The following is a 66,225-nucleotide window of genomic DNA, read 5'->3' on the forward strand; positions in this document are numbered from 1 at the left end:
TGTATATATGCACACACCCAGACATTATAACATTAATGAACTTTGGGGATTTTGGATCCACTTGGACCTGTGGAAAATGGGTAAAATCTGATGCGTGAAAGGTCACTTTTAAGGGAAAGGACTGTACCCTGGCCAAGACAGCTTTGACTAAAGCCAAATGGATGTTCATTACACATCTAGAAGGGACGTGCTCAGAAGATGAACCAGGAAAGTCAAGTGGTCCAGGAACACAAGTCAACCACGAGCTCAGCCAGCCTCACTCCTGGCGTTTCTGAGGCTGAAAATGAGGCTGCAAACGGGCCCTCATACCATGTGCCCAGATATTTCTGAGTTATTTAATATACACCTAGGAATGCTATGCCCGAATTTCCACTTATTTGTGTCCGGGGCCTGCAGACAGCAACCAGGGGATTCCCTGACCCTAAAACTAAAGATTCCCCCGCATCCCCACACCTCACTTTTCTGACTCAGGTTTCTAGACAGTTCCCAAACCACAGCTTCCCAGAAAAGGGGCGGGAGGAAGTATAATTATTCAGGGAGCCTGGCGCTGCCCAGACCCCCGCTTTGGGTCATATGGAGCGGTCAACTCTGAACAAAAGCAGCAACTTGCTCTGAATGCTGAGAGCAGGGCTGTGATGTCTCCTCTCCCCACACGAACTCAGCGCTCTCCGCCCAGCATCCTCTGGCTCGGAGGGGTCCAGTTTGGTTCAAGCAACTTTCTTCCATGATTCCTTTTGGCTCAATTTTTGGCCAAACTTTCAAAAAACATTATGAGACTGAAAATACATTTAGAAAGAAGTCTTTGGGTTTTTGCTTATTCCTCTGGTCTAAGGACAGTTCTGATTCCAGCCATCCCTGGAAGATGCTCTTGGTCAAGGTTGGCTATGGACTCGCCACCTTTCTTGGATATGATGCAGTTGAGGGAAGAGAGGTATCCGACAGTTGACCACTAATATCCCTTCTAATGGAGATTCCACCCTCTATGATCCTTTAATATCCCTCCCTGGCAGCTAGGCCTTGGTTAGGAATTCTGTCCCTCACTCCTTGGCAAACGAGCAGAGTAGATTCTTTCCACCCATGTGAACACTGGGCTGCCCAGGGTTGGGGAAAATGCACCAAAATAAGGACCAAGGGAATCAAATTTTGTCACCTTCACAATATGGGAATGAGTGCTTCAGCTTCCCTATCTGCCCACACCCTCCTCCCAAAGGGCAGGGTGGCCCTTGTATTAAGGAGAAAGATTAAACCTTCCTCTTCTTAGCCCCTCGGTCCTATTCGGTAATTCCACCTGGCGTTCCAGTAGCACAGCGATTCTGTAGATGAAGGGTCAATAAACCACAGTTCAAGGATAGAGTCCCGCCCACCACCTGTTTTTACAAATAAATTTTTGCCGGAACACAACCCTGTCCACTTGTTTAAATATTATCTACGGTTGCTTTTGTGCTATAACAGCAGAATCGAGTCATTGTGATACAGACGGTGTAGCCAGCAAAGGCTGAAATATTCACTATCTGATTCTTTACAGAAAAAGCTTGCTGCTCTCTGCTCTGGAAGGCGATGATGGCAAATAACGCTCCTAGTGGGTACCATGCACCTGACGTTGTTCTTCATGCTTAACGTGGAGTCTCTCATTTAATCCTCACACCAAACCTGATGAAATTATATCAATTCCATAGATAAGGAAGAGAGACAGAGAAAGAAAGTTCTAAGGTTCCCTCTTAGAACAGCTTTTGCTGTGTCCCAAACCCTATGGGACGCAGCAAAAGCAGTTCTAAGAAGGAAATTTGTAGTGATACAAGCTTACCTCAGGAAACAAGAAAAATCTCAAATAAACACCCTAACCTTACACCTAAAGCAACTAGAGAAAGAAGCACAAACAGAACCCAAAGTTAGCAGAAGAAAAGGAATCATAAGAGCAGAAATAAATAAAATAGAGACGAGGAAAACAATAGAAACGATCAATGAAACTAAAAGCTTGTTCTTGGAAAAGATAAACAAAATTGATAAACCTTTAGCCAGACTCATCAAGAAAAAAAAGAGAGGCCCCAAATCAATAAAATTAGAAATGAAAAAGAAGTTACAACTGACACCAGAGAAATGAAAAGGACCATAAGAGACTATTACAAGCAACTATATATGTCAATGTCACCAGTGTAACATTGGCTGGGACCCAGTCCCAGGAAGTCTGGGGCAGGGACCGTGCTCTTCATTGGCTACTTCACTGCCTCAACATTCCATCAGGCCTCCAATTCCTATGGGAATTGGTTTCATGCTCCCCAAGCTGCCTTCAGATCCCAAATTCAACCCTCCAGTCACCTCCATAAGTCACTGGGAAGGGACACGCCTACTGTAATTAACAAATTGACCTTCTGGAATTCATCAGCCTCTTGAATTTGGTTAGAAGGAACCTATCCCTGGGAGCCTGAACATCTCTGGACACCAGCAAAAGGGAGTTTCCGGCCTCAGTGTGAGCCTTCCTGAAGACTCCCGTGGCCTCAACCACACAAGGGCAACGGCCCTAAGTCTTTCCTGAGCCTCCAGCCAGGCCCTCTAGCCTGCACTGATCGGTCAGGCTGGGGCTCTTGAAACCTCAGTCCTGGGAAAACCAAGCTTTGCCTTCACGAACACACCCGCAGCCCTTCCCATAATCGACCCTGTTGTTTCAGTTTGCCTCAAATGAGTGTTAAAGATAACCTCCTGTTAACTTCCACTGAGGGAAGAAATGACTATTTAAGCTTCTTGGCTTTGGTAGAGCATGATTATTTTCATTTCACAAGTCTGTTTTGAAGAATGAAAGCCAGCCACGGCTCAACAGGAGCCTTCAAAGCGCTGTTTGGTATCAATGGTCAGCAAGAGGAGAGCTTCTGAAAACAATGCCATTTGATGGGAGATCCCAGAAGACTTCATGCATCTTGATCAAAGAAACTACTGGCTTCCTTCAGCTGTTGGCCTGAAGCCCAATTTTTGGCTTGACTTAAAAGGATTTAAATAGTCCCACCCATCCCCCCACACAGGAGGATCTGTAGCATTTATTGGATCTCCTGGAAGTGATACAGACCCTTGATCTGCCCTTGTAATTCATCACCTAAATCACCTACAGAGGTGAGTAAGCGGTCTTGTGATCTGAGGACCCAGGGAAATTCTCCCAAATCTCTCTCTCATGCCCATGCCATGTTGTCTAAAACTCTATCAGCACCATCACCAAAGACACCTGTTTAAAGGTAAATGCTCTCTCCAATGGCAACCCATAGCTTTATCAGCTAGTAAAACGTCAGCACACCTCAAGATGGAACTTACAGTAAAATGAGAAGAAATGGCGAGAGTTGAGGACCTTAGTCCCCTGAGCTACTTAAACCTCAGTTAAACGGGAGCAGTAAGGGTCACCTGCCATTCTCACAGGTTGTGGCGAGGATGAACTGAGTTCAGTATAAACTATACAAAAGTATGAGCTCACTATTTTCTTGCCTACAGCCAGACTATAGGAAAGAAGAGAAGGGAAGACCAAGAACTGCGGGGGGGCTTACCAGCTGGAACGAGGTTCCAAAAGGAAGGAGATGTTCAGAGACAAGGTGAGATAACCAGGAATGGACTCGTCTGCGGTGGCTTCAGGACACAGCTGCGAGACACCACGCTGACTGTTCTCCCAGAGGGCAACCCGAAGGTTCAAGATGTTCCCAATAATTGCTAAGCTGCTGCGATGCTCTCTCCCTGATTTCTAGATCCTTAGCAAACACCCCTCTTCCATTTGTACCACCTGTGGAGACAAGCTATTCCACGAGCTTGCTCTCTGTGGGGACACACATCCTTGCAAAATCTTTCATGTGCCACAAGGTGGTGTGCTGCTTCTCCTGCCCCAGAAACAGGTGGGCAAGGTCCATTTGCACTTTAAAAATATATTTTATAGTGGTTTTACAGATTTGTATTCTCCAGGCCATAGAGTTCTAACCACTGACCTGCTCTCATTACACCCTCTCTGATCTGCTCATCACATAAAAACCACCACTGGTTTGCAACGAGTAACTGAGGTTATTGCAAGCAGGGCTTGGGTCTGGGTAGCACACATCAACATCTGCTGTGAGGGGTACCATGCCTGGAAGGGGGACTTCAGGCTAGGCAGGATATTGGGGGAGACAAGAGAAATGATAACTCCCCAGAAGTCTGGGAAATCAACCAGCAAACCAAGAGATCACTGTAATCTGAAAATTCCCACAACCTAGGCTCATAGAGACACACAATTGGAAATCGTCATCTAAGGAGCATTATTTTGGAGATACTCGCCCTATAGTACCTTATTTAATCTCCAAAGCAACCTTATGAAATAGGCATTATTCTGCCAGTTTGCAGAAATTTAAAGGAACCATGGTCGCAAAGGGAGGTAACGGTTGAGCTGGGATTTGAACCCAGGCTAGCCTGGTACTTAAATAGCCACCACAGTACTCCACCATCTCCCTGGTCTGGTGCATTTGGGAGAAAGCCAGGAAGGAAGTGGGATGGCTGGAGGTGAAGGACACTTTTGAGGCTAAAATTGTTGCCAGATTTTTGTTTAATATAAAATGAATTAAGGCAGCAGGAAGAGCAGAGAAAACAGATCTCAGAGCAAAAGGTGTTGTGGAAAGTAAGTAAAATCTCACCCTTAGTTTCCCTAACACTCCTTCTCAGACATGCTCTGGTCAATCACTCTTGGTAAATGTTTGGTATAGAAATTGCTACCAAGAAGAAATTAATATTTTACTAATATTAATATTTTAAACATATTAAATTAATATAAATATTAAATTACTATCTTAATTAATTAATATTTTAATTAAAATCAATAATCTGCACTCAAGTTCTTCCAGAATTTGAAGGAGATCCCTGTTCAGGTACAAATGCGTTGCTTTGCTGTCTCTTTGCTGCTGAGAACCTACAAAGTTGACTCAGGAATGATCTGTCTTCCCAAACCCTGACTGGCCTGGGCAGGTAAGGTTCACAGGCCCCTGGAGCAGCGTTCCCTCGGAGCCTGTCCCAAGGCCCCCGTCGGTCGAGTGGATGGATCCCAGTTCTAAACCCAGAGGCTGAGGGTTCCCTGAGGTTTGGCAACACCAAACGGCATCATAGCCACAGCCGCTCGATAGCTGGTTTCAAACACTGGACACATTCCATCTATGCCCATCTATGTTTGATGTGAGAAAGCAAACACCAGAAATTGGGAGGAAATAAGGATGTTATCCACGTCTCTGCCCAGGATGTGCATGCTGAAAAGCACTTACTGAGTGAATTCCACTTCCTGGGCTTTGTGGCTCATTGACCTTGAATTTCCCTAGAAGAAAAGTGTCTTCTTAGCAACCTCAAGAATATGGAGGGGCTTCCCTGGTGGCGCAGTGGTTGAGAATCTGCCTGCCAATGCAGGGGACACGGGTTCGAGCCTTGGTCTGGGAAGATCCCACATGCCGCGGAGCAACTAGGCCCGGGAGCCACAACTACTGAGCCTGCGCATCTGGAGCCTGTGCTCCGCAACAAGAGAGGCCGCGATAGTGAGAGGCCCGCGCACCGCGATGAAGAGTGGCCCCCGCTCGCCGCAACTAGAGAAAGCCCTCGCACAGAAACAAAGACCCAACACAGCCATAAATAAATAAATAAATAAATAAATAAATAAATAAAGACTTTGTAAGAATATGCAGAACTGGGCACCTGCATCTCTGCTGGCGGAAATGTAAATACGTAGGACCTGTCTGAAGGTATTTTATTTAAAGCCCTTGAAATGCACATCCCGGGGGCTCAGCAGCTTCATTTCTGGGAATTTTCCATAAGGAAACAATTAGATAGGTGTCAGAAGAGGCAAGAATGTTTGCTGTGGCGTTGTTCATAATAATTAAAAACGAGAGACAACTTAACAACCTACGACAGGGATTGGTTAAATAGTTTTCAGTATAGTGACACAAAGGAGTATCATTCATACCATTAAAAATTATCTTGACAGACGACGGGATCCCAGGACTTGGGATTACTCTGAAATTTTTTATCCCCACAGGAAAGTTTGGTTTATTTAAGACCGTAGTATGCCACAATTTTACAGCATACCTAAATTTCAAACTATTAAAAATTAATTTAGGGCTTCCCTGGTGGCGCAGTGGTTGAGAATCTGCCTGCCAATGCAGGGGGCACAGGTTCGAGCCCTGGTCTGGGGAGATCCCACATGCCGCAGAGCAACTGGGCCCGTGAGCCACAACTACTGAGCCCATGAGCCACAACTACTGAGCCTGCGCGTCTGGAGCCTGTGCCCTGCAACAAGAGAGGCCGCGATAGTGAGAGGCCCGCGCACCGCGATGAAGAGTGGCCCCCGCTTGCCGCAACTAGAGAAAGCCCTCGCACAAAACGAAGACCCAACACAGCCAAAAATAAATAAATAAAGTAGCTATTAATTTAAAAAAAAAAATTAATTTACCCCACCAAAAAATATTACCTTGTAGATATGTACTTACTGATGTGGAAAGATTAACTCAGACCCTACTTGAAACTTTGGTATTTTAGTAGGTGCCACCTCTTCCTGAATGACTCCCAGACATTCCCTTAATGATATTTAAATATCCATTTCATCGTCTTTGTCCCTGTCAAACATCAGGGGACACCCCCAGTATGTTCTCGTATGTTGAGTAAATCTGATGTAAATTACCTTCTATATGCTTATTGTGCCCAGTCTTAACCTGCCTGAGTGGGAATCCCAGCTTTTGATAAACTACTTGGTCTGGAAGTCATCCTTCTCCCTGGATTCTGGTCCTACTTCAGACCTGCCCCAGATCTAACCTGATGATTTCAAAATACAGTCAGTAGAAGAGCCAACATTGAGCAAGTCTAGACAGGAAACCTGGGGGCCAAAACCAACTTTCAAGACAAATGAATACTTCTACGTGGTCTAAAATGAGGGAGTTCACGGAGACATCTCCAGCTTGGCAGATGACTCTGAACTCTTCCGGGTCATCAAATGGCAAGCCAATAAACTCCAAGAAGATCCACCAAAGGTATGAGTCATAGGGCCAGAAATTACAGCTGTAGTTCTCTGGGAGTATTTTATGATCACACTTTTCCCTAAAATGACTTCCAGAAAAGTCACCTATACGACTTTTATAAGATCGACATGCCCAACTGATTCATTATAACCACAAGGAGAGATGTGACTGTGTCACCACTTCTTGGTGACATCCATCCATTGTCCCACCGAGGCAGAGGACAACGAAGCCACCGTGTCAAAAGGAGCTGTCGTCCTGTGTTAACCCAAAACCGAATTTCAGCCGTATTTGCGAATTGTGTGAACTTTGGGTTACCACATCTTTAAAAAGACGGGATGAGACTCAAGGAGGTTCTCAGAAGCACAGATGATTGACTGTGGACATGTGTATGTGGTATAGCAAATAAACACTAGACCAGAAGGCAGAGGACTCGGGGGAAGCCCCAGCGAGGACGCTGACTGGGGCTGTGGCCTGGGCAGTCTTTCCCCTTCTCAGCCTCTGTTCCCTCCACGGTCGAGGGGATTTGATTAGGTAACGTTCAGGAAAGGGCTGGAACTTCAAGCATTCAACAGTCAGGATGGCTGGAACTTACTAAGGGCTCAGGAAAAGGCTTCTTCTCCCTTTAGTGGGAGGCAGGCTACGGGAAGGTGGTCCAGAGGGTCGAGCATCTTCCACCAGAAAAGATCAAGGTGCTGGGGATATTAACATGATCAGAAAAACCATGGGGAGGGGATGTAGAATGAGACCACCCTCCCCAGGACCCTTGAGAAACCAACCAGTGCCCTCTGTCTCCCACTTCCAGATGGCTAGCACTTGGCGGAAAGCACCATAAGGACCCCAGGCCAGTTCAGGGCAAGATGGGAAAGCGGTGACAGCCAGTAGAAAAAGGACAGCAGCCTGGCCAGAGGCAACCACCCTTGGACCCCTCGAGGGCTCTGCTGTCCCTCCCATCAGCCCCAACCAGCCCAGAGAGGGGAGTTCAAGGGAAACAAACCAGCCCGGTGTGAGATGACAGACTCAGCCATATACGCAAGCACACGACACACACGCACACGACACATACACACAACACACACAACACGCACTCATACACATACAAATACACACATACACAACACAAACTCTTCACAACACACACTCATACACATACATACCAATACTTACACACACAGACTCACAAGAGTGGGTAAAAGGTAGAAACATATCATGAGATTAAAATATTTACATGAACAAGACAAAGTCTTAGAAATCAGAACCTGACTCTCCCAATAACCCAGCGTTATTGGAAAGTTATGGAATGGCTGCAGTCTTTAGGGAGATCCCTACCCAGTGGGAAAGGAGCTGCTCAGGACATAGCTGGCTGTGGTCTCTGAAAAAATAAATAAGACCATGTCATGCCTTGGCCCCCAAAGAGGTGGGAAACCTCACTAAATTACTCACACAGTTAGTGAAAGAAGATGTCTGTTTTCCAAAAATAGATACTTAGCTGAGGTCACAAGGAGCTGTGAGGAGGGTATCTGAACCCCAGCCTCCCAGATTTCCCTGTGGCACGGGACACCAGTGCTTTCTGCTGGCATCCTTCTCTGGCCGTGACATGAACTCTGCAAACCAACTCTCAGCTAGGTCTCCTCTGACTCCTGGCCTCTTTAACTGTGGGCATCTCCCCAAGTTTTTTTTTTCTACTTTCTGCATTACAGTAAGTCCCCTACATACAAACCTTCAAGTTGCAAACTTTCAAAGATGCAAACATGCGTTCACATGTCCAATCACGTAATTTAGTTCACGTGTCTGGTGTACATTGTCACGTGCGTCCATCCTCTACAAGTGGTTGTGCTTTTGTGTACTTTACTGTACAGTACTGTATAGAGTACAGTATCTTTATTTCAAGCCCAGGGTGTCCGGAAGCAAGAGGACAGATAGACTTGAATTCAGCAGGGAACCAGAACCTGTGCCATCAACGTCAGGCGTGAGTGAAACTGCAGCTTGCCCTCCGTCTCCTATTGCTGACGATCCTTCAGCTCTACCGTCTCCCACCTCCTCTCCCTCCTCCCATCAGTAACTCTTCTGGCCTGTTCACCCGATGCCAGCCCCTGGATGCCAGCTGCTGTACTGGACTACTGTACTTTTTCAAGGTACTGTACTGTGAGATTAAAAATGTTTTATTTTTTGTTTGTTTTCTATGTATTATTTGTGGGAAAGTATTAGAAACCTATTACAATACAGTACTATATAGTCGATTGTGTTGGTTGGGTATCTAGGCCAACTTTGCTGGACTTAACGAACAAATTAGGCTTACAAATGCACTCTTGGAATGGAACTCATGCGTGTGTAGGGGACTTACTATACTTTCTCTCAGAAAGCACGTCCGTCATCATTGCTTTACTTACATGTGTTCAGGGAAGCCTCCTCACACTGTGGAGTTTCTACTGCTTTGCATGCTTGTGTTTCCATATTGGCTCCCAAGACTCATGTCCGCCACTTACAATTCAGAGCTGAGAATGGAAAGTGCTTTCACCCCCTTGGGGCATGTTCACAGATGCTTGATCCAGAATTCCACACATGAATCAGAGAGAGAAAGAGAGAGAGATACCCAAATTCCCCCATTGACTTCTACAGGTGTATAGATTAGAACGTAGTCCAGGTAGCTGAATTTCAACCTGCCATTTAAAGATGGTACATATCCTTCTAAGAAGAGTAAGATTGCCCTGACTACAGGAAATAGAAAGTAGAGGTCATGTTCCAGTTATCTCTGGCTGAGCAACAAAAACTTAAAATACCAAGTATGTTATTTTAGCTCAGTTTTGTAGGTCAGGAGTATGAGAAGCTGGGTGATTCATTCTTCCCATGTGGCATCAACAGAGCCTACTTGGTGGTACCAGCTGAAGGTTGCCTGGTCTGCTGGGTCTCTACCACGTCTGGCACCTTGGCAGAGACATTGGACAGCTGGACTCGGCTGAAACTCTCACCTGGAGCCTGTCCATCTCACCAGGACCACTCACCTGGGGCCTCTCCAGCAAGGCGGCCTCAGAGTAGCTAGACAGCTCACATGGCAGCTCAGGGCTCCAAGAGCAAGGGTCCCATCCAAGCAGCACCCCCTGCTACTGGCAGGGATCCCCCTGAGCAAGCCTTGGGGCTCCCAGAAAGTCACTTCTGCCTCATTCTACTGGTCAAGCCAGTCACTAAGACCAGATCAGGTGTAGGGGAGGAGATTTCAATGCCTCCTCTTGTTGGGAGAAGTAGCAAAGAATTTGCGACCATCTTTAACCTACCAGAGACCCTATTGACACCCCTTTCACTATTTTATGCTTGGGTTAAATCCTCACGGACCAGTGTTTGCTCTGTAGATTATGTGACGTCACCCCTCACTACCACCCAGGGTGGTGATACCCCTTCTGTAGGTACTGTAGCAGCACCAGAAATTCAGCATCACTGCTAGGCCTGGAGAGATTAATGACGGAAAAATATCATAGCCACAGAGAACTATACTCACTATCCTATGACAAACCGTAATGGAAAAGAATATTTTAAAAATGAACGTGTACATATATATATATTTGTATGTATGTATAATTGAATCACTTTGCTGTACAACAGAAATTAATACATTGTAAATCAACTATACCTCAATTTAAAAAATAAATTAAAAAGAAAAATATCACACCAGCACTGCCCTTAACATCCATTATAATTCATCGCATCCTTGATAATCATGTGTTTTAATATGCAGTGAAGAGGACAGTGGTAAAATATAAGTTTTGCAGTCACAGCCCGCCTTGTTCAAACCCCTGCTCTGTCATTTATTTGCAGTGAAAATTTGGGCTAGAGGCTAATATTTTCTGATCTTCATCTTTAAAATGCATGTAACACCTGGAGCAGTTGTCTCATGGGCCCTCACCCCTGATCTGTGTCATTCTTTCAAGAAAAAAGTTGTGGGAGGCCTTCTGTACACCTCTCAGGAGGCCCTGGTGGACAAGAGTCACATGTCCGCAGCAGGTGACCCCCGTAACTCACCCTTCGCATGGCTTTTTCTTAATTCCTCTCTCGCTCTCTGGGCTCCTCACTCCTGCTCCCTGGAATCTCCTCCCCTGTAAACTACCAGCAACCAACACTTTGTCCCAGAATTTACTTTCAGGGGAACCAGAACTAAGGGAGTTCTCACCTTATAGGATTGTTCTAAGCATAAACTCAAGTTCAGGATGTCTGGCAAAGAGCCTGGTGTACGCTGCCCCAATCCCTGCTCACTCTCCGCCTTCTTCGGGGTCCAGGCCACTCACCTTCCCCAACCCAGCGAGGCCCTCCAGCCCCGCTCACCGGCCAGCCTGTTCCTCTGATGGGATGCCTCCCCCTCCCCGCCTTGCCAAAACCTCACTCACCCCTGAACAGCCTTCTCTGACCTCCCTGACTGGGTGACACCCCCGATTATAGCCCCTCATCTCTCTCCTTCCTTGCACTTCCCACAGTGTTACATCTTAGCTGACTCACCATGTGATCTATGTCTGTCTTCTTCATGAGGCTTAAATGCCTGCAGGGCAGGGGACATGTCTGGCTAAGGAAGGAAAAGCTAATATCTGTTGAATGAATGAATAAATAAATGAATGAACTAAATATTCTTTCTTCTGTGACACATGCCCTGTCCTCATCCTACTAGCCTCGCACCAAGCAACACACACAACCACCCTGGAAGTCACTTCTCTCCTCTGTGTTCCCAAAGCCTGCTGTCCTATTGTGTGGCTACTATGCTCTCCTCTGTAGTACAGTTTAGCTGTTTTTGCTTCTTTGATTCCCTCCCTTTCTTTCTCTCTTTTCTTTTTCTTTCTTTCTTTCTTCTTTCCTTTCTTCCTTTCTCTTTCTTTCCTTCCTTCCTTCTATCCTTCCAGCCTTCCTTCCTTTCTTCTCCCTCCCTCCCTCCCTTCCTTCCTTGCTGAGAGTCCCAGCATCAAGGCCTAAACCGTGCGCTCACTGGTCACCAGAACGTCAGGCATGTCTACATTATTCCAGCCCGGGAACTGCCTGCGTGAGCTCCCTGGATTACCGCACTGCAAGGAGAGGCTAACATCCATCCCAGATCCACACCTTCCCAAGTCAGGGACGACTAGCTGCCCCTCCAAAATAATGTTCCCATTGGGGAAAGGAGTTTCCCTGAAGGAAGGAAGGTTGGACACAGGATCCAGGTCTGGGGATACCTGCGGAGGGCTGAGAGTAGAGGAATACCACCCCCTCTTTGGTTTTGCCACGCCAGCATTCTGCTTCCAGCCCACAGAAACACTGTACCAGCTTCTTAGGAAACTGGGCTGTTATCAGTGTTGGCACTATGTCTGGCACTCCAGCAGTCATTTTGTGACCATGGGGAAAGGTCAAAAATTCAAGAGTCACTGACCCTGACATCATTGAGCTGCCAAACCTCTATACATCTAGCAACGTGGGGGAAGAATAAACACCAGTTTTTGTTTAAACCACTCTCTATTGGGTTTTCTGTTACTTGCAAAGCAAAGGCATCCCTAACTGATACAGATCTAGAGCTACAGAAGACTTTTAGTTGCCATTCATCTGTCCCCGTGTGCCAGTGGCACTGGGGCTTGTGTGGCCTGCAGGAGCAGGTATAAACTATGAAAGTATCACGCCCACTCTTGTTCCACAAGCTCCAAGTGGGCAAGGACACGCTATTTCACCACTGATGTGCCTCCCCCCAGACCCTCGCCTGGGACAGCATCTCACTCATGGTGGGTGTTTGATAGACTTTTTAAAAATAAATTCCTTCTAAGCAGGAAGAAATAGAGAATGTGCTTTGGGCTATTGGAGAAAAATTGTAATTTAAGGAACACTGGAGTCAGTGTCGACAGTGAGCACGGGGAGATGAAGGGGCTCATGGTCTACTCTGCCACCTGATGCTCTGTGTGCAGGGGATGGTGGGAAAAAGAAAGGGAAGTTGAGGGCAACTTCTTGATGAGTGTTCTTCCCTGAAAGATTGTCATTTCAAGTGTGTTACAGGAAATTTGTATTTAAAGAGAGGAGAAAGAATGTACAAAACCCAAAAGCACTGCCCCTGAGATATCTCATCAGGATCCCTTCTCTCCAGGAGGTTTCTGAAATCAACCCCAGCTTCTGACTCTGAAGATAAGTCTCCTGAATTTCCTCAGGATGTGCCCTGCTGAGCAAAAGCTACTCAGAAAGACCTGGCAGTTTCAAGAGTTTACCAAGAACTGTGTGCTCAGCACTCGACATAATTCCCAAAGGACTTTATTCTAAAAATATTTTTATTAGAGTCTGAAATAATTTAATCATAGGCTTCTATTAGAGTCCAGCAAGTACCCTGTGTCCGACAACGATGTGCTCTGGAACTTTAAAAGAGGAAGCTCTAAGTCCACAGAACAGAAAACATTCAGAACCCTGCCAGGGACTCAGAAAGTCACCCTCCCTACTCACACAGAAGATCTGTTAAACCTAAAAAAAAAAGGGGGGGGGGATTTGAGGGTTCTTTTCACAGTGAGCTCGGGCTGAAGGGACAGAGCCTGGCTGTGTTAGCTCTTCCAGAAAGAGCATCTCTGACCTCTGAGTTCAGGAGGGAGTGATTCCTGGAACCAGATTCCAATCTTGTCTTTCGATCACACAGAAAAACCTCCTTGTTAGCACTCAGAATAAACCATCTCCCGTGAAGAGCACGCAGCCAGCACCGTCCGTTCATTCATCCGTTTGATGTCTTTGACGTCAGGCACTCTGCAGAGCTCTGCTTTCTAAGTATCATTTATGACGATGGATTCACTTGAAGCATCCAGGTACGCCCAGGGACAGCTAGATAAACGGGCCCGTGGGGAAGAGCTGATTTCTGGACACTCCAGGAATCGGTGGTGAGCTTCCAGGATGGACGTGAGGTGGGGTGGGAATGGAGGCTTTGCTTTCCTCGTCTTCATGTGCCCAGACCCCTCCCACTGTCCTTTGCTCATTCGTACACTCATTCATTCACCAAGTATCTAGTTGATGCTTAATGTGTGCTAAGCATAAGTCGTCGGGACAAAGCCAAGGTGTACAAGGTAAAGATCCCAACTTCGGGGACTTCCCTAGTGGTCCAGAGGTTAGGACTTCGCCTTCCAATGCAGGGGGTGCAGGTTCAATCCCTTGTTGGGGAGCTAAGATCCCACATGCCTCGTGGCCAAAAAACCAAAACATAAAACAGAAGCAATACTGTAACAAATTCAACAAAGACTTTAAAAATGGTCCACATCCAAAAAAAAAAAAAAACTTTAAAAAAGAGAAAAAAGGACCCCACCCTCAAGGAGTTTAGGATCCATTAAAGGACACAGACAACTTCAGTGCCCTGAGAAGAGCGAGTCCCGGGGCTCGGGACGTGGCATCTGAGCTAGACAACGGGGCTGGAATCCCACCTCTGCCCCCTGCTGCCTCTGTAACCCAAGTGACCCGGCAAGGGACCCAAGCTGATCAAGCGTCAGTGTCCCCACGTGTAAATGAGGGGTATCAGTAACACCTGGTGCGTAGGTTCAGGAGAAGGAATGAGATCACATCTGAAAAATTACTTAGGAAGAGCCTGGCCTTTCATCAATAAATGACAACCACAATGGCTGCTGGTGCCCATCGGGGTACACGGGGGAGGCGTCCTTGCCAGGTTCGGGGGGTTCAGGAGGGGTCAGCCAACTGAATAGGATGGGAAGGGGTTTTCCAGACCCAGGAAGCAGCTCATGCCAAGGCCCTGACCCAAGAAAGAACAGTGGCCTGAACGGAAATGTGGGCATTTTAGTTTGGCCAGCATGGGGCCGGGCCGGCGGGGGTGGGTGGGCGGGTGGAGAGGATGGCAGGAGATGAAGCAGAGGGGCTCAGCATCCATCCGCCCACTCCAGAGATACTTGCCGGGCACCTGCTGTGTGCCCAGCTCTCTTCTAGAAGCTGCAAACATAGCAGCACACAAAACAGATGCAAAGCCCTGCCCTTACGGAGCCTACTTTACAGAGGGAGACAGAAGTAGACAAAATAAGTGAGATCAAGAAGCAGGCTGGGGAAGGCCTCTTAGTTTGGACTCTAGCCAGCGGGCAATAGCTGCCATTCGAAAGTGTAAAGCAGGGGAGTGCCGTGGTTCTGTTAGGGATGCGCTGCAAGGGGGCCAGCCTGGAGGCAGGGAAGCCGGAAGGACCACGTCCTGGGCTAGGACACTGTCAAGGTGGGCATAAACTTGGGAGGTAAGTGAGGCCTAAGGAAGCAGTGAGACTGTGGCACATGTGACAGTAATAAAGGAAGGAACCGCATAGACGTGGCACAGAAAAGGGGGCCGTGAGGACAGTGTACCGAGTCCGGCCTTTGGTAGGTGTCAGACGGAGAGCATGCAGTGGGATGGCCCAGTCAGAGAGAGAAGGTGGGCAGGGGGCTTCCTACAAGCCCAAAGCGACCGAGGTTATAGCTCTCTCCGCGGAAGAGCCAAACGAGACCAGGATCTACAGGAGTTTGCCAGGATGATGAATGAATGAGTGAGTGAATAAACGAATGAATGCCAGGCCTGGGAAGCAAAAGAAAGTTAAATGAAGGAAGGCTTTCAGTGCCTTTCCGTTTTCTATGTTTGGTTGGTCAAAAAAAAGCACTTGGTCTAGGAAAAAAAAAGTCACTAGAAAACAAGAGAGCTTAAACCAGGGCTCCAGCTGGGCCCCCGTTAGAATCACCGGCAGGGCCTCGGAGGCCCCGGAAGCCCTGACCGCTGGCAGTGGGACCTGCGTGGTGAGGTCAAAGGGCAGCAGCATGGCCTACCATCTCTCCAGATGGTCCCTGTGAGCCGCCAAGCCGGGTCCACACGCTCGAAGCAGATCCCTCCACGTCAGAACCACACGTACGAGGGAGAAATGCTGCACGGGGTCCTGACCATTCAAACACCGAGGAAACACCCAGCACGTGGTCAGAGGGCCGTCCTCACGGGGCCCAGGGGCCCAGCAAGGTCCACGGTCTGCCGAGGGTGACCCTGCAGCTGAAGTGGGGCTGGGAGAGAGCCCTTCCCTTGGGCAAGGTACAGAGGCCTAGAAAGTCCCGCACAGGAGGCCATGGTCCTCGGCGCTCTGGCCCAGGACTGTCTGCACCTGCTGACAACACACCAGGGACAGTTTGTCACCAGACAGGGCCCAAAACACACGACTTGGGAAAAGACCTGGTAAGAAGTTATGAACACGCTGGCTGGGAAAGAAAGTCACCAAAAACAGCCCGGAGCCTGGGAGTCTGGGGGCTTCCCCCGGAGGTGCCTGTGTTACTCAGGAAAGCATCAGGACCCAGATGCTGAGCTAAGATGCCCAGGTGGGATTTCCCAGGTATGGTCGCCGTGGTGCTGTCACTCACGCCCGTTGGAATAATTGGCCCAACAGGATTTACATTCCCGGGCTGTGGAATCTACACAAACCACAGTGGGGCTCAGCTCTTGAGCAAGTACCAGAACCACCTGCAGGGCTTGTGAACCAGCGGCCCTGGACCCAGCCTGTCTCCCATCAGCAGCTCTGTCATTTCTGGTGAGTTCCCAGGGGTGCTGATGCTGGGGTCCAAGCTCTGTGCCGGCACCCCTCTTCCCTTTCTCCCCCAGGCAACCCTGAGGCTCTGCTGACACTCAGTACCTGGTTCTGGGAGCAGCACCTGCCTGGGAAATCTGCCCCAGAAGCCAGGGAACAGCTTATTTTAAAATTCCACGCAGGTGGGGTCACGGCTGTGATAATCTTGTACTAACAAGATTTAAGGGGCATGTGAGAAGCCAATTTGATGTTCAAGGCCCAAGGAGCCACACCCTTCCCTGCAAAAGACAAGACGGCCTTGACTGCAGTCCCCTGCCCTGGACAGAGCAGTCTCCTTGCTGGGACTGAGCAGGAAGGAATTGATGAGGAGGAAACTCAGACCTTAATTTCAACATTTTTGAAGTTTGGTTTCTTTGTACTTGAACTTACAAGGGCAAAATAATTTAATCTTTGAACTTTAATGTCTCCTTAGGAGCTTGACAATGGGAAAGGGCTGAAAATCAAATTTGGGCTACGGAATAATATTTTATTTTATTTTATTTTATTTTTTTTGGATACTGCCAAGACCACAAACACAAGGCTCCATTTCTCTGCAGCACTAACTTTCCCACTAAGGTTTGCCAGGTTTATGGTGACTGCTTTACTGCCTTGACTGTTCTTAATAAAGGATATTTGAACCATATGATCCAGCAATCCCACTCCTGGGCATGTATCCAGACAAAACTATAATTCAAAAAGACACATGCACCCCTATGTTCATAGCAGCACTATTCACAATAGCCACAGCATGGAAACAACCTAAATGTCCATCAACAGAGGAATGGATAAAGAAGATGTTGTATATATACAAAATGGAATACTACTCAGACATAAAAAAAAATGAAATAATGCCATGTGAAGCAACACTGGATGCAACTAGAGATGATCATATTAAGTGAAGTGATAAAGACAAATACCATACGATATCACTTATTTGTAGAATCTCAAATATGACACAAATGAACTTATCTACAAAACAGACGCAGGTTCACAGACATAGAGAACAGACTTGCAGTTGCCAAGGGGGAGGGGTGTGGGGAAGGAATGGAGTGGGAGTTTGGGGTTAGCAAATGTAGGATTTTATATATGGGATGGATAAACAGCAAGGTCCTACTGTATGGCACAGACTATATTCAATATCCTATGATAAACCATAATGGAAAAGAATATTTTAAAAAGAGAATGTATATATATGTATAAGAGAATCACTTTGCTGTACAGCAGAAATTAACACAACATTGTAAATCAACTCTACGTAAATAAAAAATTAAAACTGAAAAAATAAATAAAGGATATTTGATAATCTCCTTGAAAAAAATATAAAATTGGGAGCCTATTTTGTTGGCTCTTTACTTTTGGCCACTTGATTTCCTTGCCAATTGTATGATGAGCTATGTCAGATAAGCTGGGCATAATTGTATGAACCACTTGTTTCTGAGGCTTTGACAGTCAGGCCTTGCTGGCCCTGCAGGAAATTTCCCTCCCCAGGCTAGCCAGTTCCCAGAACATGCTTTTCAAATGCAAACAAATCTGTCCACACCCCAACCACCTCCTTTATCAGCTCCCACACTCTGGGCCACTCTCCACCTGCCCTAAGCCAGTCACCAGACAACCAGGGACAGGCCCCATGCCCCAGAGCCCACTGGAATGATTCAAACGAGCCCACGCTAAGCCCACTTCCCGTGCCTCTCCCATTCCTTCCACAGAAACCACAATAAAGGCTATGCTTTCCCCTCACTCCTGACCCACCCTGGTGCTTCCCTGTGTGGCCCTACATGGCACGGCATGCCCCTTCTCTTGGGATCTGTAACACACCATCTTTCCAGAAACAGTCATCTCCTGATCTGCTGGGCTCACCACACCCGAATAATAATAAAACCTACATTTTAAAATGGTGCTTTGGGGACTTCCCTGGTGGCGCCGTGGTTAAGAATCCACCTGCCAATGCAGGGGACACGGGTTCGAGCCCTGGTCCAGGAAGATCCCACATGCCGCAGAGCAACTAAGCCCATGCGCCACAATTACTGAGCCTGTGTGCTGCTACTACTGAAGCCTGCGCGCCTAGAGCCTGTGCTCTGCAATGAAGAGTAGCCCCGGCTCACTGCAACTAGAGAAAAGCCAGTGCACAGCAATGAAGACCAATGCAGCCAAAAATAAATAAATAAATTTTTTTAAAAAATGGTGCTTTGGGACAGGACATAAACCAGCTGAACTTCCAGCCTTGAGTAGAGCATAGTTTTGCAGCTAATTTAATTCACATACTGTCCTTAATCATTTCTGAGCCTCCTGGAGGCTAAATGTACATTGCCCAACAGCAGGCTCAGAAAGATCCAGAAAGTGCACCTGTATTTCCTGGGTGAGCAGCCCCAGAAAGGTTGAGTGGGACTGTATGGGTGGGCTGCTCACCCCCATCCTAGTGGGACAAGCAGTGTCCCGGCTGGAGTCTCACAGGCCAAGAGAACAAACCCTAGGGAATACCGTAGGTGACAGGATCACTTGGGTACCATTTCTGGTGCTTCCTTCTGCGTGGAGGGACCCCCATTAGTCCCTCTTGCCCCCTCACGGATTCCAGGTGTTTCTCTGATGAGTCTGGAGGGGAACTGGACACATGTAGCTCAGCTCGGTAGCCAGGCTGCCCTCCGGAAAGCAAATATTTGCTCTGCTCCTTCTTCCTGGGTTCTTGCAAAGGACTCGCTCCCAGCTTGGGTCAGCTGTTCTCCAGCTGCTCTTAGTTCCGGGATTCGGTGTTAGAAAACCCTCTGTGGCTGCACGTGGAAGCCACCTTCTCTGTGAAGTACTATTTACCCTGAGTGAGCCTCGGTTTCCTCATCTCTCGAACGTGGCTCACAATATTCACCTTGTAGATTTCTTTTCGAGGATTAAATTGGGTAAAACATAGAAAATCTTGCACATTGTAGATGTTTAAAAGTCGGTTTCTTCTTCTCCATTCTTGCTTTTTTTTCTCTCTCTCCCACATCTCAAGGCCCACACTCAGGCCCTGACACGATACCTAACAAAGGCTCTGACGCTAGGTCTAAGGTCCTGACACTGTCCCTAACTAAGGCACTGACACTGCACCTAAATCAGGCCCTGACACTGTTCCTTTCTCTCCCGGAGTCCCTGCTGCTGTGTGAGCAGCTCCCAGCCCCGCACAGCCCAACTCCTGGGCCTCCCTCGGGACCTGGAAGCTGTAGGCTGCGCCATTTCTAAAGAACCAGCGGGCAGCACCTCTGGGAGTTTCTCTGCAGGAGGGTTTGCTTTGCTTTGCTCAGTCTGCAGAGGAAGGAGGAAGTGGTTTCCACAGGCATGCCAGGGAGGAGGAGGGCAGCTCCGGGGCTGGCCCGAGGGAGAGAGGCTGGTGGTCCACCACCATCACCACCGTGATGCCTGGCTGACCACGTGAGCCACAGAAGGGGCGTTCCTGTGAGTGTACAAGGCGGCTCCTGCCCAGGGTGGCAGCTGGGCTGCTTGTCCCCCAGACACCCTGGGACACGGGGTAGGGTGACAGCAGTTGTAACGAGGAGCCCTGAAGAGACGGCATGGGTGGCAGATGCCACTGGGGATGGTGGGATGACAAGAACAGGAAAGCAACCACAAAAGCACGAGGCCCGTGTCGTGTCCGAGTGAGCTCCTGGCTGGAGTCATGGAAATGACCAGTGAGAGTCTGGGAGGAGGGGCAGGAAAGGGAAACTTGAAAGTTCCCACAAATGGTGTCCCATTTGTTCACACAGGCTGGCGAGTCCCCAAAGACCCAAGTAACACACAATTTATCCACCACCTCAGCAGGCACTTCCTAGGTACCTCTAGGTGCTGGAGACGCGTCAATGAGCAAGAATGCTCCTGCCCTGAAAGGTCTCACTGTAGATAGACAAGCCCACCTTCTCCGAGAAGCACCCATCTGTTCCTATCGCGTATGAAATACTTGAGACATCAAATTTAGTTTTTCGTGCATAAATTATTGTTGGTACCTGCTCTTGGTGTCCACTGTCGTCCTCAGTCAGTTCTTGGGCAGGTGGTATATGATGACATCGGGATTGTTTTTCCTACGGGCAACAAAGATGCTATTTACTGCCCATACCCACCCCTCAATTTTGTAGGAGGAGGTGAAAAAATTCACCTTCAGAAAGTTAAACCAATAGAATCAACATAAAATGGATGAGATCAGCTACATTAAGGAACCATCTTGTTTCTTTTTGTTGTTTAATTTGGACTTGGGCGCACGGAATTAGATTTATCAGAATCCTTGGTTCAATACACATACTGTTAAGTGGCCCTGTTTCTTAATGTTTGATAAAAATGATAATAATCCACCACCCAACATGAGATCCAGAACCTGAGGAAACTTACGTCTTCCTCAATCTTCTCAACCCTGGTCCCACCTGTCACCTGATGAATTCACTGTACTGAAACTTCGGTTTCTCATTCTCCTGCTTTCTTAAAATATAGGTGCTTTTAAACCCTTAAAATCACATATGTGCTCTTTAATTATAGATACATACATCCACATACAGTTAAAATATGGTTTTATCACGTATGTGTTCTGAAATATGTATATGTTAATGTGTGTACATGTGTGTGTTTAGAGAGTTTAGTTTTAGTTGTTTTTCACTTTATATAAAAGAGCATCATGCTATAAATCAATGTTTCTGGGACTTGCTATTTACTCAATAATATATTGCTAAGATTCATCCACATTACTTCATGCAGCTGTAGTTTATTCACTTTCACTGTTGTAGAAGCTTCCACTGTGCTATGACATTTATGTACCCATTGTCTTGTCTAGTGGGTATTTGGGTTGTTTCTGTGTGTTGGTTTTTACCTTGTATAATGGAAATTTTTAAACGTACTTAAAAATGGAGAGATTGGTGTAAGGAACGCCCCACGCGCCATGACCCGTGTCAGCAACAATGATTAGTACACGGCCGATCTTATTTCACCCACTTTCCCCCCCAGCACCGGATTATTGTGAAGCAAATCTCAACTCTATCCATCAGTATCTCTATATGTCTCCTAGAAAGATAAAGACTCTTCTTTCAAAATGTGACCATCCCAGTATCACACTTATTCTGCGATAGTATCACAAATCAGTGCCCCAGATTCCCCGACTGTCTCCTACCTTTCCTGACGGTGTGACCCACGCTCCAAATCTCGGGGAGGAGATACGTAAGCCAGCAGCCAGGTTGGGGGTCTGGAAGCAGGGGCGGCTTCTCTGGCCGCAGTCAGCTTCTTTTCTGGGTCATGGATGAAGCCGCCCAAATCTGAAGGAGGGGCGAAGAGCCCTGGAGGAGGGGTTCTGGGAAAGAAGCACGATGAACGCCACGTGACACCCGAGCCTGAAGACCCAGCAAGGGAGAAGCACCTGGAGCGGCTATTCACAAAGCCCCCAGCTGTCCTCCCTCTCCAACGCTGCTTTCCATTCCTTCCCATTAAAGTTCCTGATTGATGCTGAAAGGCCTCCTCTGTCTGCCCCTTCTTACTTCCCTCTCTCTCCTCATCTGCTTGGAAAACAGGCAAAAAGAGGAGAGAAGATAATAATAGGGAATACAAACATTGAGGGTCAAAACTGCCCATAATTTCCTTGTTTAGACCAGCTGTCAGCAAACCTTTTCTGTAAAGGGCCAGAAGGTTAATACTCCAGCCATAGCTCCACTACTCAGCTCTGCCTTCCGAGAGCCAGAGCGGCCATGGACGGTGTGTAAACAGACAGGCCTGGCTGTGTCCTGATAAAACTTAATTTATAGAAACAGAGGCCAGGCTGGATTTTGCCAGAAAACTAGTTTGTTGACCTTTGGTCTAAACAATACAACTATATTTATTTCTGTCTATTCCTCCTATTTTTTTTCTTGGGTGGGGTGTCGTGCGGTTTGTAAGATCTTAGTTCCCCGACCAGGGATCGAACATGGGCCCACGGCAGTGAGAGAGTAGAGTCCTAACCACTGGACCGCCAGGGAATTCCCGCTCCTATGGTTTTTGATTATTAAAGAGCTGGCACTCCAGGATCAGTCCCGTTATTATCCCCATTTTTCAGATGAGAAGACTGACCTACGACAGGATGAAAGGACATGCCCAGGATCACGGAGGCACCAGCCGGCAGTGCCTCCACCCCTGCTCATCTAGCCGCTGCCTCACCTACACCCGACTCACATCAACACGCTTGCTCTCTGCTCCAGCTAGTTGTGGTTCTAATACTTAGGCCAGAATGGCTCCACCTGCTAGTTTATTAAAGGGAAACAACCTGAGGGGCTGGGAGGGCCATGCCCCGGACGCTGGTTTCCCTGGTAACTGACGAGCCCACCTAACATCAATCCTCTCTGTAACTTGTAGCCTCCTTCTTTCTCCCCGGAGCAAGGACGATAGTTGCCGTGTCCTGTGTGCCATTTGCCATCCATGGTGGGTGTCACTCCAGGACCCTTTGCTTCTGATGTGTAAGATTCCCTCGTTCAACAAACCACCGATGTCTCTGTCGCTGTCTCTGGGATTTCTTGGGTCTCGAGGCTGGGCAATTACAAGGCTTGTAGGCCTGTGGGGTGCGGCCCAACAATTGTATAAAACAATTGTGGTTTTGTATATAAAAAACTTTCCTTAACATTACAAATATTCTGGTCTCACAATCTTGATAATTATCATGTACAGCTGATCATAATTTTTCATCACCAGGGGGATAAGTTTCACTGAACTCTTTCACATGTCTAATCATCATCTTTTATTGAATCAGGTCCTAAATCCCCAGCAGTAGCAGTGCTGGGCATCGCTATGACCCCTGTAGTGGGGTACGGCAAAGGGGAGACTTGTGGCATTTGCCGATTTCTGTGGTGTAAATACTCCCACAACAGCTGATTTGAAGCTACAGCATGACATCACTCAACAGAGTTGGGAAGAGATGCCACACTCGGCTCTTTAAGAAGGTGCCAGCTGGTCCCAGCACCCCACTGGCTTCACATATATGCCTGTCACCTCCCAGTGCCAGTGTATACATGGGATCATAGGGAGTGAGGGTGACTGTTTCGTAATGACCTTGGTATCACCTTTTAACACTGGATAGTGTGTGAGTGCTTAGGTATCTCAATGTTGTTTAATTGATATCTTTGATTATTACTGAAACCACGGTTCCTTGGTGTTTCTTCTCCCAATTCCCTACCCATGTTCTTTCATCTGTTTGGTTCTGATGCCTTTCTTAAAACCTTGAATAACTATGTTATAATTATTAATGCCTTGACCTTGCTTGACACAATTTCTTTGATGTTTTGCTTTTATTATTTTATTTATTTATTTTTAATTTTATTTATTTATTAATTTATTTATTTTTGGCTGTGTTGGGTCTTCGTTTCTGTGCGAGGGCTTTCTCTAGTTGTGGCAAGCGGGGGCTACTCTTCATCGCGGTGTGCGGGCCTCTCTTGTTGCGGAGCACAGGCTCCAGACGCACAGGCTCAGTAATTGTGGCTCACGGACCCAGTTGCTCCGCGGCATGTGGGATCTTCCCAGACCAGGGATCGAACCTGTGTTCCCTGCATTGGCAGGCAGATTCTCAACCACTGCACCACCAGGGAAGCCCTATTATTTTATATTTTTATGCAGAAATTGTAACATAATGAACGCTGTCCATGTTTACTCTGGTGATCCTTTTATTGCTAGTGAACACAAGAGAATTCATCCTGTTTTTGTCTATTCTACAAATAATTATTAAATGCCCAGTGGATGACAGGCTTGATTTGAGGTACTGGGGATATGGCCTTGACCAAAATAACATCTCTGCCCTGAAGGAGCTCCCATTCTGGTGGGGAAAACAGAAAATAAACAAGTAAATATATAATGGAAGTTCTGGTGGTGATAAGAGCTATAACGACACAAAGCAGAGTTGGGGGGAACAGAGAGGGTTGGAAAGGGACTCTTATAAGGGCCTCTGGCAAGGTCATATTTGGACAAAGACTTGAATAGGTGAAGGAGTGAGTCATGCCAATTTTCCTGCAATTTGATTTTTTAAATTTAACTCATTAATTTAGCTGGAATTTAGTTTGGGCATATTACATAAAAGGGGCTCTGATTACTTTTTTCTCAATGTGTATGCAATTATCTCAATACTCTTCCATTCTCTTTATTTTCAGAAGTTTCATTATGAAGGCGAATGCATTTCTCAGTCCGCTAGTATGTTCTAACGTATTTTTCTGACCATCTATTTGAATTACTATTTTTTGGATCGTCCTTTTAAAAAGCATTTACCAATTCTTGCTGACTCTTCTTTAGTATTTTTAAACCATCCTTTCCAGTTTCAAAATGAAATTCCACCTTCCCGAAAGGAAAACCATGTCTTTATCTTTGTATCTATAACACCTGCCATAGAGCATAGCTAAAGTAGACTTTTAACACATTTTTGTGAAATGAATGAATGAATTCCAAAACTCATTTAGGTGTTTTCACCTCTTATTCAAAGAGTATCTCACGCCCACCCATGTGCACATTGGCTCCCGTGATTCAGTTTCAGAATAAACTTTACAGGTCCACTTCAGTCTTTTACTATAAACCCACTATAAACACAGCAGCTCTGTTAAACAACTGAGGAAAAGAACAGCGTCCCTGGAAACCCAGGGCCGCTTCCAGAAAAAAGGACATCGTTTGATTTGAACTATTTTATTTCCTTTATTTTACTCAGATAGGATTGAGAATCTGATGGCTGGTCTTTAACTCCATCAAACCATAGGCTTTTCCGGTTCTGCGTTTACACCGTCTGTGCATCCATATTCCCCCCAAAACCAAGAAGATGAGGGAAAGGGGGGCCAGTGTAATCTTCCAGGAGAACGTGGCAGCTGTAGGAAGAACAGACATGTGAGGGGTGAACACGATCCTACCACCAAATAGGACATTGCTGTGCACTTTACAGAGAAGGAAGTGGTGTTTGTCCCTTCTAATAAGTATGCACTGATTTTCAGAAAGTATGTCTTACACCAAGATCAAGGATACTTGAGAATGATATCTGTGGCATTAGGCAAACAAGCAAGGTAGAACAAATATCCATTGGAGAGAAGCAATGCAGAGTTGGGGAGGTGGCCAGATGTCGATGGTCTAATTTTGTTCTACCCGTTGGGCTGTGTGCAATAAGATGTCTGTCTAGGTCTCTGCTAGCTGACTGTGACGTGGCCAGCACATAATTTGCCCTTTTCCATGAGCATGGGTGTCATGAGGAGTCAGTAAAGTAACAAAGGAAAAGAAAAACTTTGAATAAAGGAGCTTTAGGTGTCAAGATTATCGCTTGGATCCAGCTATTTTATATTCTACTCCTCGGCATCTCTGTGTTATGAAAATATAGGAAGCAATCCCTGGTGGCTCAGTGGTTAAGAATCCGCCTGCCAATGCAGGGGACACAGGTTCAAGCCCTGGTCCGGGAAGATCCCACATGCCACGGAGCAACTAAGCCCATGCACCACAACTACTGAGCCTACACTCTAGAGCCTGCGAGCCACAACTACTGAGCCCGCGTGCCACAACAACTGAAGCCCACGCGCCTAGAGCCCGTGCTCCGCCACAAGAGAAGCCACCGCAATGAGAAGCCCACGCACCGCAACAAAGAGTAGCCCCTGCTTGCCGCAACTAGAGAAAGCCTGCACGCAGCAACAAAGAGACCTAACCCAGCCAAAAATAAGATAAATTTAAAAATTAATTTATTTTAGAAAATATAGGAAGTATGGATAAAAAGTTAATAAGTGGTGAGGAGGAGGGATAAGTTAGGAGTTTGGGACTGACATATACACACTACTATATATAAAACAGGTAACCAACAAGGACCTACTGTAGAGCACAGGGAACTCTACCCAGTACTCTGTAATGACCTATATGGGAAAAGAATCTGAAAAAGAGCAGATATATGTATATGTATAACTGATTCACTTTGCTGTACACCTGAAACTAACAGAATATTGTAAATCAACTACACTCTAATATATAATAAAAATTAAATTTAAAAAAAAGTTAACAAGCGCATGGATGGTGAGGCTAGAATTCTACATTTTTAAGCTACTATCTATCTTAGTCTGTGCAGGCGTTCAGGAATCGACACAATCTCAGACAATTCCTCCAGATGATTCTTACACTTTAAAATCCCTCAAGGCTTAGAAACGAGTGAAGCTTTAATTTTCGGAGCAGCCGTTTAGAGGCACCTCTCAGCCCTGGTGAAAGGCTTTCAGCTGTGCCCTCAGTGATCGGTCACGGCCAACCCAGCGAAGGACATGCAGGGTCAGGGCTCACGTCTTAGAAATGTTTGCAGGTTCCCAGCATCAGGACAAGACAAACCACGGCTTCCTTTGGATCACTATTCTGAAGCCCAGCGATGGATCCCACTTTCTGTGGAACCCTCCATTTCCAAGTTTGTACCACCACCAACCCGCTCATGGAAATGATCTGGGACGTCAGCCTATGCGTGTGTCCTAGGGCAATGGTTCTCAAACTTTAACATGAAAGGAACTTGCTAAATTGCAGTCTTTGGCCTCACCCGAGAGAATCTGACCGGGTAGATCTGGGGGTGAGCCTAGGAATCTGCATTTTCAACTAGTGGCTCAAGCCGGGGATGCTGGTAGGCACGGACCACAGTTGGAGAGAAGTTATATTGTGCTGTCATTCCTGCCCTGAGGCTTACACAAATTCTCAGCTTTCCAATTAAAAGCTTGTCTGCAGCTGCCTCCCCTGCAAATACGGAAAACGTGGGGCAGTTTGTGTTTATTGATTGTGCAGACTTCCCAGCAGGCAGGGTAAGTTTCCCGGTAGGGATCGCTTTGTCTCTTCCCTTCTCATCCTTCGGGCTGTCGACAGACTACATCACCCACGTCTCCCTTTCCTGCTCAGCGCTCGAACACCGAGAAGAAATCGATTTGTCAAAATGGTAAGTCAGGTTTTTCTTTTCTTTTGTAAATGTCCTTCCGTGAGCACTGGACTGGTTTGGCTACAGCCTTATACTTTATGTCCTGGTGACTGATGGCTTTAACCCTAAAGCTGCCTGAGCCCTGCGTACCTTCCGGTTCCCAGCTCTTGGAGGATGAAATCTCCCAACCTCGGGATGAAAAGCATCCCACCCTCCTTGAGGGGTCATGAAAGCAGAGCCGGTCCTGCTGACCCAGGTGGAACCACTAGAGGACACGGCGTTTTTAAAAATCTATCACAGAACCATTTTATCTTTTTTCCAAAAAAATCAGCTTCCTCTTTAAATTTTTCTTTGAGTATAATCTCCGAAAGCCAGCCTCCACTCCACCAAAAAAGTCATAAAAAATGAGAGATTTGCTTTCTCTGCTCCACTAACGGGAAACTCACGGCCCCCCCCTAGGTAATCACCCGGCGCATCAGGAGCTTTATTTAGCACCCGCAGAGCATCCAACACATAGTTTTTCCCTTTAATGTCCCCAAAATCCATACCTTCTTTGACTGTGGTACGAAGCATCTGGAAACTCATTGTATTACGGACAACACATTTAAAATCCGTGTGCAAATCCTCTCTTACGACTGGATCAAAAATCAGTGGCACTTCAATGTAATTCTCATTATTTTCTGAGTATTCCCTAAGTGAGAAAACACTTGGTTAAACATAAAGTGTCTTTTCAACATAGACACCTACACATTCTCAAGGCCCCACTGTGCTTAAATTGATGTCACGAATTACCAAGTTAGAGGCACTTGCCATTGTATTTGTTACTTATTTGGGAGAATTTCTAAGCCTGTTCCTGAAGGTAAGGGTGACCCTGAAGATGCTGGTCACTGTGATAGGATACTTGTGACAAGGAGCACTTGCAGGGGCCAGTTTAGTTTGGATAATGGGGGAGAAATCACTTTTTAAGGCCCTTGATGAACAAAGAACCAGTAGTAGGAATAGAAATGTCTAGTTTTGGGGAATTGGACTGTATCACCAAGAAATCATTTGCATATGGGAGGGCAGGGAGTTTCCAGGAATCCCGTCCTCCACGGTGTCTACTCTCATCCCCACTCACTGCCAACCCTCACTCTGGAAACTCAAGTTCAGAGCCGAGGGCTGCAGATGGGCCGCAGTGGAGGGGTCTCTAATCAACAGCACTGCCATTTGCAATGTTGCAGGAATCCGAAGATGCTTCACTACGATCTGTTAGTATGAATAAAAATATCATGGATGTGGATCCACTAGGACTATTTTTTTTTTTTTAATCTATGGGGGGAAAATAGGCTCCTTTAAGCAAACAGATAGTATGAGTAAGCTGACATGCGGCATGTGAGTTCTGCCCAAGCTTTTCACAACGAGGATTTGCAAGCAAACAGTTGCACTAAGCACACATAATTTCTATCCACTAAATTGAATCCAGAAAGACCTTTTTTGATAGGCCTTTCCAAAAAGACAAAAATTGGGCCAGCAAAAGTTCAGGCAAATTCAGAGTATTGAGACTGTAATTTTAAAAACACTTTATAATTTGGAACATTGAAGGGTCCGCCTTCCTCACACGCAAATGCTTTCCATTTACAAGGCCTGAGTGTTCTACTTTCAGAGTGAGAAGATATTTCCCGGAGATGAAGGCTTATGAGGACAGAACCCTCACTTTCTTTCAGAGTAACCTTCCTTAGAGGCTGGAAAGAAGCAGAGGTGGCTCTCGGATCCCGTGGCTAAGTTTCAGAGTCGTTTTAAGGGCGGTGAATGTTTGACTCTGCAATGCTCAAGGAAGAAATATCTAATTAAACAGCTAGAAGAGGCAACACCAATGTCAAGTAGGAGGCTGCAGTTCATAGATTTAGAGAGGAGGCTCGAGTCTCAAGAACAGTTGGTGATTCTTAGCAAAACCCAATGTTTAAGATTCTAAAAATCCAACGGAGTAGAATAAAATATATATATATATATATATTTGTAATGTGGTGTGTGTGTCACATTGATGGGTTGGCTAGGACATTGTCTCTACAAGGAAGTGGAGTCTACAGGGGGTTCACGACAGCTCTGCCCAGGGCATGAGGAAGATCTTCTCCCACTTACTGGCGCCGCCCCTCGGTCACGCGGCCCCCCCGGTAGGCATCCTCTACGTGTGTGTTGTTGGCAGTCCACCACAGCAAGGTGGTCGCGTGTATGCCAGCTCCCAGAAACACCTTACACGGGATTGTCAGTCTCGACCCTGTGACAGCAAGACGCAGCACATCAAACGTCAGAACCCAGCCAGGGGACGGGGTCACATCAGCAGATCTGAGCGGTGGATCATCTTTCTCCCTCTTTTCAGACACCCTCACCAATTCTTTTCTTAGAAGGAAACTTAGTTCCCCCAAGCGATTCCATTCACCTAGAGCATCAGTAACTTACCAAGGGTCTCCAGCTCCTTCCACTGGTCCTCAGGGCAGATGGAAACCCAGAGGCAAATGGCTTCCCCAAGGTCACTCGGCTCCTACAGAGCATTCTGAATTCCGGAGCTGCCTTCTTCCACAGTTTATTCTTCTTGCCTCCAGAAATCCAGATCCAGAATCCAGAGGATTCTGCCTCTTTGCCCATTGCTGGTCTCTGCTCTCCTGTTTCCCCTAGGAGCTCTCCATCCCTGGTCATGTTCATTTAGGATTAATCCCTTCAAAAGCCACTGTGTTTTACGTGAATGATGCCTTCTACAGTTGTGCAATATGATGGTCCTAGCTCCCCTGCCTCAATCACTATGTTGTTGTTTTTTTTAGTCACCAAAGGGGAGGAGGGGGAATAAATGAAAAAATCCTTCCCATGTGTTTCTTCCTCGTGGGTAATGTGCCTCCCTGGGGTGTGTGCTTTAATGCACCTGGCCACTTCAGGCTCAGAAAGCCCACTTTTCTTCCTCCTTCACATCGCTTATGACCTTAAAGATTTCTCAGCCAAAAGCAGCCCATTCGTTCTGGCCTCATGTGACTCTGCCAGGCACATCAGTGCATGCAAAGCAACAGGGCGGGAGACTCAGCTCCACTGGACTGGGGAACACAGAGGAGCAGGGGTGCTGGGGCTCTAGTCAGCACTAACCCGGGTCCCCACTTCCCCAAGCTTCCAGGAGGCTCTTCTGAGAGCCAAGGCAGCTGTCGGGAGCTGCAACTCAGGTGTCAGGCAGCAATCCCGGTGTCTGTGCAAGAGCCCTCCTTCTCCATGACCACCAATTAAAGTTTAAAATGTAAGCCCAAACACCAGACAAAAGAGGGAGGGAGGGAGGGAGGTAGATAACAGATAGATAATAGATAGATAGATGACAGATAGATAATAGATGATAGATGGATAGATGGATGGTTAGATAGATAATAGATAGATGATAGATAGATAAATAGATAATAGATAAATAGATAGATAGATGATATGTAGATAGACAGGACTCTGCAGCCAGGGTTTAATAAATGAGCATAAGACCTACAAAACCACTATATAAAAACAGACACACAGAAAAGGTACAGGCCTCACAGACACACAGGCCTGAGTCTGAACCCCAGCCAGACCCGACTATGGCTTTTTGACAGATACTGAGCCAGTGACCCCCTGGGCAGCTTTTCCTTCTGGAAATTGGGAGAAATAAGACCTCCCCACGGGGTTGATGTTGGCATTGAATGGCATCTTATCAGACTTAGCAGTGCTCAATAAGAAAGTGTGTGCTGGCCAGGATGGTGAAAAATGGTGAAAACCTCTGTCATACATTTTCATTAACTCCCTTGACCCGCTGACCAGCTATTTTGGTGATAAAAAACTGTCTCTGTGGGGACCAGCAAGGGCAGAGTCAGAGTCTTGGGGAAATGCTGAGCGTCAGCCAAGTATCAGTAAAGTGAATTATTTTAAATACACTACAGGTGCTGACTTTCTGGGGCATCATGCCTTAATCCTTTCATGCAGTTAACAACAGCTACTAGAATGTTCTGATTTTTGCACTGAGATTTTTGTAGGCAGGGTTTTCAAGAAGCAAAGTGTACATGTTTTCAGATAATGCCATTACTGACAGTATTTGGTAAAGGGAAATGTTCCCTCTCATTTGCTATTTCCCGCTGGGGTAGGGGGACCTGCAAACCCCACGGCAGGTGCAGTCGGTGACACAGGGGGCCTGGGGCCCCAGCTTTGGGACTGCAGGCATCCAGGTGGGTTACACGGTCCTTACCCAGCGAAGCTGAGATGGTCTGGTGGGGGGAGATGATCACCGGAATCGTCTCCTCTTCTCTTTCTGAGAAAGATATGAGGAAAAGAGATTCGGTTAGGAAAGCCCTCATTGCAAGCTGAGGGTCAGGGTCTATTGTTTACCTAATTAACTAAATTATCCTTTACAGTAGGGCCAGCCATTGTGAGACTTGGCTTTTGTCTGGCAAAGGAAACCGGCTCTCCACGAAATTGAGCCTCTTTGGCCAATGCCTTTCCCAGAAGAGAGATTACTGGAAGAAACCACAGTTAAACACACATTCCACTAACAGATGTTCTCTGCTCTGTGGTAACAATTAACCATTCCGCTCCCCGGAACGTTCACGATGTCCACAGGATAGGTCTTACCCCAAAGGCTCCTCGCCCTAAAGTAGCTCTCCCCACTCCCTCCCTACCACCCCATGCGCCTGCCACAGAATTCTGGAGTCGCTTACCAAAGAAATAAAAAATAAAAAAGGCACAGGGGCTCCAGAACCACCTGTTCATGGTGCTAACCCCATACTGAGTGATAAACAGAGTAACCCAGCTTGGCCACCAGGGCTTTTTAGTTGAGGTGATTGACTCTTTGGGGGGGAATTGGAACCCAGCTCCCTGAGAGGCAGGTCTCCCAGCAGCTGGAAGAAACTGGGCATCTGAACTGGAGCAGAAAGGACAGTTGATGGGGGTGGACGAAGAGCTGCCCGCGGCCACCACTGCTCCATCCTCACCTCTTCCGCTAAAGAGCATTTGAAACCCTACCAGGAGGAAGCATTACGCAGCATCCCAGGAGAGCCCAGGGCGCAGCCGGCTTCTCCACCAGGACCGGGAGCTTGTCCCTCCCCTCACGGTCACAGGGCTGCTGCACAGGGGCTGGGGAGCAGAGAGGGGAGAAGAACGCCCCAAGGACGAGACATTAACACATCCATGGGGCCAAATTCCAGGGTGCATCAGCATTACCGGCACGGGGGGGCGGGGGGGTGGTGGGAGTGTTAAACACAGACTGCTAATCGTTTCTGATTCTGTAGGTCTGGGATGGGGCCTGAGATTTTGCAGGTCTGATGAGTAACCAGGTGATGCCGCCACCGCTGCCGCTGGCCGAGGACCACCCTTTGAGAACGGCTGAGACACAGTGTGGTCCGGACACAGGATTATATGTAGGTTGGCGCCCCCTAGTGTTCCTGTGCAGTATCACATGAACAGGATAATTCGGGGCCCCTTCAAAGTCACGGGATTCTCACGGATCCCCGCTGTGCGGGGGCAAGGGGTTGACGTGAATGAATCTTCACAAGACGTTAAAAGAAAATAATCTAGAGATTTCCATTCATGGGAGACACGATTTTCCCTGTAGTAAAACTGAATCTCTGGATTCTCTGGGAGAAAAAAATCTTTCCCCTCACAGACCAATTATGTAACCTTAATATAGTTCCAAAGCTCTCTGAAATGCCCTTAAAAGACTCCAGTTGTGTAGTTACTCAGTGTGTAAAACAAAGAAAAGCGCCATACTTTCCAGGGCAGGGGCCAGAACTGCATCACTTGTGTGCCCTTTGCACCAAGCTTGATGTCCCACAAGTAGGAGGCATGGAGGAAACAGTGGATAAACTTGACATGCTAATCAGTACTGTTCACAACATTATTTTCAGGTAGAACTCATTGAAACCAATGAGATCCCTCACTATTTAAAATCCTGGTTTCAAGGGTAACTAGACCTGCTTGGGAAAGACCAGAAAAGGGCAATTTTCACCACATATTCCAATGCATAGCCTTCTCACTGAAAAATCCAATAAAATCCTAGTATCCTAGAATTATACACAAAGTTATGGCAACCGTGTCCTGATAGCTGGCCCTGGAGGTGCAAGCCTTCCAAAGAGACCTTCCAAAGAGACCTTCCAAGAGAACCACTGTTTGGCCCCCTCTAGTGGTACATGTTTTAGCCTCAGACTCGGAACCCTGTCAACTACCCAGGGATTCACCATTCCTCATAAAAACACCCTGCTTCCTATCTTTCCAAGTGTCCTACACATCTTAGAAGCCTGATGCTTAGAGAGTTGCCATATCTGTTTTCCTTTCATACCAAGACATTCAAAGAATTCTACGGGAACCCTAACTTTTTCCTTGCATGCTTGTTGCTGAACCAGGGTGCAGAGGTACCCTGATGGCAAGTACTCACTCTTGACACGGAGTTTGATATTCCTGGTGATGTTGTATTGCCTGCCTCTGTGGGCAAACGTCATGGCACACCGATAATAGCCCGCATCCTCCAGAGACACATTGTTCACCACTAAGCGAGTTCCCCTCACACTTAGAAATTTCTCATTGTCTTGATCCAAAGGGAGAGAATCCTTAAGAGAAAATGTTTTTCAGAGTTACGCTATATCTTAATTGACATCTCAAAAACTATGAACAGCATTGCTATTATCCATCACTGTTGAATTTGCAATCCAAGAATCGCTCTGATATTTACTTTGCAAATATTGTCCTTTGGGACATGCTTTTAACTGTATTTTTAGGAGGGGGAGTTTGTTAGCGTATAACACAGAATGGCTGGGTTTGTTTAACCAGAATGTTTAAAGCACATTTGCTTTGGCACAATGGGAAAAAAAGAAACTATCTTCTTTGACAAAGTAGGTGATTAAACTATAAATATATTTATGGCCTAACAGCTGCCTATAGATCTTGGGAAACATCCAGAAAGGAGTGCTATGACGTAGTCATGGCAACTTGCAGAACAATGCTCAGAAGAGTTGATGTTGCAGTAATCACTTTAAAAATCATCTCAATTTTAGGAGTCAGTAGAGACAGAAAAATTTGTAAGACAAAAATAAATGTGGGGCTTCCCTGGTGGCACAGTGGTTAGGAATACGCCTGCCAATGCATGGGACACGGGTTCAAGCCCTGGTCCAGGAAGATCCCCCATGCCGCGGAGCAACTAAACCCGTGAGCCACAACTACTGAGCCTGCGCTCTAGAGACCACAAGCCACAACTACTGAGCCCACGTGCCACAACTACTGAAGCCCACGCGCCTACAGCCCATGCTCCACAACAAGAGAAGCCACCACAATGAGAAGCCCACGCACCACAACGAAGAGTAGCCCCCGCTCGCTGCAACTAGAGAAAGCCTGAGCACAGCAACAAAGAACCAACGTAGCCAAAAACATATAAATAAATTTATTTTAAAAAATAATAATAAAAAAAAATAAATGTGAGACGTGAGACCACACTTCCCGTATAGACAAAAGGTACTATGCGTTCTACAGAGCAGACCCTCAAGAGGGAGAGCTCCAATAACAGAGAACACACCCTCATGAGCACAAAATGTTCTCAGGAACATCTCTTTCAAAACCATGATGATTGTGGGGCTTCCCTAATGGCACAGTGATTGAGAGTCCACCTGCTAATGCAGGGGACACGGGTTCGATCCCTGGTCCAGGAAGATCCCACATGCCACGGAGCAGCTGGGCCTGTGTGCCACAACTACTGAGCCCCTGTGCCACAACTGCTGAGGCCTGTGCACCTAGAGCCCATGCTCCACAACAAGAGAAGCCACCGCAATGAGAAGCCCACGCACTGCAATGAAGAGTAGCCCCTGCTCGCCACAACTAGAGAAAGCCCGTGTGCAGCAATGAGGACCCAACACAGTCAAAAATGAATAAATAAATTAATTTTTAAAAAAAGAAATGCCTTTAAAAAAAAATGATGATTGCAATAGTCATATATAACCTTGAGTCATTTCAGAGACTTCTTCTGAATGAGAACACAGGCATAACTGGAATAGTTTGTCAACCACATAGCTCATGAAGTCTAATTGTACAATGTATTTAATTAAAGAAAGATATTTCATTGTTCCCAACATGAGTGAGCAAATATAAAAAAAGCCAAACAGGGCCCAGCAGCACCATTATTCCTGGGCCTACGAGCCCCCAGGTCTCCCCCGTGTGGCAGGGATGTGCGGGTTCTGGCCTCTGGGGTCAGAGGTTTGGCTTCACCCCCTACCAGCTGCATGACCTTCAGCACGTTCCTTACATTTCCGGTCTCCGTTTCCTAATCTGTAAAATGGAGATATTAACAACCCCTACTACACTGGGTTCATGTCAGGGAGTTTAGAACAGACTTGTACACAGAACGTGCTCAGTAATGATTAGCATTCTTAGGACGGGAACAAATATTATTATTAAGCACCACCATGATATCCTTGTCCACCCAAATTTATTGAGGACCATTTACAAGTCAAGCACTGCACGAGGTGCTTCACACACTGTGCTCCATTTAATCTCAAAACAATCTCAGGCAGTGGGAGTGACAAACTGCCGTCTTGCAGAGGGAACAGGTTTAAGAGGTAAAATAACTGACCAAGGCTATACAAAACGTCAGTGAAGAAGCAGGGTTTCCAATCCAGACTGGTCAACCCCAGAACCTGTGCTCTTTCCTCTACGGTAAAACCCCTCACTTGACCTTTTTATGCTCTTACAAAACCAAGAGCTCCATAATTGGGCAGGCTAACTCATAGGAGCTGGCTTCTTACTTTCTCCGAAAATCATTTAAAAGTTTCCAATATTAAATTGACATCCTATAGATATCTTGTAGTTAGAATACTAGTCAACTGGTCAACCTATTTTTTTTTTATTAAAGGGTTAGTTTCTATCCATTTTTAAACCAATAACTGTACTTTTCAGTATCAATCTATGGTGTATATCAGGAGTCAGCAACTTTTTATGTAAAGGGCCAGAGAGTAAATATTTTAGGCCTACGGTCCACGTGGCCTCTGTTCAACTACTCAACTCTGCTGCTGCCCCACGAAAACACAGAAATAAATGAGCGTGTCCCAGTAAAACATTACTTATAGACACTGAGATTTGAGTTTTATATTATTTTCATGGGTCATGAAATATTAGTCTTTTTTTTTAACCATTTAAACAAGTGAAAACTAACCTTAGCTGGTGAACATACAAAAATGGGTGGCAGCTCAGTTTTTGGCCCTGGCTGTCATTTGCCCACACCTGGTCTAAACAAGGGAGCCAATGATAGTAGATATTTATTCAGCCAGTCAAGACACAAAATTGTGTTTATATTTACTCCTTTAACTCAAAGGTTGATTTTTATGTGCTTTCAAAAAACTCTATTAACATGTGTATCAAGTTGTTAAATAATTCTTTCTAAAAATTTCTATAGACAAACAACAGAGTAAAAAGCTATTTTCTTCAGCTGTTATTTATTCTGCATTCATTTCACACTCTGTCTTTTCAAATCACCATCTAAGGACCCTTACCCAAGCCCTATAAAGACTAATAGAGTATATTAATCATGGCCCTTTTTAAAATCACTGGTTTAAAAAAATAGAAATATAAAAGTGAACATATTGTCTTCAAATGAGTATTTTATATCTTTCCTATGGCTCATCAAACACCTTTTCATTAAATGGCAATTCTTAAAGACGTACCTTGTACCATCGAATCTTCACGTCAGTTTTGTTCCCGATGAATTCACTCAGATCAGGACAAACTAATAACCCAGAGGCTGACAAGGTTATAATTTGTGGGTAGGAGATGAGAGGCAGGGAAGCTTCTGTCTTCTCAAAAACCCTGAGCTCAACGGACATCTCATCACAGTAAGAGGCATTTCTGATTTAAAAGGGAAAAAAAGGAATAATAAATGGCAAGGCAAAATGAAAATAAAACTAAATGAAATTAAGAATAATTCCCCAATCTCATTAAATTCTGCATTCTGTATTTTCCTCATTTGTATTGCAATACTTCTGTCCCTGGTCCTTTTGAATCTTTGGAGCACATACACACACAAAAAAACACATCATAATCGTCATATAGAAATGGTGATATATTCTGCATGTTTCCAAAAAGGACCCTCCACAAGCCTGATTTCAAGACCATTGAGGGCCAGTAAAAAACCCTCAGGTCCTCTTCAAAGGGGCCTAAACCCTTCCAGGTTCCGGGGGAGGTTCTTGATCACAGCCCCAGTATGCTCCAAATTCCTGGTCCAGGCAACCTTATCTAGATGGAGAGATTGTTTCCTAAGAGCCGCTGTTTCCTTATAAAGAAAATCCTCTTTACTTCTTTTGGAAATCATTTATCAACTGAAGTCAAATTTCAGAAAACTGCGGAGCACTTTGTATAAGATCTAGAAATGATTTTTGCAATACTGCACTGGGGAAATTAACTTGGTAAATTTGTTTGTTTGGTTTTTATTTATTTTTTTGGTGGGTCTAACTATAATCTCAATATCATCATTCTATCAAGACCCTAGAACTGGGGAAGGGGCAGAGGCAAAACATTGACAGAAACACAGACGATGTGGAGGGAAGGATAGAGGATATTAATTCAAACTATTTTTTTAAGTAGAAAAACATAAAGATATAATTAGCTCAGCTAAGCTGCTGGAGACCTACCTAAGAAACACTGGACATCAACACAGAAAATGAGCATGTGTGTTTTATGGGGTTGGGAGGGAGGCGTACAGCAAAATGTAAAAAAATCTATACCCTGGGCTTCCCTGGTGGCGCAGTGGTTGAGAGTCTGCCTGCCAATGCAGGGGACACGGGTTCGAGCCCTGGTCTGGGAAGATCCCACATGCCGCGGAGCAACTAGGCCAACTAAGCCCGTGAGCTACAATTGCTGAGCCTGCGCGTCTGGAGCCTGTGCTCCGCAACGGGAGAGGCCGCGATAGTGAGAGGCCCGCGCACCGCGATGAAGAGTGGCCCCCGCTTGCCGCAGCTGGAGAAAGCCCTCGCGCAGAAACGAAGACCCAACACAGCCATAAATAGATAAATAAATAAATAAATTAAAAAAAAAAAATCTATACCCAAAGAAGGAACAAAATGTGAAAATTATATGTGAAAGTAATAAGTGATAAATGCTTACTACCTGAAAGCAAAAAGAAATTAATTCAAATATATAACACCAATATCTATATTCTACTTCATATCTGGTTGAAGAAAGGAAAAAGATGAAAAACATTTTATGCACAAAGAAATGCAGACAGCTATCACCTTGAAGAATGCATAATCTCACTGCAAATCAAAGAAAGGCAAATGAGGGCAAGTCTGAAGAACAGAGCACACCTGAAAATAGCCCTCCCAGCAGCTCCTGGGGAGGAGAGCATGCCAGGCTCTGTGCTCTGCAATACATCATTTCATTTATTCTCCAACCCTGTGACACTACTGTATCACTTTTAGATGAGGAAAATTAGGTATGCAGAAAGTAAGTAAATTCCTAAGGCTATAGAGCCTCTAAGAGGTCAAACCAAGGTTAGAAACCAGTAGGGCTGTGGGAAAACCTGTAAATCAGGGCATTACATCCAGACACCAAGCTTACGAGACATATTGAGAATTACAAACCTGTTCACATTACTGATCCCACATCCCCCTTGGGCAACAGACCCCCCCCCCGTGGAAATAACTCAAAAGAAAGATGGGTGGGGAAATCATTTGATCACCGCTCATATTCCCCACGTAGTGTGGCAGCCCTACAGCAAAGAGGTGGTTGTCACTTGTGCCATCCACCAAATATGTCCTGTCCCCCATCCAGAGCAGACGGTGGGGTTACACGTCCTGGCACTGAGACTTGGCGGCCGCGTGGCCCAGCAGTATCACTTTGCCCATCCTGATGGACAGAACAGCTCTGTGGGTTCTTGGTCACAAAATTATAAACAGCACAGGAGCAGGGCCGTTTTATGCCCTGTGACTGTAAATGCCAAAGGGCATTATGGCAGCTGCTGGTGATTCTCTCTCTATTAGACCCCAATCCTGAAGCTGGAAGAGAGTTTTAGAGGTCAGCCAGGGGAACTCTCCCACGAGCTAAGAAAGATTAACCTACATCGGGTTTCCCCCAGCTTCTCAATCTCAGATCTCTTTTTTCTACAAGAATAGAAAACAAAATAAGGTATTAAGCACAAATTTTTTAATCAAGTATAAAAACAAACTTTAAGGCAAATATGACTCAGCTCACATCTCCCTAATTTTTGCATATTATCACTTCAGTAGTAAATAAGTCTTGCTATTGGGGAAAGAAAGGCCATTTCCATGTGCATATTGACACCTACAATGGTGCTCCCCATATTCTATGCTTCATATGCTGTGATTTCACAGAACCCTCCCAACAAACCTCTTTACAAAGGAGAAAACTGAGGCCCATAAATATCAAATAATAAGACCAAGGTCCTACCAGGTAGCAAATGAGGACTAAGATTCACATCCATATCATTTTTTACTCCAAATTCCATTCTATTTCTACCACGCTATTAAGTTTTCCTTGTAGTGTTCCTTAGAAAAACGTTAGAATTTTTGACACTAAAAAGGAAAGAAAAACTATGCATTTATAGCTATTGTAAAATCAGATATCCAGGGACTTCCCTGGTGGCGCAGTGGTTAAAAGTCCGCCTGCCAATGCGGGGGACACAGGTTCAAGCCCTGGTCCGGGAAGATCCCACATGCCGTGGAGCAACTAAGCCCGTGCACCACAACTACTGAGCCTGCACTCTAGAGCCCACGAGCCGCAGCTACTGAGCCCACATGCCACAACTACTGAAGCCCGTGCTCTGCAACAAGAGAAGCCACCACAATGAGAAGCCCGCACGCCACAACGAAGAGTAGCCCCTGCTCACCGCAACTAGGGAAAGCCCGTGCGCAGCAATGAAGACCCAACGGAGCCAAAACTAAAAATAAATATATTGATTAATTTTTTTAATAATAAAAAATAAAAAGTGAAAAATACAGATGAAATCAAATTTAATAAAATATATTTTTTAAAAAATCAGATATCCACATTTCTCTGATATGAAAATATGAGATTGTCTGCCTGCTTCCATTGACAGGACTGAAATCACACACATACACACACACACACACACACACACACACACACACACCCCATCTAGGACTGGGGTTGATATTGTCTGAAATTCTCCCATTCACCAGTAATTTCTTTGTGCTGAGAATGTCACTTTCTTTGGTTGTCTTTCTAAATGTAAATACTCATGGGCACAGTTTCTCCTTAAGTCAAATGAGTTTATGAAATCTGGGGAGACTCTGAAGCTGGCTGGTGAGGATGATTAGAGCCTTGGGGTGGAAGAGAGGCAGCAGCTGAAGAAACAAGGCCAAGAAGAGTACTTCCCAGTCACGCCAATGGTCTGTCCTAATCCTTTCAGAAGAACTAACTCAGGAAATGTTTAAGGTTGCCAACACTAGGCCTACAACTTTCTCCTTCAAGAAGCAGCAAGTTATGCCTAGACCATTCAATGGGGAAAGGACAGTCTTTTCAATAAAAGATCTTAGGAAAACTGGTCAGCCACATGCAAAAGAATGAAGTTGGCCCATGAACTTACCCATATGCAAAATTTAACCCAAAATGGATCAAAGACCAAAACATAAGAGCCAAAACTATAAAAATGTTTAGAAGAAAACACAGAAGGAAAGCTTCATGGCATTAGACATGATTTCTTGGCTATGACATGAAAAGCACAGGCAACCAAAGAAAAATTAGATAAATTGAACTTCATCAAAATTTAAAACTTTTGTCCATCAAAGGACATTATCAGCAGAGTGAAAAGGCAACCCATGCAATGGAAGAAAATATTTGCACGTCATGTATCTGGTAAGGCATTGATATCCAGAATACATAAGGAATTCCTACAACTCAAAAACAAATAAACAAGCAACTTGATTTTAAAGTGGGCAAACGACTTGAATAGACATTTCTCCAAAGAAGATACACAGATGGCCAGTAGAGCACATGGAAAGATGCTCAAGATCACTAATCATTAGCGAAATGCAAATCAAAATCACAGTGATACTACCAAATGTAAAACAGATAGCTAGTGGGAAGCAGCTGCATAGCACAGGGAGATCAGCTCGGTGCTTTGTGACCACCTAGAGGAAGGGGATATGGGGATATATGTATACATATAGCTGATTCACTTTGTTAGACAGCAGAAACTAACACAACATTGTAAAGCAATTATACTCCAATAAAGATGTTTAAAAAAATCACAGTGATATACCACTTCACCCCCATTAGAATGGCTATTAAAAGACAGAAAATAATAAGTGTTGGTAAGGATGTTGAGAAATTGGAACCCTTGTACATTGCTGGAGGGAATGTAAAATGGTCTGGCCACTGTGGAAAACAATATAAGTTCCTCAAAATTAAATATAGAATTACCATACGATGCACCAATTCCATTTCTGGCTATATACTCAAAAGAATTGAAATCGGGGACTCAAATTTTTGTACAGCCATGTACAAACAGCATTATTCACGACAACCAAAAGGCAGAAACAGCCTAAGTGTCCCTTGATGGATAAATGGATAAATAAAATATGGTATGTACAGTTGACCCTTGAACAACACAGGTTTGAACTGTGTGGGTCTATTTGTACACAAATTTTTTTCAATAGTAAATACTATAGTATTACACAATCCATGTTGATTGGATCCACGGAGGCAAAACTGAGGATACTGAGGAACTGTGGATACTGAAGGCTGACTATAAGTTATACGCAGATTGTTGACTTTAGGGGTTGGTGCCCCTCACCCCCGTGTTGTTCAAGGGACAACTGTAAATATAATGGAATATTATTCAGCCTTAAAAAGGAAGGAAATTTGGACACCTGCTACAACATGGATGAACCTTGAAGACATTGTGCTGAGTGAAATAAGCCAGTCACGGAAGGACAAATACTGTGGTACTTGGAATATGAGGTACTTGGAATAGTCAAATTCATCGAGACAGAATAAAGGTAGAATGGGGGTTGCCAGGAGCTGGTGGGGAGGGGAAATTGAAGAGCTGTTGTTCAGTGGGGACAGAGTTTCAGCTTGGGAAGATGAAAAGAGTTCTGGAGCTGGATGGTGGTGATGGTCACACAAACCATGTGAATGTACTTAATCCAACTGAATGGTACACTTAAAAAGGGTTAAAATGGTAAATTTTATGTTATGCTTATGTTACCACAATTAAAGGGGAAAAAAGCAACAGGACAAAGAGGAAGGAGACTACACCCCATGTCAGGAGTTGTGGGTTCCAGCCTCACCTCCACACCCACCACCTGGGAGAACTTTATAAGTGAGCTTGGTTCCCCCAGGTGTGCAATAAGCAGTTGGATTAACCTCTTCCTAAAGTCTCACCTGGGTCTCCAGTTCTACTCAGTGTTCTACACCTATTTCTCGGGTCCTTGTGGATTCAGCAGTGAACAAAACAAGCCAAGTCCCTGTCCTCTGGAGTTTATGTTCTAACAGGGTAGACAAACCTTAAATACATAAAACACATATATGTGTGACAGATGAGGAAAAATAAGCACAGGGTAAGGGGAGAGTGACAGGAGTCCTGCTTTAGATAAAGTGTCCAGGGACGTCCTCTCCATAGAGGTGACACTTGAGCAGAGACTTCAGTGAAGGGAGAGAGGGTGCCATGAGGACATCTGTGGACACGCTCTCAGGTAGGAGGTATTTCAGTGACAGTGACGCGGACGTAAGGTGGGTTCCCACCTGTGCGCTGGGTTTTGAAATCCAGGTTGTCATGGAAACGTCATGCAAGCATCCATTCCGCAAGGGCCCCCCTTCCCACCCTCATCCCAGAGGGGCTGACCTGACAGTGCAGATGTAGGTGCCAGAGTCCCCCCGCGAGGCTGGCACAATCCAGAGGCCACCGTCCTGGACCCACACTCGCATCTCTTCCTCCCCTAGGACCATCGTGGTGGAGTCGTTTCTACGCCATGTCACATTGACGTGGGTGCTAGCAGAGTCCCAGTATGGCACCTGGGGGCACCTCATGGCCACAGGCTCCCCTTCTACCTTGAACCTGGTTTTGGGATGCCTGCCATGAAATTGGCAGCTTCCTGCAGCCACTGAAGGACAAAGAACCCACAGTCAGGCTTTGGGTCCATCCAAGGAAGCCACATGCCCCTGACAACGTGGGGGCCCCATGAACCCCTCCTCTCACAAAGATCTCAAAACTCCCAAATAACAAGGTTAGGGCTACTATCAAGTCCCATCAACATTTTGTGGGAAAAGTTAAGTCAGGTTCACATGATGACAAAAAAAAGTTTGGCCTTATTTTTGACTTGTTGATGCCTTATCATTCAGAGTTGATCTTGATTGAGTTCAGCTTAGTTGCAGCAGGTCGTACGGTTACAATCCAAAAGCACCTTTCGTCAAGGGCAAAAGCAGGGTCTCTTTGGTTTGCTCCTTTGGCAGGAATGACCAATGCCCAGAGCAAGCTCATGCACCAGAGGAGACGGGCAAGAGGAAGACTCCGTCACCTACCAACACCTTGCTTTTTGAGGACAACAGAACCTCCCTAGAGAAGCAACTCCTTTCCCCAGAGAAGCTGCAGGCACGTCCCCTCCAGCTGAAAGAGTCACTTCTTACCCATGTGTTCCTCAGGCTGGATGGTGAAGACAGAGACACACATCATCAACATGGACCAGATGAACATCACTCCCGGCAACTTCTGGAGGACACAGGAAGTGGAGACCGCAGGTCCAGCACCCCACAGCCTAGGGGAGGACATGGAGGAGGGGTCACCAAGAATCACTGATGCCCAAAGAGAGAACCCCTTGAGGATGGTCCCAGGGGTGGGTTCTGGAGGTTTCCCCTGATGACCAAAACCCTTTTGCCTGGATTTTTTAACAAGAAAACTCAAATTTTTGAATTTATTCCTCTACAGCAATTTTCACTGGAATAGGAGTTCTTTCTCTTAAGTGTTTCTCTCTCCTGAAGCGTGCCTTAGCACTCCCTACCCCTTTGCCTGATAGGCTCTTTCCTCACCTAAGGCCACTGCTAGGGTCTGGGCTCAGGCATCACTCTTGGCGAGGTCTTCCCTGACCTTCCCGTAAAGTTGCACCACCTTCGGCCCCAGTGCTCCATGTTTCCTTTCCTGCTCTGTTGCTCTCTACGGCGTTTATCATTAACCATGTCTCTTCTCTCCAGCATGTAAGCTGCATGTGCTCAGGACCCTACTTTATTTTATTCACAGCTGTTTCCCTAACTCCTATTTGTTGAATGAAGGGATGAGTGAATGAATCACCAGAAGTCGAAAGTTCCTTATATTTTACTGGTCAGAGAACTCTTCCTATAGTCTTTATGGATTAACTCCTATTTTACATACAACTCTGACATATGCTGAGGGATTCAGCATACCCTCTGATCTAGAGTGTCCCTGAGGAAAAAGCAAAATGAGGGCCAAAAAGTGAATAATTTATACAAGCTCACGAAGCATTCCTCCCTACCAACCTCCCCAAGGCTGGAGTATCAGATGCCTCTGCATCTCCCCGTGGTCCCTCTGCATCTCCCTGTGGTCCCTCCCACGCCTTATCGCAGTTGCCTGTTGTATCGCTAGCTGCTGCCACAACAACACTGTTAACAAGTCAGCCCCAAACTGAATGCCATACGACACCAGTCGTTTGTTCTTGCTCACAGGTCTGTGTGTCAGATGGAGCTTGGCTGACCTAGATTAGGCTGAGTTAGTCTCGGCTCCAAGCTTCAGGTGGGACCCAAGTCAGCTCCATGGGTGTCTCACTCTCCTTGGACCAGTGACTTCCTGGGAGGTGATCTTCTCATGTGATGGCAAAACTCAAACAATGTGGGCAAAAGCACTCGAGGCCTTGCTTGCTCAGAACTAGCTCACTCTTTTTGGCCCACATTCCATTGGCCAAAGCAAGACATGTGGCCAAACTGCCATCTGTGGGACCAGGAAATACCCCCACCTGTAGTGGGAGGAGCTGCAAAGTTACACCAGGAGGGGAATGAAGTGGGAGCAATCAGGCCATCCACCACACTGTGACTTGTCTGGTTCCCACGGGTGGGGACGGCCTTGAGGACAGAGGCTGGGTCTTATTCACAGCCTTCGTGGACTACACAGTGCCCAGTTCCAGAAGTTACCAGGGAATGTGTACGATTGAAAGTCTACCAGGGAGTTGGGAGTGATGAGTGAATCCAGAAAAACATCCTTACCGGTACCTCCTCCCCATATCCTTGAAGGAGTCTGACTTTTTCCCTGTTCCTGGCACAGATACAGTCCTGAATGTCTCCAGTAAAACCAGATGGCTTTTAACTGGCCAGGGCAGGGTTGGCAGAAGGAGGAAGTAACCCTTGCATTCTAGTAACCCCCCTCCCCATCAATGGGGAACCATCAGGAGGCAGGGGCTCAGAGCTGCGTCCTGAGCTCCCCCACTGGTGATGAGGCGCAGGGTGTGATGTGGAGGACCTGAGACTTTCCCCTTAGTTGGGTGTCTGCCCCGGGCTGTCTCCCCTAAGCTCTTCCTGCTTCTACAGGGTCCTATCCTTCACGTGTTCCTGAAACGCAGACATTTCCTGTAACTTTAACCCCACCCAAGGTTCACCAGGCCACTTGCTTAGCCTAAAGGTCACACCAACATTGACCACGTTGCTTTGTCCTCTTTGGGCAGGGACTAGCTTATCACGTCCCAACCATACTGGTCCCAGCCAGACTCACGAGTTCTCTAGTAAGGACATGAAAGAAACAGGAGTTAAACACACCACGTGCAATCAATACCACACATCCAAGTAAATGAATGAAGTCAAAGATGTTGACCCAGGGACCAGTGGAACGGTTACCGCTGCTGTGCTAAATACTGAGCGTTTGTTCCTTCATTTTGCCCCCATGATGTGAATATCTCTCCAAATCTACGGATGATGCAATTGAATAAAGAGGTGAAGTAGCTTGGCCAATATCTCACAGCTAGTACGCGGGGGTTGACGTTTAAACCCAGGATTGGTGATTGCAAAGCCCTTACTCTTCAAAAATATAGTTTCTGTGACAGATGGTGCTAATTTCCTCCTCCAAAGTCGGCTTCCCCAGTAACAGAACCCCCGACTCTTACCTGGGCACCGCCCCATCCACACAAAGACTACATTTCCCATCCTCCCTTGCAACTAGGAGTGGCCACGTGACAAGATTTGGGCCAATGAAATGTCAGTGGAAATGTATGACCCTCCCAAGGTGTCAACCTAAAAGTCTCCTCAAAAAACTTAAAAGTCTCCATTTCAAAGTCGGCCTTGCTGCCGGCTCAGTGTGGATATGGTGGGTGGATTGAGCCACGTGCAGACCACGTGCTTAAGTGGTGGGGTGACCAGAGGAGCCTGGTCCTCAGTGGCTTTGGAGCTACCCTCCCCCACCCCGACTGCCTCCTTTTATATGTTCAGGCTTCCTGTCATCCTCACCCCGAATCCCTAATCTCAGGGACCCCAGGGAAGGAGCCCGGCCGGGTTCTGTCACGTGTGGTGTTCCCACTGCTCCTCTTTCTGACGCTCAACTCTTTCAAATAAACCGTTTCTGCCCATTGACCCTGAGAAGGCATCTCAACTCTCCTCGGGTGAAAGCAGCCCCCAAGGCTCAGGCTTAGCCTCTGATTGTGTGAAGGTTTGAAACCACGTTTAAAATCACTCTGACACCAGAGAGTCAGGCTGTGTCCACTCCGGGGCGGCTGCTCGCTGAACTGTCACAAAGCCAGGGAGCTGGGAGGGGCTCCGAGGAATCTCATCCCATCCCTTTCCTTTCAGGTGATGAACGGGAGATGGACTTTAATTAATCCTCTCCTCAAAATCACACATCTGGTTGGGGTAAGGACCCTGATGATTCAACAAGGACCCTGTTCCAGTGGAACGAAATCCTACACTGTTGTTCTCCTCCAGGACCAGTCCCTCCCCATCCACCCCCGAGCCCCACCTGGGCCCCAGCCCCGCCTGGGCTTCTCAATCCCCCCGCCTGGACCCACAAGTCCCACCTGGACCCCCAAGTCCCACCTGGACCCCCAGCCCTGCCTGGGTTTCCCAACCCCCCCGCCTGGACCCCCAAGTCCCACCTGGGCTTCCCAACCCCCCCGCGTGGACCCTCAAGTCCCACCTGGGCTTCCCAACCCCCCCGCCTGGACCCCCAAGTCCCGCCTGGGCTTCCCAACCCCCCCGCCGGACCCCCGGCCAAGGCAGTTTTCTCCGTTCTTCTCTGTGGACTTTGGCACAATAGCTGCTTTACTGTGACCTCTTCAGGAAGTGGCTTCAGAGGATTAAACCACAAGCACATGTCAGTGATCATTTTCAGTAACTGAAACCTCAGCAGCGGGCTGGACCCAGAACTGCCGTAGTGAGGGAAGACAGTCGGTCTTTGCAGGCCCAGAGGGAAAAGTTTGTTTTGCAGAAGTTTGCAAGCAAAATGCTATTTTCCTGCCCTATTTTCTTTAAATGTGTCTTTAAATGACAGGCAATTTGACATTTCTGCTTGAATCTGAGGTGACCTTCTTACTGGAAGAAAGAAGTTTTAAAGGCAGCTCGTTCCAAGTATTTGAGTTACAATTCTGGCTTTATTTTTTCCTTTGTCAAATAACCCCGTTTCCCAGTACTCAGTGTAAGGGCACAGAAGAATAGGAGGCAAAGCAGGGCCAGGCATAAGAAAATGACCAAAAAAATGGTTGAAGAGTTGAAGAAAAGAAAAATAATGCAGTAAGGTGGAAAATGCTGATGGCCCAGCCTGAGCCAGGGTTGCCAGTGGCAGGGGGGAGGGGGGAGGGAGGAGGGGAGAGGGAGGGGGAGGGGGAGGGGAGGGGGGAGGGGGAGGGGAGGGGGAGGAGGGGGGAGGGCGCCTGAGCAGCATCCCCCTCGGCCCTCGCTAAGGCCCAGGTGACAGTACCTGCCTGTGGCCCTGGGTCTGCCTCCTGCTCAAGGGTGGCACATGGAGCCTAAGGGTGTGTAGGTGTTTACTTCACCTTTTAGTTTCATTCTGAACAATTCCAACAGACGAAAAGGTTGCAGGAATAGTATAATAACACGAGTATGTGTCTTACCTCGGTTCACCAATTTTTAACATTTTGCTTTATTCTCATTTTCTCTCTCTGTTTCTTTCTTTCTGTCTGTCTGTTTCTCTCTCTCTCTCTGGGCCCCCGACCCCCTCGTTATCCCCCATCCCTGTGCTTCCCAGAAACTTAGTTCCAAATGCTTTTTATTTTGCTTCAGCTTTGAATTTTAAAAAATTTCCAAGCTTAAGTTTGATGTAAATATTAATTTCCCCATAGGTTCAAGAAGTGGGGCTTGGTCCTCCCAACCCCCTGCCTGGATCCCAGCCCCACCTGGGCCCCCTAGCCCCACCTGGGCCCCAAACACACACACACACACACACACACACACACAAACACATTTTCCCCTGAACACCTGAAAGTTTATTGAGAGTAAATAAGTAAGTAAACGATAGCTCCAGAGATAAATCTTCAGGCATTTAAAAGGAGTAAAAATTTGATTCTCTAGTATATTTGAGTCTCTCTCTTCATTCACCCAGAAGATGAAACTTTTCTTTATTTCTATCTTCACCTTGTTCCCAGAAGGTTCCAGGCAACTGTCCATCTCTGAGTCAGGCAGTACAGTCATCCGAAACACAAAAACAAGGTGACAGATCTTGACTCTTAAGGAAGACAAATAACTCTCCAGGCTTATACCTACTGCTGAGTCACATTCAGTTTGCAAAATAGATTCCTAAAAAACTGAACATGTTGTTTCAGGCATGTGGTATAAAACGTTCTGAAACCTATGGGGAAATAAATATTTACATCAAAATTAAGCTTGGATTTTTTTTTTTAATTCAAAGCTGAAGCAAAATAAAAAGTATTTGGAACTAAGTCTCTGGGAAGCACAGGATGTTAGGCATTTGAGGGGTAGGGAAGATCCTCTAGCTTCAGATACAGGGAAATACATGACCAGGTTTGAGGCAGATTTTGTTGAAAAATGTACTGGCTCAAAGCAAAAGCAGAACCCTTGAGAGAAGTCCACAAACTATTTTTGTTCTATAGAAAATAGAGAAGCTAGCACTTTCCCCCCAGAATTAAGGGAATTAGGAGCAGCACAGTGGGACTGTTTCTGGTCTGCACGGCTGTGTCATAACGACAGCACCTGCATGTCCTTGACCCTGATGGGGCGGGGGGGGGTTGGGGGGGTGGGGACAGAGTCGCTTACTGGAACCCATGGCACAGGAAGACCCATCTTTAGCAGAACCAGGCACTGGGCCACTTGGGCTGAATGTCTTACCAGGGAGAACCTGGTACGGTTCAGACTTGGCTCCACCAAGGGCAACGCACTCTCTTTCTATTTTACTTTCTGCCAACAAGTATCTTTCTCTTTAAAATCATCCTTTCCAAATCTACAAACAATAAATGCTGGAGAGAGTGTGGAGAAAAGGGAACCCTCTTGCACTGCTGGTGGGAATGTAAATTGATACAGCCACTATGGAGAACAGTATGGAGGTTCCCTAAAAAACTAAAAATAGAATTACCATACGACCCAGCAATCCCACTACTGGGCATATACCCTGAGAAAACCATAATTCAAAAAGAGTCATATACCAAAATGTTCATTGCAGCTCTATTTACAATAGCCAGGACATGGAAGCAACCTAAGTGTCCATCAACAGATGAATGGATAAAGAAGATGTGGCACATATATACAATGGAATATTACTCAGCCATAAAAAGAAACAAAACTGAGTTATTTGTAGTGAGGTGGATGGACCTAGAGACTGTCATACAGAGTGAAGTAAGTCAGAAAGAGAAAAACAAATACCGTATGCTAACACATATATATGGAATCTAAAAAAAAAAAAAAAAGGGTTCTGAAAAACCTAGGGGCAGGACAGGAATAAAGACATAGACATAGAGAATGGACTTGAGGACACGGGGAGGGGGAAGGGTAAGCTGGGACGAGGTGAGAGAGTGGCATGGACATATATACACTACCAAACGTAAAATAGATAGCTAGTGGGAAGCAGCCGCATAGCACAGGGAGATCAGCTCCGTGCTTTGTGACCACCTAGAGGGGTGGGATAGGCAGGAGGAGAGGGAGACGCAAGAGGGAGGGGATATGGGGATATATGTATATGTATATGTATAGCTGATTCACTTTGTTATAAAGCAGAAACTAAAACACCACTGTAAAGCAATTATACTCCATTGAAGATGTTAAAAAAAAAAAATCACCCTTTCCCAATGAACTTATCTACAAAACAGAAATAGAGTCACAGATGTAGAAAACAAACTTATGGTTACCAGGGGGTAAGGAGACGAGAGGGATAAATTGGGGAGATTGGGATTGACATATGCACACTACTATCTATAAATAGATAACTAATAAGGACCTACTGTATAGCACAGGGACCTCTGCTCAATACTCTGTAATGACCTCTCAGGGAACAAAATCTAAAAACGAGTGGATATATGTATACGTATAACTGATTCACTTTGCTGTACACCTGAAACTAACACAACATTGTAAATCAACTATACGTCAACAATATTTTTTAAAATTTTAAAAAAAAAAAATAAATAAAATCACCCTTTCGCTGTCAAACCTTTTGAACTTGACCAACTTCTGCCCCAGGAACCATTAACCAAGAGATTCAGCAAATCAGCCCAGCTCTTCCTCCCTCTCCATCAGGTCCTGCATTCACACCTTGCATTCCCAGTGAGCCCAAGTCATTCAGAGCCCCCGGCACCAAGTCAGGGGCTCAGTCAGATAACCACTGAATTGGATCAACTCACTAGCTTAAGGTCCCATAGCTAGCAACTGGCGAAACCAGGACTCAAGACTCCTGAGTTGTCCTGGGTACTGGAGTTTCAGCTCTGTGGGGCTACTCATTGGGTAACGTGAACTAGTATCTGGACGCCCTGTGCTGGCATGGGACAGGAGACTGGTTATGGGCAGATGCACACCCTTTGAAATGAATGTTGCTTTCAACCCTTGTAATCTGAGAGTAATAGATGTCGCAGATATTTGAATTACCAGTTATCCAGAAAACATGACCATCTAAAATATAACACAGATAAAAGAAACCAGGACAAAAAAACTTGAACGGCTGAAAGACAGTCAATAGGATCCTGGCACCAAGTCATGTCTATTTGACTCACAGAAGAAATGTGAAAGTCTCTTTCAGAACCTCTCTTTATTCGTACGAATGTGGCTATTGCTTCTCAGAGGGGCAGATCGTATTTTGTAAAGATGGCCACAACAATATCTCCCTATTGTCTTCTGTTATGTGACCAGGCTACTCTGCCATCAGAAGTGGAGTCCAGGGACTTCCCTGGTGGTGCAGTAGTTAAGAATCCGCCTACCAATGCAGGGGACATGGGTTCAATCCCTGGTCGGGGAACTGGATCCCACATACCGTGGGGCAACTAAGCCCGCGCTCTGGTGCCCACGTGCCACAGCTAGAGAGCCCACGCACTGCAACTACTGAGCCTGCGTGCCACAACTAGAGAGAAGCCCGTGCGCTGCAAGGAAGAGCCTGTGCACCGCCATGAAAGATCCCACATGCCACAACTAAGACCTGACGCAGCCAAAATAAATAAATAAGTATTTTTTAAAAAGGTGGAGTCCAACTTGTCAAGGGGTCCCTTGAATGTGGGCCAACTGTGACTTAAGTCTAACCAACAGAATGGTGTTGAGTGAACACTGAAGCTAAGTCAGAAAAGGCCATGCAGCTTCCCCCTGGCTTCCTTGGGATGCTGGCTCTGGGGGATGCCAGGCACCGTGTAAATTGTCCAACTGCCCTGAGACCTGCTTGGAGGGAAGCTACGTGTAGGGGGTCAGGCCGACCGTCCCAGCCCAGCCCCAGCCATGCGAGTGAAGCATCTTAGGCTCCCCAGACCGAGTCCACTCACCAGCTGAGTACCACTGATTGATCTCAAGTGAAACACATGGAGCAAAAGAACCGCCTAGCTAAGCCCCTCTCAAATTCATGACCTATGGAGTATGTGAGTTACAATAAAATGTTTGTCGTAAGCCACTCAATTCCGGGGCAGTTTGTTATGCAGTGATAGGTGACCAGAATGTTCTATCAGAAGCAGAGAAGAGGTAGCAAATCAGAAAGAGGGAGAGAGCTGATGTGGGAATACGCACCCACAAAGACGTGGCAGCCAGTTACCCAATAACAGAGGAGAGAAGGAAAACTACTGAGACAGATGCAAGAACCAAAGAGCACAGCAATCAGAGGCCTTTACGAGCAGACACAAACGGTCCCCTCCACCTCTCTGTGTCCTACTGAGGGTATCCAGGTGTTCCAGCACAAAACAGTTGATGTCCATGATGATTTCCCTGAATCATGAAGAACAGTTTAAATTTTGCACAGGACCTTCTTTCTCGAGGATGTGACAGTGAATAACGTATGTGATGAGGATAACATGCTAATTACCTTCCAAGGTATTTCCCTGCTTGTTACCTCTGAGTCTTCAGCCACTATGGCCCCAAGAAAGGGGAAGAGCAAAGGCCTCCTTGGAAAGGAGAGAAGGAAGTGGATATAGGGGATGTCTAAGTAGGGAAAGTAGGTTCTGCCCCCACTTCCGGGCTCAAAACCTGAGTGCAAAGAGACAGAGGGCAGAAGAGAGGGGGAAGCTGAAAGCTGAGGGGCTTTTCCTCTGCTTTCAAATTGGGTCCCTAGAGGAATCCCACCGGGGTAAAGTAAGGAGCCATTACCAAGATGGGGGCTCCAGGGAAGGATGGAGATAATGGCATGGCCTACTTAGGTAGAGGGATGCTAGGGTTAGCTCCCTGCTGGCCTCAGTTCTTTGCTGATGGGGAGGAGATTCAGATCTCCCCTGTGCTTCCAGTGGACAATGGGGGGCTAAACTGAGATCTGAGCTGATATGGGGCTGCCGTGATGGACAGGTGACCTAGAGGCTTCAGGACATTCAGTCCCTAAGGAGCAGTGTGGCCAACTGTGGAAACATGTCTTTACCAGTTGGTAAATAACCACCCACTTAAGCCCTGAACTCTCCACCCTCTACCTTTCCAGGGGATCCCCTGAGATCCTCATGGTAACGCAACAAAGGGCAGCACCTGTTCTGACTGGTTGGTACTCCTGCCCTGCGGGTTGGTAAATATTTGGGCTACCACCTGCGCAGGTGGCCAGTCTAAGCCAGGGGAGAAGTGAGGCCACGGCCAAGGGACGCAGAGGACCATGGAGCCAGCAAGGGGCACAGTGGGGCCACATCCGCCATTGCACTGGCTCTGCCGCCCCTGCAAGACCAGACCCCGGCTTTCCCAGCCATGAACCTCAGCAGCAGATGTAGCAGGACACTGCGTGACCAGCCAGGTCCAGGAACATCTCCATGGAAACCAGTGAAGACCCCCCCAGGCCAGCAAGTGTGGACCAGCTGCCCTCCCCACCATGCCCTGGGGACATGGCTTCCCCAGTTCTCAGACTCCTGGTTAGAAGTAGGTGGCAAAGTCAGAAACTCTAAGCGACTGAGCATCTACCCAAAAGAGACCAAATAAATCCAAGAGAGGCAGAGTTGGACCAGCCTAGGCTGGCAGCTTAAATTCCCCTTTCCTCCGAGAAAGAGGCCTCAGGAGCCAAACGAGATTCTTATTAGAAAAGTTATTAAAGGCACATTTTTGTGACATCGACTTGCAGTGACTACAAATGTGCACCACAATACATATATTTTAGAAATATTTCCTCCCAAAATTAAGTTGTCAGAACAGATGAGATTTTCTTTTTATGCTTTGAAAGATCATCTTTCACTCCCTGGAAAATATGTCCAGCTAGAATGGCTTGTCCTCTGAGGGTCACAGAAGGCACAATTTTCCCCAGCCCTGGGCCCAGCATGGCCACAAGAGCAGATAAAAAAACAAGCCAAGAAAGCCAACCACGATAGGAAACCCAAGCGATTTTGAGCCATAGGGTGTGGGGAAATCCCTGGGCACAAGCAACCCCAGTCATCAGCCTGAAGACATCCCAGATGGACTGGGTTTTCCACAGACCCAGAAAGTCCCATTAAGAAACGCTTTGCTCTTCTCTGGAGCTGGGGGGGGAGCATTTCCCTCTCACACGTGTTCCCTCTGGCTTCTCCCAGGAGGATGCCGGGGCAGCCAACTTCATCCCTGGTGCAAGGAGAGCATCCTGAAGCTGGCCGATCTGAAATCCTGCTTCCTCCCCAGCAACATGATATGAGAGGCTCAGGTTCCCAACATCTGGACCTGTGATACTTTGGGGTGCACAAAGGATTTCACTTCTCTGCACCCTTGAATTAGGCATGGCCACATGACTGGTTATCGTGGGAAGGACACGGGAAGGACATAGGTCACCTCCAGGTGTTTCATTTCCGGTACCCCACCCTCCAGCCCTCTCTTCTGCCACCCTTGTTCAAGGATGGTGCCTCTGTTCATGGCTGGTGGCCACCCTGATAGGAGGCTGAGGTTTACTTCCATCCATGAAGCCACTCCTTTGTTTCTGAACATCTGTTTTTCCTTCTGTTAAATAGGAGAAACACAGATTTTCCACACCAGCACTGTGTCAAAACAATCTGAGGCAGACAGGTAGTCTAACAAATTCTCTTTTGAAATTGGCCTCAGGTAGCTGTGAGGGGCCGTCACGGTCTGACACAGCTGCCCTGAGACAGTGACGTGATGTGAGCAAGGTGATGGATTAAGCTACTGAGATGTTGTAGCTTATCGTTGCAGTGTAACCCGGAGGGTATGCACCGCAATCAAAGAGAAGAATAAGGACACTGTGTTCGTTTTCTATTGCCCTGGAGCAAAGGACCGCAAACTCAGTGACTTGAAACCAAGCCCCGTCATTAGCTCACATCACTGTGGGTCCAAGGTCGGCCTCTGCTTGGATGGACTCTGCTCAGGGTCCCACGGGTGGACGTCAAAGCTTGGGGTCCTGTCCCACGTCCCTGGGGCTACGGTAGAATTCAGCTCTTCGACATTATACAACTGAGGTGCCCACTTTCTTGCTGGCTGTCAGCCAAGGCCACTCTCAGCAACTAGAGGCCACCACCGTTTCCTGCCCCGGGGTCCCCTCCATAAAACGGGACAGTTTGTTTCCTCAGGGCCAATGGACCACCTACTTCACATCTCTCTGACCTCTTGGCTCTGACCCCTGGACCCTCTTTTAAAGAGTCCGGCTGGTTGTGCCAGGAACACCCAGGATGGTCTTCCTTTTGATTACCTTCACATCAACTGACCGGGGACCTAAGATACATCTGCAAAATTCCCTCGCCTTTGCTGTATAAGGTAACATAATCATGGGAATGACATCCCATCATGTTTATATTACCCACCCTCATTCAAGGGGAGACGGCTGCACAAGGCATGCTCAGTGGGGGGCACCTTAGAATTCTGCCAACCACAGTCAAGAAAACATGCTGATGAATACTAGCTCTAGAAAATTTAGGACACATCCAAAGCCATACATTGACTTCCTTGCTCCCAAATAAGAAAACCTCATCTCGAATATTCTAAAGACTTCCTACTCAAAGTGTGGTCCCTGGACCAGCATCATGGACATCACTTGTGAGAAAGGCAAAATCTCAGGCCCCACCCCAGAACTAGGGAATCAGAATCATCTGCCTTTTAACAAGACTCCCAGGTGATTTGAGAGGCATTGATCGTAAGGACTGGCTCATCCTTAAATGAAGTAGGCAGATACCCACATGGATTAAGAGTAGAGACAATATTAAATCCCTGTATCCGGATCACCCCAGCCCTTTCAGAGTGGTTTCTGAAATTGTGAGGTCAGAACCTCATAATCTGATGATGATGATGATGATGGTGAGGATGGTGATGATACTGAGGTTGGTGATGATGGTGAGGAAGGTGATGATACTGAGGATGGTGATGATGGTGAGGAAGGTGATGATACTGAGGATGGTGATGATACTGAGGATGGTGATGATGGTGAGGAAGGTGAGGAAGGTGATGATGGTGAGGAAGGTGATGATGGTGAGGAAGGTGATGATACTGAGAATGGTGATGATGGTGATGATGGTGAGGAAGGTGATGATACTGAGGATGGTGATGATGGTGATGATGGTGAGGAAGGTGATGATACTGAGGATGGTGATGATGGTGAGGAAGGTGATGATGGTGAGGAAGGTGATGATACTGAGGATGGTGATGATGGTGAGGAAGGTGATGATGGTGAGGATGGTGATGATGGTAAGGAAGGTGATGATGGTGAGGAAGGTGATGATACTGAGGATGGTGATGATGGTGAGGAAGGTGATGATACTGAGGATGGTGATGATGGTGAGGAAAGTGATGATACTGAGGATGGTGATGATGGTGAGGAAGGTGATGATACTGAGGATGGTGAGGATGGTGAGGAAGGTGATGATACTGAGGATGGTGAGGATGGTGAGGAAGGTGATGATGGTGAGGATGGTGATGATGGTGAGGAAGGTGATGATACTGAGGTTGGTGATGGTGGTGAGGATATTGAGGATGGTGGTGATAACTAACACTGATTGAACATCCACCATGTGCCAGGCACTGGGCAAAGTCTTGACATGTAGGATTTCTTTTAATTTTCCCAATACTTTACAAACTAGATATTATTATTTTCGTTTTAGAGATAAAGACACTGAGGCTCACAGAAGTTAAATAACTCCTCCAAGGAAATACAAATAGAAGTTATGGGGCCAGGACTTGGCCCTCATCCCTTTAACCTAGGGGTGATGTGATCAGATTGTCACAAATAGTCAAAGCTAATCTGGGAATCACAAACTGGGGGTCACAGGCCTGTTCAACTTGTGGATATGCATTTTTTCAGCTTGAGTGGTGGTGTTATTTTTCATTGATTGTCTTTTTCGAGGGACAAACTCATTCCAGTGGGTCATAGGCCCTGTCACTCACAGCCTCATGGATTTGACTTACTGCCTGGCCCCTGAATACACTCAGGTTAGCAATCCCCAATTAAGCCCAAGCATTCGTAAAATACCTCTTGACATTTCATGAAAAATTTGAGTGGAATGAATACTTCCCAGAAATTCTTTAAAATAGCAAAGAACCCCTGCTCTGTAATCCATCCATTTCATCAGATGAATGAAACTAACGTCCAGAAACAAACTTATATATCCAAGTCACATGGCAAGATAATATCCTGGTTTTAAACTGGCCTCTTTTGGCCCACAATCAAGTGCCACAATAATTTACCTCGTGTGTTTAGGGAATTATTTATGCCTAAAATGAAACAGAGGTTCTTAACTAACGTATGCTCCAGAAACGTTTAGATGGAGTTTCATACAGATTCTCATGCTACTGATAAGTCAAATGCCCATTTATCTAATGAGAATCATCAGATACATGACAGGTTTAGAACACAGACTCTGAAGGGAGAAATAAGAAGTCCCTAAATAGTTTATACAAGTGGAACAGTGAGGCGCATAAGAGGTAGAATAGAGCAGTGGATCCCAGCCTTAGCTGCACATCAGAACTGCCTGGGAAGCTTTAAAAACTACTGCTGCCTGGGCCCCAACCCCCCCAAGTTCCTGACGTAATTGGTCCCAGGTACGGAGATTTTTTTTAAAGCTCTCCAGGTGATTTTAATGCTCAACCAGGTTAAGAACACCGGAGCAGGGATTCTAAGAGGCTGGAAGACCAACACCATCCCCATCACTATTTTTCCTGTGACCCCACTGGGTTTGGCTCATCAGCTGATCGCAGAAGCAGCAGTCCTTCGTGGGTGGAGAACAAAATTGGTAGGAAACTGAGATCTAGTTTCAGACTCTGAGGTACTCACTTGTTCCTGCTGATTTGCTTCTGGACATGAAACCTCCTCTCAGCTCCGAAGGAAGTGTTTCTCCCAGACCAGCAGCCTCATAATCACCCGGGAACTCATTCAGAGTGCAAGTCCTCAGCCCTACATCTACTGAATCCAAAATTCCCAGTGGGCTCAGCAATGCGTTTTAATAAATCCTTCAGGTGACGATGAAGCAGGCTGAAGTTTGAGAACCACTGGTTGAAGACACTGTCATGATCAAGTGTCCCCATATAGAGAGCAGGTGACAGTGACATAAAAAGACCACCCGAAACTACACCATATACTTGCGCTACTTCAGCCGTGTTGTCACTAGACTCTGCTATCCTAGGGGCTGTGCGTCATCACTCAGGTGTCGATTGTCAAACAATTGGGCTTTGAAGGTGCGGTAGGAGTGGGGATATTGAGGGTAAGGGCTGTGGCAGGTGTGGAAAGGTTGGGGGGGGGGTGCGTCCCGGGCCGGCTGGGAACAAATGGTGCGGGGACCATCCTCACAGCCCCCTGACCCCGACCAAGCTCCCTTTCTTGCCTGTTACGATAACCAGACAGGCTAAAAAGTGGAACATACAATTAAAATATGGGCAAGACTGTAATGAGGTTTGAGGGGAAGTGCCCCTTCTACCGTGCACGCAGGAGGAGACCCCCTTTTCGAGCTGGTGAAGAGGGACCCCCGCTTTCTTGGGGAGGTGGAGCTCAGGGAAGGGTGAGCTGGGGGGTACGGAATGGGCTGCCGGGAGGGATGCCCCAGCATCCCACCGCTGACATCGAGCTGCCGGAGGGACGCAGAAGGTCAAGTCACTCAACTGCCTCAGTTTACAGGAGGAAATTCAGAAGGATGACAAGCCCCAACTAGCATCACACGGCATTAGAGGCAGAGTGGGACCAGGGGCTCCCGAGGGAGCTGGGCGCCGGGAAGAGGAAAGGCCTCCAAAGGGGAGTGGGATTCGAGAGGGAGGACGTCTAATACAGAGAGCAAGCTTTTTTTTTTTTCGGTCGTACCGCACGGCATGTGGGATCTTAGTTCCCCGACCAGGGATCGAACCCACACCCCCTGCTTTGGAAGTGCAGAGTCTTAACCACTGGACCGTTTAGGTAGCACACCCCTTGTGCCCAGCACCATGCTAAAGCTCCACGTGATTCAGATTCATATACCCTTCCCTCCACCTGTGATCCTCACCATCAGCATCACGATTTACAGATGGGGAGACCGAGGCGCTGGGAGGGTGAAAATAAACTGCATGGGTTACTTAGTTATAATCGAGGGTAAAAATGAGTTTTTTAAAGAATCACACCCAGTTTTATTATTACTTCACAGGAATGAAGCAAGGGATAAAGATAAGCTTAACACTTCCTGGCTATTGATTACTGGTGAGCTGCTGGCCACTGGGTGGACCATCTCTATTCAGTGATACTTATTCAATGGAGAACAGGATTTTTAAAAGACAGTTACTATAGGAACAGGTGCGTGACATCACACAGCCAGTAACAGGCACAGCTGGACTTGAACCCGGACGCTTTAGCCTCTGGGACTCACACTTCGTGACACTCTGCCTGCTACTCCTCCAAGACGGCCGTGAGGGTTGGTGATCGGCCAACACGGAGACCTCAGGCATTAGAAACGTTACTCATACTTTAGAAAGCATCCCATGATCCTTCCGAAGAGGAAAGCCTCTAAACTCAGTGTAAGTCTCAGAGGCACAGCCTCCCCTGAGCTGGACACAAACCCTCTCAGCAATTCCTTTCCTCTTACTGATTCCGCAGCAGTTTTGCCGGTCACTTCCAATCATAGAAGGTCCTTAGAAATCCTCCAATCCAGCCCCTTTTTTGACAGATAGAGAAACTGAAGCCCCAAAAGGTCAAGGTCACTTTCACGCAGGTGAAGAAGGTCACAGAGATGAGGAAAGTCACATGGAGGAGGCACCTGGGGTCTGGAGACATCAGGAAAGCCTCCTGAGGTGCCCTCCAGAAGTGACGGAGCCCAGGAGTCCTGACTCCCAGGTCAGTCGCCCTCCCTTCCCTCCTCCCCTCTTACCTGCAGCTCTGCATCGTTTGCCTGGTGCTTGTCTCCTGGGATGGCTGCCAGGCTTTTCACCTTCAGTGGGAGCTCAGCGGTCTGGCAGGAATTTATATTCTCATTGTCCAGGGATTTCCTAATCGGGCTTGTGTCACTCCTCCAACTGGGTGGCTGTGAACACACCTTTTCCCTCCTCACTGGGAGCGCCGTCCCGGCTGTAGCGCTGGGTGCATGATCACTCAGATGCGGAAGTGGCCAAGGAAACTCTGTGTAAGTTTCCCTATTTTTTGTGACTCGCTAAAAGTTACGTACTTCCAGCTGCGAGGTGGTTTTAAAGTGATGTGTATTTTGCCTAACCACGGCCCCATTAAAGAGAAAAGGAGGACTCTGGGGCTTTAACCAGCGAGGTTTGTGCTGTTTCCCCCATGAAGTCCTTCTAGGGTTAGAAGAGCCCCACTGCCAGTCTTACGTGATGTTTAGATGTTAGCAAAGGAAGGGGGTGACTCTCTAAGTATTTATTATAGTGTGTGGGATTTGGCTAACTGAATAGAGATGGAAATTCATGTCTGTACAAAACCAGTGTCTCCCAACCGCCCAGCAGCCCCAAAGGTGATAATGAATGTGCCTCTCCCCTCAAGGAGCTTCCCGTGGAGCTAGAGAGGACGGAGCCCCGGGGGTGAGCCTGGACCCCTGCTGTTGGATGGAAAGGAAGGACTTTTCCAAATGTCCTTAAAAATCTCTGTTACTAACCTTAATGACATCTTCTGATTTATTCAGATACTGAGGCTCTTACAGGTGAAAAGGCAGATACAGAAACCCTTTTAGAGAAATCTTAGGAATTTCCAACGCAGAGCAAATGGCTCACAGTCAAAAGGGCCCATCGGCATTAGTTTTATCCTTTTGCTAACAAGGAAGGTAACTCTCAGGGGTCACAACTCAGGTGGATAAATAATATCTGTGAAAAACAATGTTGGAGCAAGATGGAAAGTTAGAGATGGTCAAATCCATTCTCCAGTTTAAAGGAGATAAAATTGAGGTCCAGGCACATAGGGGGACCACAGGTGAGTTCACTGGTTTAATTGAGTGTGTGTATAACTTCATGATGGGGTTCTTATGGAAGCTGGAAATACCCCCAAAAGGAGTTTATTGGGCAAAGAGTAAATGTTACCTTGTATCTGTGTTTATTCTTTTTCCAAGGACCAGTTGAAGGGGGAATATTTGTTTCTGTTCCATAATTTTGACATGGTAAAATGAAGAGTGAGCTATACATTTGGGGTCAAGCCAAGGAAGTCTCAAGGGTGTGAATTCACCCGAGCAGGTAAATCTCACCAGATACCATCGTCATCCCAGGATGAAGGGCATGTCAATAACTGAGTCCTCTCCACACCGTCTCTGTAGTCCGCCAAACACATTAATCCAGCTGACCCGCCTTGGTTGAGATCCTAGTCGCTAAATAGCATAGGACAGCCCACGTTAATAGAGCCTAAGAAAGGAAGTGAAATCGTGCATTGTGCCTTTGGCCATGCTGAAGGGTAACTGCTGATCTTGTGATCCGTAAAGAGTAATTTACAGAACCTCAGCTTTTTCTGTGGGAAACCTTGATCCTCAAGCCACAAGAATTGTTTGAATCGTCCTTTCAAAAACTAATGCCTCAGACTCACAGCCACCGGAGAACAAGTCCCCCGGCCTGCAGCAGTGCAGGCTGACCTCGGTTTACTGGGCTTTGCTTTATTGCGCTTTGCAGATACTGCATTTATTACACATTGAAGGTTTGTGGCAACCTTGCTCTTTGCAAGCCTATTGGCGTCACTTTTCCAATAGCGTTTGCTCACTTCGTGTCTGTTTCACATTTTGGTAATTCTCCAAATACTTCAAACATTTTCATTATTACTATATTTGTGATGATGATCTGTGATCTTTGACATGATTGCAAAAAGGTTATGACACACTGAAGGCTCAGATGATGGTTAGCATTTTTTAGCAATAAAGTATTTTTTAATTAAGGTATGTACTTTTTTACACATAATGCTATTGCATGCTTAATAGGTTACAGTAGAGGGTAAACATAACTTTTCTTTTTAATTAATTAATTTATTTATTTATGGCTGTGTTGGGTCTTCGTTTCTGTGCGAGGGCTTTCTCTAGTTGTGGCAAGCGGGGGCCACTCTTCATCACGGTGCGCGGGCCTCTCACTACCGCAGCCTCTCTTGTTGCGGAGCACAGGCTCCAGACACGCAGGCTCAGTAATCGTGGCTCACAGGCCCAGTTGCTCCGCGGCATGTGGGATCTTCCCAGACCAGGGCTCGAACCCATGCCCCCTGCATTGGCAGGCAGATTCTCAACCACTGCGCCACCAGGGAAGCCCCAAACATAACTTTTATATACATGGGGAAACCAAAAAATCCACGTGACTCATTTTATTGCGATATTCGCATTATTGTGGTGGTCTGGAACCGATCCTGCAATATCTCCAGGGCTACATTTTCTGCATCCTCCTTCCCCTCCAGGGCCTACACTGACCTGTTCCCACTGTCACCAGTGCCACCAATTGGTTCAATTTCTCCACCAACTGATGGGAAATAAACAAGGCACAGAATGTTCCGTGGTATCTCGAAATCCTCTGAGGTTTGAGGTGAAGGTCACTCAGGATGTCTATTGCAAGGGTTGAAGCAATAAGTCGTTGTTTTTTAGACTCAGGAGGACTTTTCAAAGTCTGTTCTGGTTCAGAAATCAGCAGCATCCTCTGAAAACCCTGTGGCAAGATTTCCACCCCCTTTCCTTCCTTGTGCTGTGGAGGCAGAGGGTGTGGGAGGTGAGACGGGAGTTGGCGGCCAGGACGGCGTGGGTTGGCCACTACGCCATGTATTACAGTGCGGGCTATTTGTCCCTCGTTTTATGGAATAGCCTCTGTCTTATTATCCCCATAAGCCCACTCATAACTTATCAGATCAGAGTTCTTTCATTTTGATTCAAGAAAATATGGTCATCGAACCTATAGGATCAATTTAGCAATCAGACCCCATAAAACTGAAAATTCTAAGGCCTGCTCTCGTCAACAGGACAATTACAGAAAAAAACTTGGTCTTATTCACGGAGGCAGGAGAAAAATCATTCCCTTCTCATAAATAACTTACAAATTAGCAAACTAAAAAGGAAAATATCTACCACAAATGGGCTTCAGTCTCCTCAGCTGTAAAAAGAGAGGGCTGAGGTCAATGAGTTCTGTATTAGTTTCCTTTTGCTGCTGTAACAAATTACCACCACCAACGGCTTAAAACAATACCACTTGATCCTCTTACGGTTCTGGAGGTCAGAAGTCTGACATGGTCTCAAGGGGCTACAGTCAAGGTGTTGGCAGTGCTGAGGTCCTGCTGAAGGCTCCAGGGGACAACCCTTCTCTTACCTCTTCCACGTCCTAGAGGTTGTCTTCAATTCCTTGACTGCGGCCCCAGCACACTGCCCTTTCCCCCCTCCCACCCGCTTCCATCAGCACGTGGCCTTTTTTCTTTGACCTTCTTGCCTCCCTCCTAGGAGGACTCTTGTGACTCTATGTGGGGCCCACCTGAATAATCCAGGATAATCTTCCCACCTGAAAATCCACAACTTAATCACGCCTGTAAAATCCCTTTTGCCGTATAAGGTACCAAAACCATAGGTTCCAAGGAGGAGTTTGGTGTGCTTAGGGGACGGTGATTCAGCCTGGACAAGCTCGAAGATTCCTTTCCCGTTCTCAGAGTCTGTGCCTGACGATGTTACAGAGTGTAGGGAATGGGTCTGTGTAAGTGTGGCCTGGAAGAGAGCAGTGCCCATCACACCTAAAGGCCAAGGCTGTCTAGACGGCGTGGCGTAGAGAGCATGCACAGAGCGTTCGAGGGTGCAGGAGACATTTTGCTTTGTATTCAGTTCTTTCCAGCGCCTCCCTGGCTTCCTCCTCCTAACCTTGGTTCCAGTGAGAGACACCCGAAGGGATGAGAACTCCAACGGCCACTGCCCACTCTCCCCCCATCCTGCCCACGGGGCCCGGAGCGTGGACAGAGGCCAGCTGGATGCTGGGCCCGTGTCATGCCTACAGCCCCTCCCCAGGGCACCCAGGCCCGACTGCCTCCCCACCGAAGGCCGCAGAGCTCCCCATTCCCCCCCACACACACACACACCGTTGCATCCTGCATCCACAAACCAAGCCCTCCCTCTGCCGTGGGCTCCGGAGACTTCAGCAGGCTGCTCTGATTCGAGGTCCACTGTCCCTCTCTGTGCCCCTGCTTCCCTCTGCCTTACCCTCCACCTCTGGGCCGGGGACATGGGGCCGGCGCTGGGGGCGTGGCCCGTCCAGAAGAACAAACCTAGAAGCCGACCTCCCAGGGCACTGCCAGGCCGCTCGTGGAGGTGGGGCCATGCTCTCCATGGGTGGGAGGGGTGTAGAGACATTCCATTCCTTTAGAACCAGAAAGAGCAACAATTCCTTGTCCTAGAGATTTGATTTCTATAAGAGGCACCGCAAGGATTATTCACCCCGATATTACTCTGCTGCTGAGAACCAGCCGCGTGTCCACTCACCGAGGGTGGGCAGGAAGACATGCCCGCCAACAGTCCCCACGGCTTCCCGTCTATCCAGACGGAGAGAGAAGTTTCCAGATCTGGCCGCCCTCCCCACACCTCCCACCTCCTCCAGCCCTGACAACCCTCCAGCTTCTATAGAGCCCCTGCCCCCAGCTTCCACTGAGTCACGGGATGGTTCTCTGCTTTCTAATAATCTCAGTGACACACAGAGCATTTGCTCAGCTGACCCCCAAGCGCCATGCTTCTGGGAAGCAGTGATGGTGCCTGAATCACCCCGCCAGGCCCCAGATGCACCCATGGCCTTCTCATCCGTGTGTCATGTAATGTAAAAAACCCCACCTGGGCTCGGGCACCTGCCAGCTCTCCCGACAGGCATGCAGACTTCAGGCTGAGCCGCCTCTGATTTGTCATCTTCAAAACACTCCAGGCCCCCAGGGCAGGCGGTCACGGGCGGGCTCCACAGGATTTGGCAGCTGGGCTGAGGGCGCCTCGGGTGAAGTGAATCACAAAGAAGATCCAGGTTCCTCAATGTCCCTTCAGGGTCTGGCGCTCCAACTTTCACAGGAGATGCCATTCCGTGCCTTCCCGGTCAGCCTACCTCACCCAGCACTCCCGGAGCTACTACACTTGCCCCAGGGGGCCTGTGTGGGATCAGTGACCTCACACGGCTGTAGCTGGCCTCAGTTCATGAACCGTGAGCAAGGGACCCCCCCACCGAGAGGAAAAGGAAGGGGACAGTCACCCCTAAGGTGGCATGGGAGAGACCGGCTGAACCTGGAGGACAAGGGGCAGTGACACACCAATGCATAGTTTATGGACTGGACAGTGCTTTTAGGAAAGACACTTTAAGATGGATCTGAAGTTCAGAGCCAAGACCTCCCCTTTACTCCGCAAACCGCCCTGGATTAACCAAGTCTTTTATTAAGCACGTCTGGGTTCTAGCTTTGACATCTGGGGCCTCGCTGACCCCTCCAAGGACTAGCCAATTCCTAGAGATACCAAACGACTCACCCCTAAGTGTGCCTCTCAAATACAAACCAACCAGCCTGGAGCCCACACCCCAGCCGCCCTCAACTGTGTCCACTTCCATGCGTACAGTTCCCCATTTGGGGGGTCCATTTCCCCCCCAGTTAGAACGCCCTTAGAAGCATTCCCATCTCCTTTGGGTTGAGAAAAGCGGATAAAAACAATTTTTTCTACATCCTGTCGGGGCGAACCCAGAGCTCAGCAAAGGGCAGACCAGTCAAGAGGGCAAAGCAAGAGCCCCCCAGCTGGAGAAACGGGGGAGGCGGGGCAGCAGGGGCAGGAAGCAGAAAGCCCTGGGTCAGCGAGAATCAGGGTGGCTGTGACAGCGCCCTGGGGCAGCAGTTCTCAAAGTGTGGCCCGGACGACAGCAGCGCTTCCTGGCAGCTCGTTAGAAATGCAGATTCCGGGACTTCCCTGGCGGTCCAGTGGTTAGGACTCCGAGCTTCCAGTGCAGGGGGCACGGGTTCGATCCCTGGTCGGGGAACTAAGGTCCTGCATGCCGC

The 66,225-nt window shown here is 47.0% G+C and overlaps 1 protein-coding gene and 1 long non-coding RNA gene across 3 annotated transcripts; one reads left to right on the plus strand and one right to left on the minus strand.

The window, feature by feature from the left end:
• Window positions 1-25,119: 25,119 nt before the first annotated feature.
• On the minus strand, window positions 25,120-60,256 carry IL1R2 (interleukin 1 receptor type 2). Of its 2 annotated transcripts, XM_036872291.1 has the most exons (10): window positions 60,158-60,256; window positions 43,959-44,086; window positions 43,177-43,435; window positions 37,022-37,202; window positions 33,754-33,925; window positions 33,090-33,140; window positions 31,573-31,635; window positions 29,475-29,610; window positions 27,905-28,047; window positions 25,126-25,311 (listed from the first exon to the last, which is right to left on the minus strand). In XM_036872291.1, exons 1-10 carry the CDS (start codon window positions 60,169-60,171, stop codon window positions 25,154-25,156), a joined length of 1,305 nt encoding a protein of 434 aa, XP_036728186.1. In that variant the 5' UTR covers window positions 60,172-60,256; the 3' UTR covers window positions 25,126-25,153. The 2 variants fall into 2 exon arrangements, with proteins under 2 accessions (XP_036728187.1, XP_036728186.1); XM_036872292.1 differs by lacking the exon at window positions 33,090-33,140 and having other exon boundaries at window positions 25,120-25,311; window positions 60,158-60,253.
• LOC118905620 lies at window positions 26,522-29,344 on the plus strand. Its single transcript, XR_005022295.1, has 2 exons — window positions 26,522-27,377; window positions 28,999-29,344. It is a non-coding gene; the product is annotated as an uncharacterized LOC118905620 (long non-coding RNA).
• Window positions 60,257-66,225: the final 5,969 nt, after the last annotated feature.

This window comes from Balaenoptera musculus, chromosome 13 (assembly GCF_009873245.2).
Source record: "Balaenoptera musculus isolate JJ_BM4_2016_0621 chromosome 13, mBalMus1.pri.v3, whole genome shotgun sequence".
Classification (NCBI taxonomy): Eukaryota; Metazoa; Chordata; class Mammalia; order Artiodactyla; family Balaenopteridae; genus Balaenoptera; species Balaenoptera musculus.

Coding starts and splice junctions, on each gene's coding strand:
- IL1R2 (XM_036872291.1), bottom strand. Junction 43,436..43,958: donor CCAGCCTGAGGAACACATGG/GTAAGAAGTGAC, acceptor TTTGTCCTTCAG/TGGCTGCAGGAAGCTGCCAA. Junction 37,203..43,176: donor ACCTACATCTGCACTGTCAG/GTCAGCCCCTCT, acceptor CTTTTAAATCAG/AAATGCCTCTTACTGTGATG.